This window comes from Dryobates pubescens, chromosome 16 (genome assembly GCF_014839835.1).
Source record: "Dryobates pubescens isolate bDryPub1 chromosome 16, bDryPub1.pri, whole genome shotgun sequence".
NCBI classification, from domain to species: Eukaryota; Metazoa; Chordata; class Aves; order Piciformes; family Picidae; genus Dryobates; species Dryobates pubescens.
The window spans coordinates 14476144-14548232 of NC_071627.1; positions in this window are offsets into that span (position 1 = coordinate 14476144).

A 72089-nucleotide genomic window follows, 5' to 3' on the forward strand; every position below is an offset into this window, starting at 1 on the left:
TCTATTTCTTTTCTAAGTTGCCATGTTGAACTAAACAAAGAAATTCTGTGCTTCTCATGGCCTAGGCAAATGAGTGATCTTTAAAGTGCAGGGCATACTGGTGCAGATTATCTTAGGATAGGATATTAACGTCTCACCTGTAACCACAGATAGACACAGCAGGTGAACAGAATCCAAGAAAACCCTTCAACTGTTCTAGTTTAGTCTTTGTACCTTTTTTAAAGCTACAGCTACAGCTTGCTAGCATACCCAGGAAATAATTTCTCTTCAGATGCTTCCGCATTTGCACAAAGTGCCTTCTCAGTTGTAATTCTGCAGTCGTAATGGTGTGCTTGCACACCAAGCAAGTGCTATGCAGACAGCATGCACAATCATTGGTTTCTGGGCAGGAGAGAGCCTTGGAGGCTGCACTGCACCCTATCTCAGTAGCATCCCCAGAGCAGCTCCACAAGCACAGGGAGAGAGCAGGGGAACCTCAGCTCAGCACTTCTTTCACCTCCTGGTAGCAGAGAAGCCTTTTAATATTTTTTCTTTTTTCCTTTCAAAAGAGATAATGTTTCATTTCTTGATTTGTCTCTGTTGTGTATATATCTCTCTTTCCTTGCCTGCATTCCCACTGAAATATGTACCTCTGAGTTACGTTGTTATTGTGAACTGATTTCAATATTGTATATATGAGCAACATCCTAGAAGGCATAAGCACATAAACCATTTACAAGTTTAGCTGATACACAAATTCTAATGTGACAGGAAAGATAGATGAAAATGAATATGGAAAAGGGACATAAGATGTTTTCAATAAAATGTGGCAGGACACAATAGTGAGCATCAAGCTGAAGTAAGAATCAATAAACATCTGCCAAGATCCTTTTTAGATAAATGATGGAACATATGATGAAATATTTCCTTGCTGCATCTTCTAAAGCATACTATAATCTTAGAATATTGAAGCAGAGAAGATAAACCTGTTTATTCATGGAGCAGTGTAGCCCACTGGAAGATTTTACAATGTTTAGCAATTATTCGCTGAAAACAGGATGGAAATGTTGCATCTCCAGGAAGTCTCAGAGGGATTTGTTATTTCTCTAATTCTTTTTTAATTTCAGGAATAATTGACCTGCCACTGTTTTTAATGTCTGTGAAGTGTCAGAAATGCATCGGTATCAGCTCCTAGTGGCTTACTCATTTTCTCTTATCTTTTCTTGGCTGTATTGCTTCATTTCTGCCTTGTTTCCATGCTGAACTGAGTTTTTGCTGAAGCTTGACTCACTAGAATGATGCAAGCTCTGTTTCACTTCAGTTTATTGTACAACACAGGTTGATTGAATGACACAGTTCCTTGAGGAAGCACAAACACCGTTTCAACCTCATTTAAGGATAATCTTTTATTTTTCACATTTGTTTTCAAAAACAAGACTTCTGTGAAATGAAACCCATTTTTTGCAATGCCTTTGTAACCCAGCTGTTGAATCTTACAGTCACATTCTCTAGTGCCTAATAAAATTAAATCTTCCATTTAATCTTGTCACTGTATCAAGTGTTCGTGATGTCTACTTACAGTGCAGATCCTTTTGTGCTTAGGAAGGTATGTTCTCGAGTTTCAGCCTTTGAAAAGAGAATTCTGGCATTTCTTCTCTTCTATCTGTCTACCTGTTTCAATAAATAATGAGAAAATACTTATTTTGCTGTGTTGAATTCAATTGAGAAGAGCTAGCAGGATCACGAGAGGGCAGGTAGCAGAGACATGCGGAGACAACACAATGACATAAGCCATGTTGGATTAGAAAAGTAGGTAAGAAATACTTTTCAGAGGGAGGAAAATTGGTAATGCCTGATCTCTCAGCCATCAACAGAGACTTTATACCTACAATACTATTAGTACTAGCCAAGGGGAAAAGAGAAGAATTATGTTAAAGTAGTTGAAAAGTAGCAGCAAATCTCTAAAACTATAGTTATGCTTACTAAAGTTCTTTGGAGCGGCATCTATTGTGTGGGTGGATTCAGTCACTGGAGAAGTCGATGAGCAGGAATCCTAGGAGATCAAGTTTTTAGGAGTCTTACAGTGCAGTGATTTTTACAGATGAATACTCTTGAAAGTGCTTTGTACTAAAAAGGAATTGCATTAAAGAGAGAAAAATATAGGAGCTATATATATAAATGTTTGTGCATAGAAAGAGAAATGGGTGCACCTGGAGTGTTTGGGGACTTAGTTTTCCTCTGGCAAGGTCTGGATGCTGGTTTAAATCTTTAACAAGCTTTGGAGCATCTCAGAGAAGTAGTCTTTGCTTTCCATAGTGTGGCCAATAGAAGGAGCAGGAGAGGAAAAAAGCAAAGAATGAAGGACAAAAGTTTGGCTCTAAAAAGTTAGACTTTTATTGTGTTTTCAGGTAGTTTTCCCAGGTGGAATATTGTTATTTGTATTTCAAAAGCAGAACAACTGAGTTACAAAGTGAAACAGCAGCTGAGCTGGGGATAAAACAAAGATGTTGTTTGTCAAATATCTGACTACCATATGCTATTAAATGTAAGAAAACACATTATTAAAAATAAAGAATATATTTTAATTGCTAACACAATTTCACCAGAATATGAAGACTTTTAGAAAGGATTAGTCTGAAATCAAAGACAGATTATAACCCAAACTTCTTCTTTTCCTTTTTGTTTTAATAAATCATAATAAAATCCTAAATGCCCTATGTGAAAATACTATCATCCATCTCTGGAGTGGCTGCTTTTCATATGCATCAAGTTTTCTTTCTCTCCTCACAACTGCTTCCCTCATGTATTTCCTTCCTTTACTGAGAATGCAGATGTCTTGATAAAACAATCATGAGAGAGGTATTAGAGCAAGCATTGACTATATGCTCCTTTGATCCTCGCTGTTTTCTTGTTTTCGATATTACTGTCTCAAATGTATGCTACTAAAATTATATTTACTATTTTCTTGCACTAGTAATATCAAGTGTCAGAAGTGGCCTGTAAGACTGTTAGAAAAAGCAATGTATAATGTCCTAAGGAACAAGAAAAAGACAGATTATTAGAGCAAGATTATTAGAAAGTTATGGACTTTTTAGAGGGAACAAGAACAAAACAGTTGTGATATCAACGTGAAAGCAGGAGATGGCCTGCTGTTCCATGGTATCGCTACTCTGAACCAGTAGTCACAACTACAGAATGGTTTCTGGTCATTCTGTTCAAATAGAGCTGAATGACTGTGTTTTTCACAAAATCCCTCCAAGGATCTCTGGCAGAGATGTAACCTTTCCTAGCCAGCACCTCCACTGCTAGCTGTCTTTTTCTCCAATAATTCTAGCTAAGAGCACTTGCAATGCCTGTTAGACACCACTGCAGCCAAGTGAAATAACCCTTCCCATTTGGCCAGCAGGCGTATTTTAGTTGTGTTTCTAGTAGTCTGTTGTTTTGCCGTCTGGTGACATATTGCAGGGGTCAGTATGAGGAAAAACAGACATAAATCTTTCACATTTACCATTAAGCATGTGCTTGGTTTTTAAGCAAGAAACCTATTGCACTTGGCATTGTATGTTATGAAAGGGAATAGTCACAGCATCACCCATGCTTTGAAATTGCTTAGGAGTACCTATTGTTTTTTGTTACAGAGTGTACAGAGTTGCATATAATCATAGTACACGTATGCTTCAGGGTGACAATTTGCATCTAGAATCTTGTGCTCTGGGAGCAGAAGGAATTTTTTTGTGTTTAGTTGCTAGTGTTCAATGAAGGTGGCAGCTTTTTCTCTGTGGTAGGTAGCATTATAGGCCTTTATCAAGAGTCTGTAAACGAGAGCCATTTGCATTGCTTCTCTCCAGGGTTTTTTTCCCCTCCATTTATTTTAGTATCCATTCTCTATTGTTATTTTAACCTTTTGAAAAGATGTATTTCCTTTTAAATTTTACAGTTCCCAAAATGAGTGAGTTGGCTTTTATTTTCAGCCTATTAAAAAACCCTTGGTGGAAAAGCAAATAATATAAAATAATATGAAACAATAATAAGGCCCTGTAATAACCCAGAACCAAGTGTCACTGTCCCAGAAATAGTGCACCTGAAGTGGTGTTTGTGGCACTGAAAAGGGCTTCTGATGCCTGTGAGACTCTCTCCTAAGAGAGAGAGAGTCCTTCTGCCAGTTCTGGAATGAAAAGTCTGTACTGTGTGTAGCACCTCTGGACCAAATGTGCCAATTTGAAATTCTTTAGTTACAAGGTGAAATCAAATATCTGTATATAGGCTTATTAGCAGTTAAAACACCAGGAAGATGATTCACCTGTCATTGCCAGCTATTGCTGAGTGTTCAATGTAGAACATCTTAAAAAGAAAGGTTTGTTTAGGTGAAATAGAATATAATAATAATGCAGTGATAACTACTGGACTCTCCCTGGACTCACAGTAAGAAAAGAAAACAGGATATGAAGCAAATAGAAGAAAGAGCTACTGCTGCTGGGGAATCTTGCCCTAAAATCAGATGCACCTTGAAAAATGCATAATATAAATAGCAGAGGAAACAAAGGAAGAGTCTCAATACCAGAAATACGAATCCTGGAAGGTGCTGCTTTTACAGTACGATGATAAAACAATACGAATATGCAGAGAAGGTATATATGCTATGGTGATTTCTACTTGTCAGATGACCTGACCCTCCCACCTTAGAATTTTCTATTTTTATGTTTATCAAAATCCCTGAAATACTATTCAAAAGCGGTATCACATCAGCTTTTATTTTAGGTCGGTTATTGTATGTTAGTCTGTAATGACGTTATGTAGTCTTGAACAATACTGAGATTTGTATGAAGATGTTAGGACATAGTCCAGCTCAGAGCTACGAGGCAAACTGTCACCCCCACATGACTTTACACCTCTCTGTCCATCCTATTAGCTCCCCTTCCCTACTACACATGACGACAGTCATTACTTTGATGGACTCTACACCATTATAGGAATTCATTACAGCCAGTGGGTCAGTGTACTGTGTGTAGTTATTAGCAGCTGAAAGATAAACACTTGATAAGCCTGCTGCATTACTGAGACTGATGAATGCCTACGTGATTTACATAGAGATATGACAATGTCCTACCTTTAGACCTGTATGCTATGTGGAAGTAGAAAAGAACCCAGGCCTTTTCCTTTTGCTGTTGATTTGTCTATTTGTGACTGTTATGTGCTTTACCTTTGAAACTATTGTATGCTTGTTCACTGGAGAAAGCATGTATCTATTCTCAAATCTTTCAATATAGAAAATTAAGGAGTTTGCAGAAAGTTTCAAATGCAATCACAAATTGGATCTCCTTCCCATATAGGAAAAGGATATGGTTCTAGCTGTTGGGGAAGGGTAATGCAATATAACCTTAAACAGAAGTGTATTTTCAAAGAACATAAAACTAAATTGCAAGCACCCTCATAGCATATGGGAATGATAATATGTGACAGACAGCATAACACTGAAATTGCAAGACAAACATATTAGGAACCCAAAGAAATGCCAACAGCAAGCCATTCATTAATGATTCTTGTTAGCTGCAATCAGTGTGTTATTTAATTCACCCACTAGTTTTCTGTACCATGTTGGAGGATTTACACTGACAAATAACTCTAGACTAATGTCACAGATTTATCTCTTCATAGAATTGATTATTTAAACAGTAAGATAATCAGATTTATCTGGACTCTTGCTTTAGAGTAACTGAAGATGTTGAGGCTTAGCAGTAGCATCTGTGAGATGGAGAGCTAGCGTGACAAAGTGCTGTGTCAAAAGCAGAACTGAAGGGGCTCTTCAGGAACCAGTGCTAGAACTATCTTGTAATGTTTCCATTTGTAACTGTGTTAGAAGAAGGAGAAGTGGTCATCTGAAATTTGGCAATGGCACATACATATCAGGCACTTCCAGGCCCTATGAGACCTGCCTGGCATATCACACAGCAAGAACTGCCTGACTTTCACTTGCTCTACTAGATTTAAGATAGAAACAGGTCACTTTGTTTCAACACCTGGGAAAGCCACAAGTTTGATCATTCTGAATGATTTCGTATTAAGTAGGGCTTTGTTGGTCCTGTAATAAACTAAAAAAGAGATTTAATGACCAGATTCACCAATACTTGGAAACAATCAGGCAGGAGTAATTAGAAATGTTAGAGATGACTGTAAAATGTTTGGTCCCCATATTCATATGTTGTTGATAGTGGAAAACTTTATGAACTGGAATATATGATGAGTATTTATGAAATAAAAATTATGTTGTTAAAAAATCTAAGGAAGAATATAAAAAGCTGTTCCTTCAAAAAATATCCCTGGTTTCAGAGTGGATTTTCACTCATCCTCCCTGTCCCATGTGTTTTGATGCAAATACAAATTTATTTATGACTTTTCTGGTTTAGCTTTACATAGGCAAGACAGTAATTTAGTGTTTGGTTCTGAGTTTAGTATCAACCAGAGCAAAAGAGGAGGAGACAAAGAATGAGAGGGAGAATAAGTGAAAGGACTAAGTAGATTAAACAGTAGTAACTGGAAATACAACCTCACTGCATGCATAATCAGATGGTGTATAGTAACCAGTGAAGATTTTCCTTTCTGTATTTTAAACCCCTTGGCAATGCTGTTTTATAATTGAGGCTTTGTTCTGGTTCCACACCAGTGTTTATATAGATAACATAATTACATGTTCATCTCTGAAGTAAACCAATGATATGAGTAATGATGAAGTCAGTTTAATCTCCTAGTTAATTTCTGATTTCTTGATATTATATTTTTTTGGCACCAGACACTTTTTTTCTTTTTTTCCTTTCCCTCTTCAGTCTTTAATTCATACCACTTGGGGCAGATGCATCTGTCACTCTGTTCAAACATATAAAATTCAGATATATTTCCCATGCTCGAGTTCTGAAGCTGTGTGTTCAGTTTAATGCCCAACTTAACCAAGGATTTTAGAATACAGAATCTGTATCCTATGCAGTATCCTGTGTAATAGGATGTATAGGCCATTGAGCTGAAAACTGAGAAGCAAATTGATAGTTATTCCTCTATCTTCACCTCACATATTTTAGCTAATCTTATCAGACTTCAGTTCAATTTCCAGCAATAATGCTTTCTGTATGTGTTTGTACTTACTAATGCTGTTTTTTACATCAAAATCCCAGTCTGCCATATCTTGATGTATCTCTGAAGGTTATTTATATTCATTTGCTGCACCCTTCTGGGTCTGACTAGGTTGACTTGATTTGAAGTTTAGAAGCCTTTTATTCATTATCAAGCTTTGCAAATTATTTCAGAGCTGTGCAGCTCTTACTCGAGAACAGCACATATGGAAGTAGACTAGAATTAAAGGTTAAAATATACGCATTATGTGGTTTTAACCATACAATGAATTCAGGTCATCTACTTTTAATATTGGAAATCAATGTTTAGCATTTACTTTTGAAAAGGATTAATGTACTTTCCTGAAGAAAGATCTGGAGACTTCTTACATGCTCTGGAAATTTAATAGTGCTTACTTTTAAGGTTGACTTCCAGATATGGTATCATTAATCTTTAAGCTATCAAAAACCTCTATTTGTATTTTACAACTCTTTGAAAGTCTGGCTGATGTCACTGAAAAACCTTGGGTTTAAATAATAGTGTGCACACTGGAATGCTCAGAGGCAGCTGTAGCTTCTTTGCCCATTGAACACTGGTGTTAAGAAAATCAAAGTTAGAGTAATCCAGTTATGGGGCTAAATAAGCATTTCTGAGGACTGGCAGTCTGGGTATGCTTTTAAGAATTCATCAGTTTGGTTTTTTGAGCATCTTGGATCTCATGCATGAAAATGAATTTGTGCAGCTAGATAAAGGGATGGCAGCAAAGGTCACCCAGGTCATTAAGATATGTTTTTGAAAGCAGCTTTAAACTATAAAAAGGGTGATGAAGAGAAATTGCTTGGGGTGGGGGGAACAGGACTGGGCAGGGGGATAGAAGAAGTTATTAGGAAAAAATAGCCTCATCCTTGAAAGCAACTTCACTTCTAGAGAGTATGTTGTAGTCTTTTGCAGACATTGCTCCTTTCCTCAAATTGAGTAGTGGCTGTGCTGGCTTTGGCACTTTCTCTTAGCTTTATTTTGTGCAGATACATTCACCTGAGACTGTGACACACCCTGAATTTTAACATCACTTATATCTGTCTTTCTACCAGTAGCGTCTTCCACTATAATAGGTGACTAGTCCTGGGAGATTATTAAAAATAGCATATAAAATTTTGCACTTTGTGTCACAGTCTTGCCAGTACCTACATGAATTTACCTCTATATCTGTATTATATTGGAAAACAATCTCAGCAGAATTCCAGTTCTCTACTGGCAAAATTTTCTTTTGATAAGAAAAGTGACAGTAACTCTTCATGCTGATTAAGTTAAATTAGCAAAAGGACCTCTGCCTCCAAAGAACTACAGAGACATTAATAGCAGGAACTTTGGTGACAGAATTATTGATAGCAGAAATCTGGAGACTCAATTAGGAGCATCAAGTAATTTTTTGCCATGCTGCTGTGTTGCTAAAGTTTTCTAAAGTGGAGCATAACACTGATGTTACACACCATATTTTTGTAGTCCTGATACACACTATTCCATTGTGGGCAAAGTTTGATTTAGTTCAAGGAAATCCTTACAAAACTGAGTATGCATAGATCTTCTTTCTGGTGACAGTTTATAACACAGAGCCTGACAATACAAAATGAGCTCACAGTACACAAGTGCTCAGATTCTGGATGACCTTCATTTGCAGAAGGAATCATTCACTAGCTTGGGTTGTTCATTTTTTCCCCCCTGGGTGTAGAAGCTTATTGGACTGTCTTAGACTTAGTTGTTAACTGCCAATGTAACCTGCTGCTTTGGAGACTCATAGTGTTTGCTGAACACAGAACAAACCCTCATGGGTTTCTTTAACTGTTTCAAAAAAATCACTTTGTATTCCTGCCTATTGCAGTGTCTGCAAATTGATTAGTGGAAAATGTGTCATTAAAAATTATATGAAATGACCCACAGCTTCTCTTTTCCCCTAGGAATTTTAGCTTTGTAGGTCAGTGACTCTTTAAAGATTGTTGCCACTACCTGCCAGAGCCTTGCATCCCAGCCCTTGTGGAAGTCAGGGCTCTAGATTTCTTCCCCTTTAGATTTTTGTGATGACAAGAATTAGACACAAATATTGTTCCTGGTTCTTAAAATACTCTACCAGCAGGTAGAACAGTGCGAGCAATAGACACAGGCCCTTTCCTTTGCCCTTTCAGTCCTGCACAAAGCAATGTCATTCTGAGGAACGCACAGGCTGCACCCTGCTGCAGAGGCAGTTTGAGTCTCAGTCACAAGGGTGTACATGCTCCCTGAAGCAAGAGGCTTTACTTTGGCCTGTGTTCTGAAAACATGCACTTCATCTCTTTATTGCCAGTTTTGAGCACAGGAGCTGTGTGCTCTCAAAAATATGTTTTGTGAGATTGAATTCATTGCCGTAAAATTTGAAGTGATGACATTGTTCATATTAAATTGCAAACTCTATCCAAAAATACCATCAAAACATAGGCTTAGCAGCCATCTCAAAAAGAACATTGAGTCCTGAGCTCTGTTCTGAGGGAAAGTAACTAGATCATAACTTGTAATCTGGTCTAAAAATCTCCACATAAAATATTGCTGTACTATTGAGGAGTCTGTGTTGTCTAGTTTAGACAAAGTTTCCAGGCCTAAGCTCTCCAATTTACATGATCCATTGTACTTAAAATTATGGTTTAGTTATGCATTTGGTAAATTTTAAGCAGTTTGCTGTTTAGTGAGAAGCAATTGTCATGCCTTGGCACCCTGACACCCATATGCATATGCTGCAGCTTTTCCTGTCCTCTTTGTGTGCGACTTACAGTTGACAATCTCTTTTACAAGCTATTGTTGGAGAATAAATCAAAAAGGCAGAGGGAAGAGATTATATTGATGACGTGTAATTAAATGGAAAACAAAAAAAAAAAAGGATACCATTTATATATCTCCAAGAGCTGCCTCCTACAATTAGGAGTCTGGATGCTATCTAAAGCAGCCACATCTTGAAATTTCTCAAAGAATTTTGCATACATTTTCTGACAGTTTATGCATTTTCTAAGGCGTAAAAACCACTGAACATTGACTCCTTTGCATAACAGACAGCTGGCAGACACATTTTTTTCTCCCTAAAAATTAGCTTTCTGCAATGCAGTCTATTTTGGGGCTGATGTATGAAGTGTTTAAGATTATTTTTTATGGATCTTACTGTCTCAACAATGCCTAAAAGACAAGAAAATGAGCCTTTCTTTCCACAAATAAGCATATGTCATCAATACCATAAAGAGAAGAATTGAACTCAGAGCATCATTTATCATTTTTGGTTTGGTTGGTTTACCTAAAATACTAATCCAGGACTTGTAGATTAAAGAGATTTATCATTTTACGACCATTTTCTGGTCTAATATTTTAAGAAATTGTTGTGTAGAGTGTTAGAATTCAGATTTCAGAATTTTATTATTTAACTCTAGTTTAAATATATTTTTAGCTAGCACAAAATGTATTCTGGCCTAAAGGTTTTGGGTTTGTGTTTGGGATTTTTTTGGTTTGGTTTGTTTTTTTTCCTTTCTTTCTTTCCTCCCCCCCTCAACATCTACATGGTGTCATAGAATCATAGAATCATCAAGGCTGGAATAGAATAGAATAGAATAGAATAGAATAGAATAGAATAGAATAGAATAGAATAGAATAGAATAGAATAGAATAGAATAGAATAGAATAAACCAGGTTAGAAGAGACCTTCAAGATCATCGCGTCCAACCCATCAACCAATCCAACACCACCCAAACAACTAACCCACAGCACCAAGCACCCCATCAAGTCTTCTCCTGAAAACCTCCAGTGATGGCGACTCCACCACCTCCCCAGGCAGCCCATTCCAATGGGCAATCACTCTTTCTGTATAGAACTTTTTGCTAACATCTAGCCTGAACCTCCCCTGGCGCAGCCTGAGACTGTGTCCTCTTGTTCTGGTGCTGTTTGCCTGGGAGAAGAGACCAACATCCGTCTGTCTACAACCTCCCATCAGGTAGTTGTAGAGAGTAATAAGGTCACCCCTGAGTCTCCTCTTCTCCAGGCTAAGGAAAAGACCTCAAAGATCATCAAGGCCAACCTGTCACCCAAGACCTCTTGACTACTAAACCATGGCACCAAGTGCCACATCCAATCCCCTCTTGAACACCTCCAGGGATGGTGACTCTACCACCTCCCTGGGCAGCACATTCCAATGGCTAACAACTCTCTCTGTGAAGAACTTTCTCCTCACCTCCAGCCTAAACTTCCCCTGGTGCAGCTTGAGACTGTGTCCTCTTGTTCTGGTGCTGTTTGCCTGGGAGAAGAGACCAACCACCTCCTGGCCACAGCCACTCTTCAGGTAGTTGTAGAGAGCAATAAGGTCTCCTTTGAGCCTCCTCTTCTCTAGGCTAAACAACCCCAGCTCCCTCAGCCTCTCCTTGTAGGGCTTGTGCTCAAGGCCTCTCACGAGCCTCGTTGCCGTTCTCTGGACATGTTCAAGTGTCTCAATGTCCTTAAATTGAGGGGCCCAGAACTTTGATCAAACTTTAGCTATTTTTGACTTCCATGAAGGTTAAAATATTTTTCCTTTCTTCAGAATATTCTTTTCCACTTCTTTCTCTTTTATTGTTCAATTTCCATGGAACAGCTGATCCAGCACTTGAGTGGATAAAGCTGAGAGTACTTGTAATTGGCTTTACACAAGCTGTGGATGTTGCCAAGAAAACAAGTTTGCCTCTGAGAACTTCTAGCACCTTTGAAATGTGAGTTTTACTTCCATTTTTCATGGGCACATATTAAGTCCATGCTTTTCAACATCTGCATGGTGATCCAGAATAGGTTTAAAGAACAATATAGGGAATTTCTACCATTCTTTTAGGGATCTTGGGTCATGCAGGTGATGGATGGAGACCTTGGATGAGAAATACAGGCTAGTCAGGGAATAAGTTCTTAATTTTCTTTGATAAATGAGGTCTGAGCTGCATATGGGTTGTACCACAGTGAAAGAAAGGACCTCAACATGGATGCACACCCTAGTCTTTTTTCTTTAATGGCAGCTGTGGTTGAGACTATGACAGTAATTGTGAGTTTGCAAACAGTCAGGAACATGTGGTGTTGATAGATTGTCCTTTACCAGATTCAGTACTGGGATTTGCTCCTTTGTGTAATTATCATTGCTTTGTTTTGTTGTTTTTTGCCCCTTTGCTTTCAAGTATGTACTCTTTAACATATCTTACATGTACTACATGGTATCTACTGTAAGGCGGCTTAAATGTTTAGCTTGCATTAAGGCCCAGATTTTGATCTCTCTCACATTTGAGCAAATAAGTTCCAGAAAAGTAAATGGAATAACACCATGAAAATAGTTATAGAAAGCAGAATCAGCACTAATCAGCTAAGGTGTATTAAAAGATTATGGGTCAGTACTCTAAGTGTGGATCAGCAGCATTTCATTGATGATAATAAATCTACCATGAGCTGGACTGGCTTAAGATTTGGCCCTAGGTCAAATAAAAATTTGATATATGCCTCTTCTGCCTGAAGAATTTAGGCTGCTTTGAAGCTTTATACTGTGAAGAATTTTAGGTGGTTTACCAGTAAGTACTTTTTTTAACATGAATGTCTGCAGCAGTTTGAAGGTTCATGACTTCCCCAAGTATCTAAACTTCCTTTAATATGTTCCACATTTCAGAAAATTCTTTTTATTTACTTAAAAAACCCCAACCAACTCTTCTTTTTGTTTCTCTTTCTCCCTCTCTTTCTTTTTTTTTTAAGTGTTAGAATGTGAATGAGAGAAAACTAGTCTCATAACTGTCAAGATTATGACAATCTTGCCATGTCTCAAATCCAGTCAGAAAGTTAACAAGTCAAGATTCCAGTAGCCATGGTAGTCTGGCACAATACTGTTGTCTATTCTTTCTTTGACAGTTGTGACACTGTAATGTGAAATTTGCTATGAAATTTTGTCATGCTGTACAAAATGAAGTAGCATCTAATACCTTCACTTGTTTAAAAATTTCATAATTCAGGAAAAAATGTGGGAGAATTTTGTTAAACCTCATCATTTATCGCTCTCATAGCCATAGTAGGCTTTAAAATACTCTCTGTGTTGTATGTTTTAGGACAGCATAGATTCAGAGAATAGTTAATTTAAGTATATATAATTAATAAGCAAAGTCTTTGGTGAGTATGCTTTTAAATAGGATTTAGTCTTTGGATCACAACTGGCAAAATTGGATGGGGCTGGTTCTGTTTGTATATATTGTTTTCCTGAACATGACAGAAATCAATGCGGTCACTTAGAGTGTGGCCGGTATGAGACTTCAAGAATTTGTGGTATCTGTTTAGCACTGGCAGCCTTTACTATTGGCTATATTTATGAGATTTTCACTTACAGCTTGATCTGCTAGTCTGCTAAACCTCTGTGGAAAGTGTGAGCAGAAGAGAGGGGGAGGCAGAAGGGACTCCTTTCATCTTAGTCAGGAAGTGTTATTGATTGAGCCAGCCTTAACATCTATAAAATCATCTGAGATGGAGATATAGACAAATGATGGGCTGAATGTTATATAAGCAATGATGTAAGGAAATCTCTCCTACTTCTGTCCCTGGTGTTTATTAATATACTTGCTAGACTACTTTCTACTGAAGACAATATTTATAGACCAAAAAGGAAAGCACATACAAATTAATGCACACCAACAAATGAATCATAGGAAGTATATTCAAACTATAGTATACACACTACAACGTAAGCAGAGGACTTAACTCAGTCCCATAGACATATATGCTTAATATGGAAAGGCAACTGGTTGTACACCTGTTTACATGGGCTTGGGGGAGCCGAGCCACCATGAAGTCCCAATGTCCCACTTCTTGCATGACTGGGTATGTTCAAATTGTCCATATAGGACACGTGAAGTCACAGCTAGGGAGCTGAATTACCCTCAGGAAAGTCTCTAGTGCTTTATTTAAGTCAAAATCAGTCATGTGATGTTGTCGTTAGGAGAAACTGTAGACCTGTGGTCGTGTCTTGTTTTGGTTTGTCTTAAAATAATTTCTGATTACTGTCTTTTATGGCACAGAACTATCTGAGTAATTTCAGACAGATTTATTTCAGAGATGTTCTGTTTGGGAGTGAAGATTGAATATTATCAAAGAACTCAGTTTCTGCTGCTCCAACCTTACTTAGATTAGAGAACACTCCAGGGGACTGGCCAGAGCAGTCTGTGAAGCAGAACACTTTGTGCAGGGCATTTTATTTAAATCTTGCATAGAAACATTTCTTGAAATAAACTCAGGCTGGAACTTGAAGCTCTTATCTGAAGAACTACTAGCATTTGATTTTGAAAGTAAAATCTGTAATACAGTCAGTATCAGAAGGCTGTTTGGACTGAAATGTCCAAAGCCATGTTTTGCAGAGAGTGTATCGAACACCAGAACAAGAGGACACAGTCTCAAGCTGTGCTGGGGAGGTTTAGGCTGGAGGTTAGGAAGAAATTCTACACAGAGAGAGTGACTGCCCATTGGAATGGGCTGCCCAGGGAGGTGGTGGAGTCACCATCATTGGAGGTGTTTAGGAGGAGACTTGATAGGGTGCTTGGTTGCATGGTTTAGTTGATTAGGTGGTGTTGGATGATAGGCTGGACGCGATGATCTCGAAGGTCTCTTCCAACCTGTTCTATTCTATTCTATTCTATTCTATTCTAATTTCTCCATTGTGTAGAGAGACCAGATTTCTGTCATCTTGCTTGCTAGCCATTTCTAATTGTGTCCAGTCCAGTGGAATGAATATTAATAGTTCTGCAGTGTTTAATAAAGTTTGTTCCCCATTTATTTTTCCCTTCAAACTAAATTTTCATTTAATTAATTTATAGATATTTTACTTCATGTAAGTTAAATTGCATTTTTTTTTTCCTTCTAGAGGGGAAAAAATTGCAGAGGATCAACATTATTTTAGCAAGTATAATGAGGGCACACAGCAGCTTGAAGATGAGTTTCTTTATAATTTTCTCTGTGTGTTGTGGGCAAATCTCTTTTATATTGTAATACTCCAAATTTTCCATCAGCTAAGGTATGAGTCATTAACATATCCAATAAATTTACATATCTGATCTGATTTGGCATGCACAGCTAATGCAATAATGTCTTTATTAGAGACAAATAGAACTTTTTTCCTAGGCTAGGTGTTTTAAGGACAATGAGAAAATGTTTGTCAGTACTAAGATAAGAATTATAATCACACTGAATATCAGGGGTGTAAACCACATGAAATATATTCCCACATGTATTTTCTACATATGTATGAGATGCCTAAAAATGACATAAATATGTTTCAGCAACATCCTGAAATAAAGGTCTAAATATATGAGTTTATAATCCCACAGAGGTCAAACTGAGTTTTTAAAACAGTTTCAAGCACTGATATAAAATGCTAAATTCACACTAGTGCAAATGGTGACACATCTGGTTTATCACAAGAGCACTAGGGATGTATAAACCAGTAATATGTTAATACAAGAGATGTTGGCAGTTAATAAGAAAGTCCTTTCAAATTGTCCTAAATAGTTGTGCTCAATGAAAGGCCTACTGTGGAAAAGTAATTTCCATTTCTGCATCAGAAGATTGCTGACATCTTTTTGAAGTATTTGCTCTTCTTTCCAATAATCATAGCAACAACAAAGGCAAAATCAATAGCTTGAAACTGGCAAAATCTTGGAACTGGTTGTTCTGGTTTGCACCAGTGCAAATCAGGAATAGCTACTCTACCGTTACAGAAGCTGAACTTATTTTTATGTAACTTCGGTAGTGATTATCTATGGAACAAAGCAGAAGGCTTTGTTGCTTAGCAAGGATAAATCCTCTGAAGTTATTTGACCTGCATACGTTCCTTGGCAAATAGAAAGAGATATGGACAAAGAAGGAAAAAAAAAGAGGAAAAGTAGGATTTAATACTGTTTTATATTACAGGCATTACAACCCATTTACCCATGTTTTTTTGACAGTGACATAGAACATGTATGTTGTGACTTTGTCCCAGTTTAAGGAACACTGGGCTATCAAAAGGCACCTATGTCAGGACAGATTGAAATTTAGGGAGAGATGATTTGAGTTTGTACCAAAAGAACTGACCTCAGCTCTGGGTGAGTGTCAGCTCCACAAGTGTAAATGATGGCTTTTCCTTGGGGTTTTCACAAATGTAGCAACATCAATACCTGGATCTGACAAATGCAGAATGAGAAGCAAGAACTGTGATCTCAATCAATAAAATGCAAGCTATTGCTAAAGATTAGAAAAATAAAATCCAAATAAAACTCAGCACACACAGAAGTTTATTTTTAAGATAATGCAATGTTCAAATGGAACTGAGACCTTTTATAGCACAATCTTTTTCTCTGTCTTTGAGAGATTGATTCTTCCTGGAATTTATGTTATAAGCTATTATGATAGTTGTTATTTTTTTTCCCCCCTTTTCCTTCAGCTGTAGAAAATGATACCTTTTTTGTTAAATAGCTACTTTGTAGCTTCATATCACAAGAGGATTTTTCTGGAAAGAAGAAAGCAGTACACAGCTGAAACAAATATGCTTTCTGCCAGTTTCACTATGCTGGTGGTTCTCTTCATATTATAAGGGATGATAGCTAGGCAGCTGCTGTTCACAATTACCTATTAAATTGGAAACTAAAATCTACTTATTTAGCAGAAAATAGCTTTCTTCTTTATGTACACACATTAGTTTATTTGCTAACATGCTATGAAGGCTGCATTAGTGGCAGTAAAATTAAAGAAGACATAAGATTTTTGCCTTATCATAAGTCATGGGAATGGATCACTGCTATGTTCTCCAGTTCAGCAGGCATTTCAGTAGGGACTTTTTGCAGTGATAGGGGTTAGCTTATTCCCTCCATCTCCACTGCTTATTTTGTTCTCTTTTCATTTCTTCTGAAGATGCTTTTATATAGCCAAATTATGCTGTAGAGAAAGATGACAGAAAAAAGATCCTGTGTACTCAGATCAGCTGGTACAATGCTGATGCTCCTGCTAAGACACCAGACTGTGAGCTGTGACAATGCTATTCCTGCTGCGAGGTCAGCAGGGCCAAGCCCTGATCCTGGGGCTAGACCTAGCAAGAGCCTGCAGCCCTGTCCTTCTGATTCAAACCCAGGAAACTTCCCTTCTTTCAGCTCTCTGACTCTAACACACATGTAAGAAATCATCTTATTTTCCCAAAAGTGGTTTCAAATATTTTGGGAGCCAAGTGGCAAGGGTCATGACCCTGAGGCTGCTGCACAACTGGCAGATGTTTTCATAGATGTGGAAATGGATAACTATTTTCCAGTATGTATGTATTTAGGAATTATGAGTAATGAAATAAATTGCATGCTAAAATGTGTAAGCAGTAAGCTACCTGCATAAATAAGCTCACTGGACTAAAGAAGAAGGGCTATGTTTGAAGAGAATTTTAAGCCCAATCTGAAAAAGGGGCTGGAAAGATATGTGCCCCTGAGTGCTATACCCAAACATATTGATTTGGGTGCTGCCTAAAATCAACGTGGAAAACAGTTTAAAGTGTTTTGGGTGGAGCTCATTACAAGCTCCCCATAAAGGCTCTGGCTCCTCCAGTTCCCATTACGACCAGCCACAGGGAGCAACTGGATTTAGAGAGATGGCTCAGATCCAGTCCTTACCCTGCCATGCATACCCTACTCTGAGCTGCAGGGAGAAACGACTTTTTTGTTCTGAGCTGCCCTGTCACTCTGAACTTTGAGGGTTGTGAGTGTGACTGGGGAGAGGCTGCTAAAGGACCTTGCAATTGACAAGTGCTGGTGGCTGTCTTTCTGCTAACTTCACCGTATTTCAAAACACATCCCTTTGCTGTCTTTTAAATAAGACTTGAGAAGGGGGGGTAGATAGTCCTTCTCTTCATAGCATTTATCGGGAAGAAATATTGGATTAAATTCTTTTCTCTCTATCTATGGATTCAAATCTCTCTTTCTGAGAATATCCAAAGTCCAGGATGTTAGCTACACATAATTTACTTTAGACCTTATTAAAGCAGCAGAAAGTGTAGTGACATACAGGTTAGGGAGAACCCAGATTGGGTGGATTCAGGCCACTACCGTCTTTGCAATTGTGATGGCAGAGTAAATTGTTGTAGTGCCACAAATCTCCTGTATGTTCTTTATGCTTTTTTCCTGCACTCCCCCCAGTATAGCTGTATACTGCAGGGCTGGCCTTAAAAATCTGACAGCAAGTCTCTCAAATCAGACCCCACACTGGCTTCTATCACACATTCAGTAGTGCTTTCTCACATTTGTGGTGCTGTACCATGACTTCTTTCCTGTTCCAATCCAACATTGTAGATCATGTTGTCAAGCTGGTCTGTGAATGAAGTTGAAAAAGTGATAACGTGCTGCAGCTGGTGGATTGCCACTTAGCAGACATAATTCTAACTAAAGGAACATCACTAAAATTTACATTCCTCCCACACATCTGATCGAAGGTGCAAAGTTTCTTTCAGACAAGGCAGAGCAATCTCAGAGATATGCATTGCATAGCTAAGGACCTGGATGGTGCACAGAACCACATAGTTCAGATTAAAAAACATTCTTCTACCTCAGACTGTAAAATATATGTCTTGCCACATTATGAAGAGTATTCATAACCAAACAGTGCAACTTCTGCCAGAGTGGTTGGTTAAGGTACTGCACTCATATCCGTGGGACAGGTTACATGGTCAGGATACCTGGTCGAGGGATGTTTAGTTTCAGGGGGTGGTGGGCTTGCAGCTCAGAGCTCATCCTGGTCTGCATCAAAAGAAGTATGAGCAGCAGGTCGAGGGAGGCAATTTCCCCCCCTTTAATTCCACTCTGAGGAGAACCTATTTGCAGTACCTCATTCAGCTCTGAGGCTCCCAACACAAGAAGGTCATGGAGCTGTTGGAGCAAGTCCAGAGAAGGCCACAAAGATGCTCAGGGATCTGAGAGAGTTGTGATTGTTCAGCCTGGAGAAGAGAAGGCTTTGGGGAAACCTTATAGCAACCTTCCAGTACCTGAAGGGGGTCTACAGGAAAGGTAGAAAGGAACTTTTTACAAGGGCATGTAGTAACAGGACAAGGGGTAACAGGAAAAGAGCTTTAAACTGAATGAGCATAGATTTAGATTAGATGTAAGGAAGAAATTCTTCATTGTGATTGTGGTGAGGCACTGGAACAGGTTTCCTAGTGAAGTTATGGATGCCTCATCACTGGTAGTGTTCAAGACCAGGTTGGATGGAGCTTTAAGCAACCTGATCTAGTTTAAAGCACTCCTGGGATTTTGCCTATAACCTCAGTCAACCTCCAGTAGCCCAAGTTAACAGCAGAATTATGCTCAGATAGCAATATCAGGATAGAACAGCTGATGAAAGTGTCAGGACCTGAATGAGATCCTGGTTTGTTTCTAACTTCAAGATGCCTGTATGCATGGAGGAAGCTGTAGATCTCATAGACTCACTTCTTTGGGTTTTTTTAATGGGGCAAAAGGAGAGGCTAGGGAAGACACTCTGTTTGCCATGCAAATGAGTGCTTTAATTGTCTAGAGAACTAAGACACAGAGGGCTGAGAAACCTCATAAATAACTTAGTACACTTGATTCCATGGGCTTTCATCTGCTGATCTGGCACATAGGAGACATTCTGGAGAAGGGGAAAAATCTTTCAAAGAAAAGAAATATGGGAGAGCAAAACAGGAGCAGGCAAAATCAGTGATAAGGTCTTGTGAGCAGATACAATGGGTTATTGAGATTTCAGGTCACTGAGGCATGATCAAGAAATGCATAAAATTCACTGTGAAGAAAATTATCATCAGGAACTCCAGCACTGACAAAGGTCAGTACAGTTAGTATAAGATCAGTGCTGGTTTTAACAGCTTTCTGTTCTTGTGTGCAATAGATAATCAGTGCTGAGCTGTTGCAATAATGCTAACCACACCACCTTTTTGGTTAAAAAAAATGTCTGTACAGTTTGCTAACCATTATCCTGCAGACCTTCAAAGATTAAATAAAAAGGGTTTGGGAATTCCTCCATAGAGGCCTAAATCCATGGTTTTGGAGGGGGAATAGGAGGGAGTGGAGGAGAGAATGAAGAATGTTATATCACTTCTCTATGATTTCTGTAATGTTTTCTGGCATTCCGGTGATTTATAGAAACAACAACAGTCATCAGAAATTGGTGAGAGTGCAGGGAGAATAAGCTGCTGAAAGATGAAATTAATAGCAGTTGTATGTGCTTAAGGGATCAATGATATATTGGTGCTATTTCCTCTTCAATGTCACATGCTGTGCTAGTGCAGTAGGCCAGGTGATATCTAAAGACACTGACCTATAATCTGCTCTGTTCCCTCAATGCCTTGCTAATATTTTACTGAAGGTTTGACTATACTGAAGCTTAAAACAGAACTTTGACAACTGGAGGAAAAAGATACAAAAGACAGTTTCTGGTACTTTGTACAGAGAACGAGGCTGCTGGATTTAATCATTACTCATAATCCTCTCAAACCAGCGGAGCCCTAAACAGCAGTGAGAGAAAATGACAGAGACCTTGTCTTGGTAAGTGATTAGAGTCATCACATTGTAGCGGATCCAGGCCCTTCCCTTCGCATTCCTGATAACCTGCAGTGGGAAGGATCTGTCTATCAAGAAACTGCAACAGGTTCCAGACAGGTGTCTGTTTCTGTACTATGTGGTGATGATTGCCCTGTTCCATAGTGACATGCATTTCCAGACCATTTTCAGTGCAGGAGTCTCCACTCATATTGTCAAATCTGATGAATTGCCTTTGTTTGGTCATTGTGCTTCTTGGCAAAGAACTGTTCCTGGTTTTGGATCCTTTTCCTGCCTGATGGGCTGCATATGCTGTCTGATCCCAGCTCTGTCCAGTCAGCTGCTCTTGCTGTCTGGTCCCACACTGCCTACCCCGGCTGCTGTCAGATCTTGTTGTTTTTATAATCAATTGCTTTCTTTTCCATTCTGTTTATGATATACTATTTTCTATTCATATTGCCTGGTCCTGAGGCTCTCATGTCATTTCTTCCTGCCTGATTTTGGTGTTGTTAATACTGCAGCTGCCCCATAGTTATGCTTGCTGAGTTCTTAACTGTCTAAGCAAACAGCTGTGAGGCCTCCTGTTTCCAAGTTCCAGCTGTTTGATCAGCTGTTCTTGCAAAGTTATCCTTTCTGTGGTCTAATCTTATTGTCTGGCTTAGTAGCCATAAGATCAGTTCTTTTTTGCACAACTCTTCTGGTTGCATAACTATATATTTTGTATATCATCTTGCTAAGACTTGATTTTAAGAGAGTTCTAAAGATCTGAGTATCTTCCTCTCCCCTTTCTTGCCTTTCTCATGTTTAATTTCACTGTGCCCTGATCAGACTCCATTTATACAACAGATTTCTCTTTCCTTTTTGATTTCTTATCAGCTGCTTTTTAGCATCTATTTTTACTTGCACAGCTTCTGCTAGTCAATGATTCTGATGTGTGAGTTGCTATTCCTGCAGCCCCATGTCTACCACCATCCGTTTAATCATCTCTATTGTGTGCTGCTTCTGCTGTTCAATCAGCAATGATTTTTTTTCCCCTTTGTGAAGGCCTGCAATGACCTGATCAGTACTTTCTGTCATATGACTGCCCCTGGTTTTTGTTGCTACTGGCATCACAAGGAATTTGGCTCTTGCACAGTCTTGGACGATTATCTGCTCATGCTGGTTTTGGTGACTTTCTTGAGTTCACAAAGTGGAGTTATACAATTCTTAGAATCACGTGTTTGTGCTATATACTGCAATAATGATGTCGTTGCACATGGTGCTGTTGGCATCCTGGGGATATATGTATAAATGGGTGTTTTTAGATAAAAGTTTTGCTAATAGCTGAATTTTGCTGTGCAGTACTCAACAAAATAAACCAAACCCTTCCATCCTCTCTCTTCTTTCTGTTGTATTGTCCATATTCACACATTCCTCTGTTTACCTGCTAAATACATAATGATTCTTCATTAACCAAGAACATGGACACAAAGTTGATCTTTCAACTCATATTGTCTTCTAGGTGCTTTTTCACCAGCACAGCTAGACTGATCCCCGGTTCACTGCTGTATTGTAATATAAAATAAAAGGACAATTCTCAACTGATGTAAATTATCATAGTTCTTTGACTTCAGTGGACCCCAATAATTAAGACAGTCTCTTGAAATCTCTAGAGAAAAAGATGCACGCTGTGACTAAAACACACTGTCTCCTGTTGCTGGCTGAGAAAAGTAGATTTATTGTCTTTGCTTTTCAGAAGAGAATTAAGAATTGGTTGAGAAGAACAAAAGTACATTATAAACTTAGCAAGAGCTTTAAAAGATATCAGACAGGGAGATGCATTTTTCACAGTCATGTAAAAACCTGTGAAGTTGTTTATGGGGTCAACCTCTCTTTCCTTCCTTAAAGGATTTTTTCCCCCCACACAGATCTTAGGAGAATGGTCAAGGTTGCGTTTGGTGCTGTAGCTCTCCAAGTGTGAGCGCCTGGGTTACAATGCTGATTTTTTTGTTGCAAAGTGTAAATCAATGTGAATTGCTGAATTTGCCCTCTCCTTGTCCTATATAAATTTTGTATGCTGTATTCTGTCTCATCTTACAGCTGCTTAGGGAAGAAGTAGTCAGAACTTTTCTGAATTTGGACAAATTTTCAAGTCTATCCATGTGAATGCAGAAGGTATCCCATCTTTTCCTGAATTTCAATACTTGGGGGGAGGAAACTAGGATCAAGAGACCTACCTACCTATTGAAATTAATTTATATCTTGAAATAACTTGGAGGAATGCAAAAATTTTTAGCAGGTTTTGCAGAAGGAGGGTGGATGAGACCACCTCCTGAAGTACCTTCCAGTCCCATTTGTTATGATTGCCTTCAAACCAAGTAAATGGCAAATTATGAAGCTTTAAAGAAAGCTATTCATTTTTCAGGTAGCCTCCCACATGCTTATATATTTACTCAAATCTTGCAGATTTATAAATTCTGAAAGATTAGATGACTCTCAAAACAGGTAGAAAGTCACTGTTTGCCACATATTTCAGGATTTGGAGAGATGTGTGAATGCATGTATAGTTAGAATAAACCCAGCAACTTTAGAATTTAGAAAAGCATAAATTTGGAGTCTGAATCTGCACAGCACTCTGAGATTATTTTTTTAAGGAGAAAAGGGTTTTGTAAATATAAAGTATGACTTTGTGTTATCAGTACCTTTTCATATTGAAGCAGTAGATAAACTAATTATTCTATCATTCACAGAATCCTTTGTGACATCAAAGAGTGTCACCCCCTGCTTGTTTTATCATCCGACTGCACAGACTTTGACTATGACAACTCTGCTTACACAATCCACTTAGAGACAGGCTCAACTATATGTCTCCAATTCCATAGTTTACTGCAAGCAGGAAATCTCCAGCCTCTCCATCCATTCTTCTCAGTAGGTTATAGACACTTTTTTGATAGTTCTGAGTGATGTTTCCTTATCAGCTCAGTTCTATATAATGTAATCTCTTAAATATATGTTTAAGTGCTCTGACAGTAGCTTATTAAGAATTTTTGTATTAAGATTTAAATCAATATTTTTTTCAAGTTGAGTGCTTAGAGCCATTGGATGCTAACCTCTCATTGCAAAAGCTTTAAAATTATTTTGATTTTACTTATACTCAGCATGGTTCTAAGGCAAAACCCCACAAAAGTGTTGTCCTTGATAACACAGACCTCACTTTCCCACTCAGCTTGCTGATGTTCAAAAACCTTACTTTACACCCTTAGTTTTACAGTTGGGATTTTTCCATCTCTTTAAGTAAAGATACATATTTATCTTACATTAAATGTAAAGGTATTTGATCCAGCAAAGAATAACAGTTCTTGCTGTCTGTGTAGGAACTGGTAAAATAAACCTGGTGTTGAAGTCTGACAAAAGATGTACATACTGCACTGAACAGCACCCTGTAGTTTCTTGAGATATCAGAACTAAATGAAGAACCATTTTCTACAGAACTCTTCATACAGGTTAAAGGCATTCAAAAGAGAATTACAAAAGCATTTCAGATCTGCCTGCATGGCAAGCCTCTGTATCTTACCTTTCATTAGATCTTTCTGCTCTTGTTAGCCTATTGGGTAGCATGAGGAACTGTCTCACGAGGATGCTTTCTGCTGATCCCATGAACATTGAATGCATTTGTGGAAGACTTCAGATTTTTTCACTGAACAGCACTGTGTTTAATGATTATAAATTGAACATTCCAAACAAATCCACTTATATATATATATATATATATATATATATATGTTTAACTTACCTGGGCTCTATTTTTTTCATTTGATTAAAACTGAGTGAAACTAATCTGGAATAATGATAGTGTTTAAGGCTTCAAGTTGCTCCATAAGCCTGATCCAAAACTCTAAGCCAGTCATGAGAAGAGTGGATTTTTCCTTTGACTTCACTGAAGCCTTTGAAAGATTGATAGACCACCACAGCGCTGGCACTATCTTTCCCTACACATGCTTAGATATTAATTAGCAGAAGAGAAGAGCAATTGTTATCTGCTTATGAGAACATTTTTTGGAAAAAAAATTTCTCTATTAGAAAAAAACTTTCTCTGTTATAGAAGCCATTTGCTAGCTTAAAGAAGAATAAGATGCCATTTAGAATAAGATGCCATTTATATTTAAAAATGAATTTACAGTTGAATAAAACCAATGAGCCAAATACTGATCTCTTTTGCTCCATATGGATTTGGAGTAGATACAGCTAAATCAATATAATAATCCAGGAAAAATTCTTCCTTATGAATTTTGAGGAGAACGTTTGTTGCAATGTACCTTTAAATTTGTACAGCAGCTTCTGATAGGCTTACTGTGTCTATGATAGACCTAAATCTTTCCTTAATGCCCACACAAGTCACACTAGAAAGTAATAGTGAGGATTTGCAGAGCTCATTAATAATTATAAATACTTAGCAGGATAAGAAGGTGAAAAGAACTCCACAGGTTTCTTTTGAGATTCATCATGCTAAATTCCTTATTAACAGCAGAAAAAAAGAAAAAGAGAAAAAGAAAAAAAGAAATAACAAACTTATATTTCCCTCTCTCTCTCAGCTAATTCAAAGTGAAGCTGTTAATTAACACCCAGAGTACAATCTTTAGTTACTGGATTAATTACAGAAGACTTGCTGTGGGTTTTAAATTCTCTTGGGATATTTTTAAATCTGGTGGGCAGTAATATTGCCATCTGTTTTGTGAGCTGATAGTTAGTTCTTACCGAAATCATTAAAATCTTAAATACAACATCACCTGCCATCAAGGTTGATAAATAAGTGGAGTTTTTAAAAGTATAATCAGTGTATATTCTACTGTTCACATCTGAAACAACATTTAGTGTACTTCCCACACACATAACGAGTAAACAGCTGGCCTGGGAAAGCAAAATGAGCAACCTGTCTATCCAGATCACATACAATTTTCAGATAGTTAAATGAAAGCTACAGCTGTAGATATGCACATTACAGAATTTTTCCAGCAAATAAAAGTCTTTAAATAACACTTCTAAAAAAGTCAGCAGCTTTCATCTGGTGCTGGAAAAATAATTGGTCAGAACTTGCTGCTGCTCTGCATTCTCTCTAGCTTGAGAGGCTCATCTGCATTCAACTCTGTATAAACAAAATCTGATTTTGTTTGGAATACCGTTGAACACCTACTTACCAGAATTACCCTAAGGGTAAAAATTACCAAAAGGTGAACTAATTGTAGATTACCCAGTCCTCTCTTATCCTGAAAGAGCTGTGTTCTCATTTCTTTTAAAAACCCTACTGCATAAGGTTATTTTCCATCTGTATTTCTGGCAGGCGTCGGAAAGACTCGCAGAGATTCGGATCATTTCCAGACAGATTTGCATGCAGGATTTAATTTAGTATTTTCAATCAATAGAATTGTCAAGATCTGGCTGATGGTCTCCTTAAGTACAATTAGTTCAAAACATGTGCTTGTTGGCTTGGGATTCTCCATCTTCCTATTTAATTTCATGTAGTTTTCAATAATCTTAACAGTGTCATGGTTTTTAATCTGAGGACTCATGCCTCAGCTGCTGGCTGGGTTAAAGTTTTGGTGTACTTCAATTTAAGAGTATGTAATTGCATAATAATTATCCACTGTGCCATGAAAGTATTGTTTCTTTACTTCCTCCAAATAAATAAATAAATAAATAAATAAATAAATAAATAAATAAACAAACAAATGAACAAATGAATAAATTTAAATAAAACCAGAACCAAAATCTTTTCAAGGTTGCCTAAAATTACAAAATTTCAGAGTTGATTGATCTCTGTTATCTGCTATATTAGTGTCTGTCAGTCAGGAAAACAAATTGATAGTTTAGCCACAGAGAGGCAGAAAGGGCAGAAAAGCAAAAGGTCATTTTATAATCCCAAGGAGAGATGATCCTTTTTTAATGATAATGAACAATTGTGAGGAAAACTGCCTGACTTACTATGGACTAAGCAAATACAGGATACAGTTTGACGTGGTAAAGACATGCAGGAATTACAGGAATTTAGTGTTTCTAACGTGCAGGAATATAACATTTTTAGCTTGGTTCAGTACTTCATAACAGAAAGCTCTCTAGGAATCAATATGGGCTAAGAAAAATACTGAGACTGAGAAAAGCACAATATTCGGCTCTGTAAAGATACAATTTTTAAATATATCTGTTACTTAAAATATAAAGTTTTTATTTCCAGCACACTTGAAAAAATATACCTTAAGTACAGGAAGATCAATCATGAGCTGCTCAGTATTGTAGCAGGTACTAAATGGCTGTCTTAGATCTTCAGCCCAATCTGCTGTTTTCAGATTCCCCTTTGAGGAACAACTCAAAATGTAGTGTATCTTTTCTGGTGTATTATATTTCAGTACTACTGCTGCAGAGTGAACAGACTTTCCCACCCTCACTAGAGAAAGATCTCTGTGTTATACCAGCTGGTGTGTGCAATGCCCACTGACATAACTGTGCTGGTGAAAACAATTTGACTGCATATGAAGAAAGGAGAAAGGAGAGTGATTCTTTTTCCTCTCTTTACTCTCTCACTATGTCAAGATTAATTTTAGATATGAGCTTCAAAAGCTTAGATATCAAAGGCATATGTATTTTAGATTCATTTGCTCAAGACTAGGAAGGTTGCTCTCTGTACATTTCTGTTAAGGAGGGCATTGCAATTTCCCCAATATCAAATCTCTTAAGGTATTGATTACCACTCAATCTGATCCTTCTCATCTTCTGGGTTAAAAGGAAACCTTAATTTCACCTAGTATATGGATATAGTATATGGATATGGGCCAGTCATATCAGCAGCTTATGAGTATATGATGAGTATATTCTCATGCAATTGCACCGTTGACTACTAGATAAGTATAAAGACAGAACAGCTAAATATTTATTATTTAAATGATTATTTTTTCCAATCTGCCAGGTAAAAGTTATAAAAGTTAATACCTCTGCAGCAAGAGGTATTAACTTTAGTTCAAATATAGTACAAGAATTCTTATAACTAACACCTGTATAGCGTGTATCTCATTACAAAATATCACCTTTTCCTCATGCTTTCTTCAAGGGTAGTAGACCTGATTTCACTATTATTCCCAGAATTCAGATGCTTACATAAATGTTTGTGTATGCTTTCTTAAGTGTTGATAACCCACTAAATATCTCAGTATAGGGAACAGGAACTTGGTACTGTTGATATGCTGCTTTGACAGGGCAGTGCACATCATTGCTCTCACTCTCCCAGAGCTGCTTCGTGGGGAAGCCATATGCTCCATTATGGCATTGCAACTTCCATCCTCCCAGCAGCTTTCACTTTAGCAAACTCTGTTCCCAGAAAAATATTGCCTTTTTTATATATATAGACATCCCCCCCCCCCCCCATATTTAAAATTGTAATTATTATTTCTAGAGGGTTCTACCCTGTGTATTCAGTGGTTTCCTTTCATTTTTACCCTTGAAGTACAAAACACTGTCAGACTGGATGGGCAGGAAGCGAAGGACTTGGAAGATGTCTTTACTTTTGAGTACTATAGGGGAAATGACTATCAAATGCTAGTTTTGTCCTGAGAAGATCTTTGAAATGATTTTTTTTTTAACTACCCTAAATGTCAGGCTGGAGACTGCTGGATAATCTCTTCCTGTGAAAACTTTCATTTGAACTCAGTGCATACCCACATTTTCTCTATCAGTTAATTAAACCTTTGCGACCAATTCTACTCATTTTAAAAAGGGCATTTGCTGCTTCTTTTCCCTGTGAGTTCTCCCAGCCCATTTGTTAATATCCCTGATTTGCTGATCTTTTATTTTTAAATCTTTCGGATGTGGTGGGCAGCAGCATTTACTAACATTTCCTCAAATTTTAACCTTTGGAGCTATTGCTACCTTATATCAAAGCATCCTTAGACTAGGTAATATCACTTTCAGCTCTCTTTCAAGAGGCTGCTAGCGTTGTAAGAGAGGCCATTATATGGGATTAAATAGAAAATCAATAGTATAAACAACCCTTTAGCTAGCATGTTTATTTTTATTTCCTAATTGTATCTCTCTTTCTGAGAATTGCCTGTGCCAGAAATGTGAAGCTCTAAGACAGTTCCAGCTGTACTATGAAGACTTTTTGAGGGCAAATTATAAAACAGTATGGACAGCACCATCCCATTCTTATAATTTCAAAGCAACTTCCATGTTTGAAACAGGTACTTTATAACAAAATATTATGGAAAAAAAAAACCAACCAAAAAATCAACTAATATTTACTTGAAAATTAGACTGAAATTAGTCCTTTTTAAAAGGTTTTGAATAGAAACCATTCTAGATACATCTGAGCCATCTGGACTATATCTAGTCAGCTCATTTGGTAGGCGGATTATTTTTCGTTTCAGCACAACTTAGAGTTGGGGAAATTTTCTTTGAAGCATTTTGTAGTCACCTTGAGTAGTGAAATAAAAGGTAAATTCTTCATTCTCCTCTCCTGTAGAGATACAAAAGTACAGATTGTGTCATTGTTTTAAACACAGTTCTCTATCAGTGGGTTTTCTCCACAACAGAAATTTAATTTTCCCTTGTCTGTATCTCTGAATCTCTAATTATTTTCCTGAAATGATGTTCTAGGGTTGTGGGCCTGATTTGTCCTGCAAGGGAACTATTCAGGAACTCCAGAAACAACTCCAGAATAACAATTAATAATACAGAATACTAATTGCAATGCCAGCTCCTCCACTTATTCAGGGTTATATGGACTTCTAAGGAAATATTGAAGTGCATATTTAGGTTAGAGAAAAATTGTTAGGATGTGTCTGCATTTCAGCTAAGGGATTTTGTTAATGTTTCCTGCAACTTTTCTTGAAGGTCATAGAAGATATGGTCTGGAGGTCTAAACTTCTTTGAAGCTTTCATATTTGGCCTAAAAGTCACCCATGTGGGATGTCAGAAATATTCTGTACCCAAAGACTGAGCAGGAAGAAGTTGGCCAGATGTGTATTTCCTCTCTGAAACTTTAATACAGTGCTCTCAGGGGAAGAAAACTCATCATGGACTTGAAAGGTGCTGCGATAACTGCTAATGTCTTACTGTGTGTTATAGAACTGCAGTAGTCAGTTTTAATTCAATTTTTTTCCAAGAGGTCTTCTCAAGATTCCTTATGAATTGAAATGGGGGTGGAGTGTTCTCTCAGGGCTTTTATTGTTTGACTTTTTTTCCTACCACGTGCAGAATATTGTTTATTTTTTCTTCTCTCAAGCCGTGACTGAGTCTTTTTTTGTTGTTTAAAAATGTTTAGTGCCAGAGAAGCCAAATAATTCAAAATAAATAATTTATTAGGCAATGCTTGGCTTGCTTTATTTGCCCTGCACATAAAAAGCTCTCACAGTGTTTATATTTCTTCAATGAAAAATTCTGCATGAGCCAGGCTGAGCCAGTGGGTTACACACACAAATTCAGCATATTCATTATATGTGACCTTATACTCAAGCTGTTGTAATGGGTCACCTGAGCCACATTGTTCCACTTTTATTGTTTCAGTTCCATGATTGGATGTCATAAACTGTGCACGTTGCTTTTCCAAAAAAGAGTTTTGTTTGGGGACTCATTCTATTATCCATACTCAGTAAAATCAACTACTCCAACTGCACTAGTGGGGGGCTGTACCTGTGCCGGAGACACCATCAGGGAGTCAAGAGTTATTAGTTCAGTTAGAGAAATGCCCTAATATCTAATCAGTTTTGAGCCTAAATTTGGTTCTTATGCTTCAGTTAAAGCACCATGGAGAGATGCTCAGCAAGGAGTGACTTGAAAATAACCAGATCACCAAGTGTCCTCACAGCAAAGTAGTGCACAGGGCGTCAGCAATACTGCTACAGGTAGAACCACACTGGCTCCCAGGAATCTGTGAGACTCGCGTACATTTTCAAGATGAAGAGTTAGTGACCACCTTCCATACAGGGCCGTGGCTGTTTGAATTTGGCTACTGTAAGTCTTTCCTTATGAAAGGAAAACAGTATGTTGCTTTTGCTTATTTTTTGTCCCAAATTTTTGTCAGCAGAGCTTGGTATCATTTACAGATGTTTCCTAAGTCAGAATGAACCCCAAGTCTGACTGTTTTAAAGTTCTAGAATCCATTTGGGAAATGTTAGTCCAGTGCATTCAATTACCAAAAGGAAGAAAAAACAAAACCCCACACAACACCTTTCCATATATAAAAAGAAATAATGCATTCTTTGCTTAAAATCTGTTAAACATAGGTCCTGTTTCGTATTTGTCACCTCAAATTTTATTATCCTGATAAAGAAGACTGAGCTCTTCCATATCCCCTTACATTTATCACGCAGTCTGAACTTACAGCAGGCAACTGCTCTTGGATTTTGACCTTTCATTGTCAAAACACTCATTCATTTCCAAAGTTAACAACAAATTTGGCTTTATGCAGTAACTTGGGCAACTATAATTCTAAATGATTGCTAATGCTTAATAAAAGAGAATGCTAAACCCCAAATATGTGAGAGCATTCTTGAAATAAAACTTTAAATAGAAGAGCTTTTCTACATATTTTGTCAAAAACATATTGATAGCATAAGAGCTTACAGTCTGGATACCTACTTCAAGAAAACATATCCATGCATGTCTTCTTTAAAACTGGCTTCTTACCTGGCTTGGAACAAACCTCTTTTAGCTCCTTTATGGATTGTATTGTCTTAATAGGCTGGACTTGAATTCAGGAAACCTAATTTCTGTTTCTATCTCCTTTCCCAGCTTTCAAGTTTGATTGAAGTTTCTGGAAAACAGAGCAACATGAACTTGTATGCTTTGTATTGACTATTCTTTTCTTGGGGACACATGACATGCTGGCTGTATAGGATGTTGGAGAGAATCTATGCAATATTTTTATGATAGCAGATAATCTTCCCCTTCTGCCTCTGCTCTCATTTGTCAAAACCCCCAAATGATCCAGACATGTTTTAAAGCGTTTTCATGTATACGAACAAAGGTTGGTTACAAAGGTGACAGAAACTTTGTTGCTTGTTTTAAAAGGAAAGAAATTAAAAATGCAGGTAACTCATCTTTAGAAAATCTTATGCAATACTTCAAGCCCTAATCAAACTAAATCTTTCTGCATTAGTTTTCATATAACCAATGATTTTCCTGTTTAGTTTTCTTTTAAGCTCATTTTTGTAATTATATAATGCCAAATCTGTTCCTCCAGATTAATGTTTGGTAATGTCTTTTTTTTTTTCACCCTTTACAGTCTTCATTCTTTTAAATTCTTGTTTAGTAGTGGTCAAATATTTAGTACTTTTGTCACATATATCTGATAACTAGAGGAAAAGTTTTAAAGTGATATTATCATTTATTAAAAAAAAAGTCTATATTTTTATGTACTTCAGTAAATTTTATTCCTTTTGGAATTAAACAGTAATATTGATTGTGGATGACACAATGAAGCAGAGAGTTAATTTTGTTTTCTTCTTTATCTTTACTGACATGAGCTCTACATCTCCTCTATATTTTGCATTTAAAGAAGAGGCTTGAAATTGTACCACCCTTTGAAGGTTAGGGTCTGTTTCTAATTGGAAGTGAACCCATAAAAATGTAGGAGGGAGTGAAAACCACTGGAGCTGTTCTGTGCAGTTGTATGCAATGGACCAATATTTGGCTTAAACTGAGTTTTAATCAATGTCACTGCACCAACTCCAAAAGCTGTACAATAAGGGCTAGTACTGAGAACAGACAAGAGAAAATGACATTATTGACACGGTGATTTGTGCACAACCTAGTGATAGTGTATGTTTGATGAATTGCCTTTCTTTCAATTTTAACTTGATTTTTAGGTGATATAAAATATGGAGTGAATAGAAATTTTCCTTTTTTTTTTTTTTTTTTTGAGGCTAATCATACACACACACACAAAAGGCAGTATTCCAATTATTTACTTAAAATACATTACCAAGTAGGTTGAGTTTATCCACAATTCAATAAAAAGTTCAATTCTTGAGGTCTTACATTATGAACATGGCAGATGAATAGCCTTCTGAATTCATGTATTGGTTATTGTTATAGGTGTAGTCTTTTTGTGCTCCATGCATGCTTGAGAGAGACCATGCACACCTGGTTTTTTCATGAACTTTAAAACATTAATGAACATCTTTTATCTGAAAAACATGATAAATAAGTTGAATTATGACAGTGTGATTAACAGATCAATTCCTAAGTGATTTAATAAATCATATGGTAATTATAGCTGCCTATGTATGTATAAAGATATTGACTGGTCATTGAAAACTTTGATGTCTAGTCTTTTATTTTAGGAAGTGTCTCTGAATCATTGCCTTAGGTAGAAAAAAAAGTGGTGCTGCAAAGCAGCTCACTGCAGAAGGCAGCACTGAACCAGTGAACAGAGCAGGCACGGTAACAGCATTATTCATAGCATTCATTCAATGCAGTACGATGTGTTGTCTTTTTAGCATCTTTCATGAAATATTGATTTGCTGTAATGTTTCTCCAGAGAACAGTCTTAACTCTAAGAATAGACTCAAGTTTTTGTATGACATTTCCCCCCGCTTTTCCCCCCACTTCTTACACATGATTTTTCCATGATGGCCTCGTAACCTTTATGCACTCAGTATTCTTTCTCATAAATGATGTAAGTGCGATACTATATTTACAGCAGGTTTAGTCAGATGCAGGTGAATGGATATACGGCATAGAAAGTATCTTCTATCTGACGTAGATAAATGTCAGCAGATGCACCATGATAAAATTCATCAGTGCGTGGAGGGTACCTTCTTCTAGAACAGGAAGCAAAAGATGTCCAGAAGACAAAATGTAGGATGCTTGCAAATGTTACCATCAAAAAGGAATTGGTACATGCATTCATAGGAGACAGCCTCTATTTTTCATTAAAAATCAACTCAAGATATAGAAGTGGAGTTTAGATACTGAACCCCATCCTCTTCAATTTAAGATTCTTATTAACTAATGCTTTTAAGTTCTATAATTTAGGGAACTACTCTCCACATTAGCTCAGTAAAAAGTGAGAATCACTTCCAGATGCAGATCTCAGGTGGGTTTTTCCACTTGGGGAGCAAGCTGTGTCCAGTAACAACAGAGAGAGGCTGTGATAGCTTGACTCTTAAACTAGCATGCATCCTAGCTAAATTTAGTCTTATTTTAAATTTGCTTTGCAGACTAAGTGTACAGAGAAACATTCAGACCAAGAGCACAGATCTGCTTTACATCATGCACCTTTAATTAACATGGATGCTGTTTACCGCATAAGCCAACACAACTGTTCTGCTTTGAGGGCTTAAGTTGCTACCTAACTTGTAACTACAGGAAGAGCTATAAGATGGCAGCATTCTGCTCTCAGCTGGGTGTATTTATTCTCTGTTTATTTCAGTTCAAACTGGGTTTACCAGCAGAGGCAGGCTAGTTCAGGCTACTCATGACTGTCTTTCAGCCCTCTATCAAAGAAGTATTATGTGTGATAGAGATGTGGGTCTGTATCAAATTGTTGTTTAAGAATGTTAATATTTTTGCAGTGTCAAAATACATAAATTAATAAAAAAGCCCCTGAAATTAAGCATGTAGGTATAAGATAGAAATTAATAAATGCTTGAACATATGAATTTGACAGTCTTGTGCCCTTTGGAAGGATCTGATTTTATTAGAATATAAAAGTTATAATGCATAAAAGGCATCTTGGAAGTGCATTTATTGCATTGCCTTTTATGAGGTCTAATTTGTTAGACATAGGTATGGAAATCTGGGTCCTTCAAGAACAGGACAATGTTGCTTGGTTCAAAGGTTTCTACTTAACAAAGCTAGGACACTGCTTGCCTGGCAGTTTTTACACAGGAAGAAGACATGGGAAAAATTAATGCAAGTGTAACAAGCAGACTAGAAAATCTATTAAACATATAATAAATAGTCTGATTGTTGCCTGCTCTGTATCTGGGTTTAAAACTAGAGCACATGTATCTGTTTCATTTGTATTAAATGCTTTCATATGTTTCAAGAGTTAATTAGATTCAAGAAAGATAAATTTAAAATCTATAAAAATAAATTTTTGAGTGCTTTTCTTCTCCAAATATATAGAAATGCTTTATCAGCACTTCCTGGGCATGCATAAAACATTGACATGAAAACACAGTACAATACTCACTTATTCTAGCTAAGAATAAGTCTCTGTACCACAGGGGATTAAAAATCAAACAACCAACCAAAAAACCTCCTCTTTTGTTGCCACAATTCAAACCTGTAAGGAAACATGGATCTATTAGTCCAGATGCAATCTAAGGTACTATTAGACTGGGAATAGTAGAAAGAATCAACTCTTATATGTAGTAAGCATTCACTGTAGTTTTGGAGAGCTATTGTTATTCACTATAAATGTACCAATAGCTGGTCCAGGTAGAATAGCAAATATGTGCTATATAGAAAGAGAAAAGCTGCACTTGTTGGACAAATTCATTAAAGGTTTACTAGAAAACCAAAACATTCTCATGAAGATTCTTCTTTTGCTTCTTCTATATGTTCTGTTTCTGGATGTTTAATTGTGAAACTGTCCTAGTCAAGTAGCTAAAAAGGGCATAATTTGACAAGATATCCTTTGTTAATGCCAAGATCACTGGATTTCAATATAAACACTCTGGGAAGTAGAGAGTTTACAAACAGCTATAGGTAAGTCCATAGTGATAGTACTAACAATATGATTAAGTTCCAAGAACTTAATCCTTGCACAAGATACTCAGTCAAACTGAATTATATGAAAGAAAATAGTTTGGAATCTTTGCAGATGCCTTTCTTGACAAGACTTAGCTTAAGTATACAGAAAATTTAGGAAGTTAAATTGCCCTCAGAGTAAGCTGTCTTGGACAGAAACTAAAAAGAAAAGAATGCATTCAAATGAAACCAGCTCTTCAATTGAATCATCTTGGCCCACATGTCAACTTATCTTTATGACCTTCAGTGGGACTAGCAAACAAATCTGAAAATTAATTTTAGTCTTTTAAAAGATTGTGTTGGGGTTTTATTTAATTATTTTTTGAACAATGCAAAAGTGTTTGCATTGTTCTTTTGAAACTGTCAAAACATCTTTGGAAGAGAAAGCTGACTCAAGGCTAAACCTAGAAGTGAGGCAGAGCTGATTCCAGGAAGCACATGAATAGACATTTTCTAGGTTCCTAAAATTCAGGATTTGATATTAGGATTTGAACTTATATTGATCTGAAATCTTTGTCTTTCTGTTGTATTTAATCATCACCTCTAATTGAAATTTTCACAGCTGTCCACACGACATTCAAAGAGTTGTTCACCTTGAAAGTTCCCACAGAACTGTAAATGAAAAAACCCAAATCAACAAACCACTAAATATTGTACATACTTTGGTTACTATTGCTATTGAACTGCAAAGTGTTCATTTATTAGTTCACATTATGTCTTCCTGACAAAGAATGATCTCAAATTTTTGCCTTCTGACATAATTAAAACTTCATTCTTTATAGTCTCACCTCTAAAATATAATGTATCTTCAAATAAAACCTGCAATTAACCTTTTATACCTTGGGTAGAAACACTTCCTTTTTACTTGTTTTCTTCTTTCATGGCTGCAAGGATTTACACTGCTCTTTTTAAGCTTCAGGGACAGGAATTACACAGAACTTTCTTGTTATTGCATTTCTTGGCACTTGGGAAAATATGTTGAGACTTCAGAAGTGTGTGTCCTATGGGACTGAATCTACTAAAGAGTAGCAAGTCACTTATTAGAAAATGTCTGCTAGTCTCTGAGGATCTTTTCCTATTACCTACCTCTAAATGAATGACTAACATAATGGATTAGTCTTTTCACCCTTGATACATGACTAGAAGACTTTATGAACTGACAGAAACGTATTTTGGTTTCATAGTTGTCCTTCCCTATCACTTCTGTTGAATTTCCAAATGCTTTTGGTATTCACCAGAATCCAGATAGAGATTTCTCTGAATTGTGAGAGGCTAGCACTGCTGTTCTGATTCTCTTTTTTTGTTTAACCTCCATGCGTCCCCTGCATAATTCTACCTTTTCTCTGCATCAGCTCTGTGACAAGATCAAAAATGGATCTAGTCAGATAGCAAAGGTGTTCTCAGCTCAAAACTGCAACTCGAATTTTAACAAGAAAATTCAAAGGAAAAATTCTAAACATGTATATGCATAAATGAAGATAGATGTATTGGGTTGTCTTCAGGTTTATACCATAACCCTGGATGTATTGATCTTTGTGAAGCTCCTCTATACTGACTTTGAAAAACCAACTATGCAAGCAATATGTGCAGAGGATGTCTCAGAGAGCCCGGTTTTTGGATATATATATTTTTATATACATGTACTTGAATATATCCAGCAATCTTTTTATTTGTATGCTACATTTAAAGCTGTTATTTAAAGTTTAGTTAAAGCTGTTATTCAAAGTTTTGGATTTTGGCTTAATTTTTGTGGGCTTGGAGATTTAGTTATGATTAAGCACCTTTAATTAAAGCTGTAAAATGACAATAGATGTATCTAAAATGATATAGAGATTCCATTTCAGTATTTAAAATGATATACATATTCCAGTTCAGTATCGTGTTTCTGATGAGATTTGCTTTGCACAGAAGTTGGGGATTTGTGATAGTTTGAGGCAGCTGAATGCTCTGATCACATCTATATTTTCTCTAGGGTGTGGTAAGGGAATGCTAGCTATGGTCCACCTCTTTCTCTATGCCGTACCTGACCAAATAGGCAATATTACTGACTGATCTCCATTCTGAAGCAGGTTTCTGAATATATTCTATTACCTTTCTGTAGAAAATGGCTCTGCTCATCAGGTCCACTCCATCAGGTGCTTCTAATATTTTCCACCACCTTGTCAGCCCCTGCCCCAATTACTTTTCAACAGTGTGCACCTGCCAGTTCTTTGCTTATTGCTTGCAGGGGGGCCTCTGTCTGTTTCTGCTCTTTTTCTGAGAGTATAAACCAGTATTTACTCCATCTGATTTTGTATTTCTCAAAGATGTGGAAAACAGAAGGTTTGTAATATATCACCATTGTTTTATTTTTCACTGCAGTGTGCAGTGGCAGGAGTCAAATATACTACGCACAAACAAGAGTCTGCTGTGCTAGTAGCTGGATACCATGCAGAGTGTTATTCTTTCTCTTTGATACAGAATCACAGAATTAACCAAATTGGAAAAGACCTTCAAGATCATCAAGTCCAACCTATCACCCAACACCATCTAAGCAACTAAACCATGGCACTAAGTGCCTCATCCAGTCTTATTTTAAAAACTTCCAGAGATGGTGACTCCACCACCTCCCTGAGCAGCCCATTCCAACAGCCAGTCACTCTTTCTGTGAAGAATTTCTTCCTAACATCCAGCCTAAACTGCAAAATTGTTTTAGAATCATAGAAATGTTAGGGTTGGAGGGGACCTCAAGGATCATCCAGTTCCAACCCCCCTGCCATGGGCAGGGACACCTCACATTAGATCAGGTTGCTCAGAGCCACATCCAGCCTGGCCTTAAAAATTCCCAGGGATGAGGCTTCCACCACCTCCCTGGGCAAACCATTCCAGTGCCTCACCACCCTCATGGGGAAGAATTTCTTCCTAATATCCAATCTGAGTCTACCCATTTCTATTTTTTTTGCCATTCCCCCTAGCCCTGTCACTACCTGACACCCTAAAAGTCCTTCAGCTGCCCCATTTTCTCTCATTTTCTACTCAAGTCCTAGAGCACCTGTGCTCTGTTGGGGTCTCCTCCCACTCCAGGTGTAGCCACTTGGTCCTCCCCACCCACTCCCTTCTTTAATCCCCGCTGGGACAGGCAGAAGCCCTAAGCTGAGCCCATCTGGGCTGAGGATCCTCCTCTCATCTCTGGTGAGTCCCCATGGTGCACACTGGGTGATGGTGGTGGTGACAACAAAGGCCGGGGGGCCTGGTGGCCCCCCGGTTATTTAGGAAAACTCTTGATGACTTCTCTAGAATACAGAATTAACCAGGTTGAAAAAGACTTTCAAGATATGTAGCTTTAGAACAGAAAACTAAAAGATAAGAAAATTTCTTTGCTTATATAGGAAAATAAATGTCCCTGGGAGTTTCAGTAATGATCAATTTCTGAGAATTGCCTATTTCTTATTTAAACTGTATGATAAGTTACCCTAAAAGCCGTAGCATATGCTGTGTAACCGTCTTTCACAGCCTCAAAACAAAGTCTGAAGCAAAAGGTTAGCTGAAAAGTGTGTTCTAGTCACTAAACAAACATTCTACAATTAGAGATTCAGATGTTGACTTTAAAAAGACACCTAACAGGTGATTTGACATTCCGAATATACAATGGAAAGAAACACAAATGCTGTCTTTGGCATGGTTGCAGAGGAACTTCACCCTAAGTTATGTTATTGCTCAGCAGAGATAAGCAAACTGTGAACTAAATAAATTGCAGCCAGAGTAAGTTATGCTTCACAAAGAGAAGATCAAAAGGCATGGGACTCTGCAAGATTAAAACAGCTGAAATTGTTCTCTTTCTTCTCACAGTATCAGCTTTGCTTCATGCAGCACTGAGCAAGATCTGGGCAGTGCTTTCTGGGGAGAGCCTCTTCTGAGACAGTGCTCTCATTATCAAATACTGGAGTTTGCTGTTCTTTTAGATGACTATACAAAAACTAACAGGAGCCTGGAACATACATATGGATGGTCATTTAAAACAGAGGGACTTCACTAAAATACACAGCTTTGCTTTTCTCCAGAAATTCCCCCCCGCCTTTTTATTCTACCCCAGCAATAGTGTTGCTGACAACACTAAAATTAACTTCCTAAGAAAGAAAACCAGGATTCAAGAGAAGTATGTCTTCTAGTCCTTTTCTTTTGCAGTTAGTTTAAAATACTTTAAACCTAATTGTTGGTGTTTTCCTTTTTAACCAACATTCATTTTATTGCAAACTGACCGGTATTACTATAGCTAAGTGTCCAGTATATTAGAATAAGTAATTTAGTCTTGCAAACAGAGCATCTCCTTAAGAATTCTGAACTCACAACTCTGCCTTCAGAAAGGAACAGGTAGATAGAGCTGTCTCATTGAACTTTTATTGAACAGCATAAGTGACTTGATTAACGGAAATGCTGAAGTGTTGGCTTTTAGCTGAAAACTATGAGATATTTCAGAAGACAATCTGCACCTTGGGTGTTTGAGTTTTCTGTCTTTAAATAGCAGGATTTCCAGAGGGTGGGCATTGTTCATGGAAAACCTCATCTTGTTAAGAATATGGTGTGTTTATGTTTAATTAGAAAAAACAATAATCTTCTCCTCGTCTCTATGCTGGCACCTAGTAAGATTCTCAAAGTCCTATTGAGAATTCTACTTCCATTTTTAAAAGTAACAGAAAATAAAAGAAAAGGATTGGTTTTGCAAGTCACTGTACCTCCTTTCAGTGTGTTTTCCATAGGCACACAAAAGAAGAGTCATGAGAGGAGTTTATTGTGCTAGAGGACTGGAACTACTACATACAAAAACTCCAGCCTCTGTAGGAGTACAATGTGCTTATATAAAAAGTTCAAAAGGGTAATTCCTGTTGAGTTTGCAAGGATATAAAAGGGATGGACCAATAAAGAGCGGCACTTGTATTATCAACTTATTATTTCACATTTTGACTATGATTGTTGTGAATCAGAATTGATAAGTAAAAGTATATGATTTTCAGATATGTTCATGTGCTTAAATATGATGAAAACAGCACCTTTCATTATATTGAAAGAACTTGCAGATAGACTTCCAGTGTGATTGTCAGATGTGCTTATGTAGCATTTATCCACATCTTTATATGCCTAATACTTTAAAAAAATCTAGCCTTTAATGTCTAAATTCAGAGATTTTAGCAAGTCACTAGGACAAAACCTCTACTTTTTCAGCAAGAAAGAAAGTGAAGGGTCAGCCTGATTACTTCCAATGTCTCTTCCCTGTAGTTCCTCCTTTTAGACTGTGTGCTTTTATATAGCATTTGGATTTTATGGAAGATATCGGGTTGCTGTACTAACAAAAGATCCCAGGGTCTGACGGTGGTGTTCTTTGGAATCAAGACATGATTGTGTAGATGCGGACACAGGTTTTTCCTAAAATCAGTATTATGGGAAAGAGGAAAGATTTTACTCTGCATTGAGAAACTCAGTTTCAAGAAATAGGGCATTTAAGGGTCTTAAATTCTTCTGACTCTCTCACTAGGTACCATAGAACATGTTTGAGTGAAGTGATACAAGCAGCTAGCTGCAGAGTGACTTGACAATAAAGTGATTGCTAACCTTAGTCAGAGCCTTATCCCACCAGACCATTGCAGTCATTGAAGTGGATCAAGTGGTTACATAAAACTGTAGAACTAATGGAGTGATTTTATTGGTACTACAGCAAGTCCACCATTGCATGCCTCCTGACTGACTCAAAATATCTGCGTAACATTGTAGGATAAAGCATTTTCTAGCCCTAAGAACATCAGGTGCCTCTCTTGCTTTTTCATATTTTAATAACTAGGGTCATTCTAGTTTCTTATGCTTCATTTTACTGATTGAGTAAAGGAAAGATGGCTGTTCCTAAATTCTTTAAGCTCTAGTGAGTAAAGACACTTGCAAAGATAGTCTGAGAAACTGTATTTTCGTTTCCCAGAAGCAGGCATGGGGTTGGAACTGAAGACAAAATTCTGTGTATTTCTGAACTAAGTAGCACATTGGACCTTGGCAGATAAGCAGATGGCAGAAGGACACCCACTCTAAATCCAAAATGAGGTGGGAAGGGCTAACAATGAGGTTCTCTTTTATTACCCTTTATTTTCAAACATTGCAGTCAATCACTAACTTCTGACATTAACTTTCCATGATACTGAAACCTCAGAAGATTTACTGTAAAACCTTCTTTGGATCATGATGTTTCTGACAATTAAGACACCCAACTACCTCCAGGGAGGGTAGACAAAAGATGAGGCCAGACTTTTCTTGAAAGGGATAGAGGGGTAATGGACATGCTAGAAAGCTGGAAATTACAAACAAATGTAAGACAAGAATAAGTATTTATTTTTGGTTTTGCTCATAATAGTGGTCAAACACTGGAACAGGCACTGACAGAAGTTGTGTTATCTGCATTCTGGGATACATTCATAGCTCAACTGGAACCTGAGGAACCTGAACTAACTGGACCTGCCTGAGGCAGGAGATTGAACTGGAGACCTCCAGGGGTTGTAGAAGCATAGAATGGTAGGGATTATAAATAAATCATTTAGGGACAACTGTTCCAGTTCAAGCAGACCCTCTGGGCCATGTGCTGAAGTTAGGATGAATATTTTACTGGCTCTAGAGACAAATGAAGAAGGAGATGGAGTCAGTAGTGACATAAAACTTAGAACTCCTTCTGAGCCTGAAGTCCAGGCTTTGATGTTAAATATTGCCCTGGATTTGTCATGTACTGAGACAGATTCCAGTAATGAAACCCTAACTACCTTGATAGTGTAAAACCACAGCAGATATGCTGATTTTTCTCCAGATGCCAACAAAATAAGGGTATTTGTGCACTGTAAATATATCCTTTATTTCTGCCCATTTTTTCACAAGGTCAACCATGTGGTCTCCATTGCCACACTCTGAAATTGATGCAGGCTATAGTATGTAACAGACACAAGAAAATCTGACTTCTACAATGATCAACAGCTTCTGAACTAAAAAACAAAGTGGAAAAAAAACCCCAGCCTCCATTCCAGAGGGCCTCAGGTATAATCAATTTAGGTGAGCAGTGAAAAGTGATTTTTCTTTTCTGAAAGTCCTGCCTGGAATGCCCTGCAGCACTCTGAGCCCTCAACTCTAAGGCCACCATCCTGTACTTTCCTTCCAGAGGGATGATGCCAGCTACTCTGTCTCGCTGTAGTCACGTTGTGTAATTGAATGATGTCTATTACCAAGAAAAATAGTGGGTAGTTTCCAAAGTTACTTTTATGTCGAATCATAGAATACATTGTGTTGGAAGAGACCCTCAAAGGTCATCTTGTTGAACCCCCCTCCAGTGAGCAGTGACAATTAGGTCAGTGTAGTTACACAGTATCTGTATAATACACAAATAGTCTCTTAGTATTTCTTTTAATTACGTTCTTGATTTTATGTTTTCTTTTGCATCAGTAGGTTTGGTTGTTCTTTCTAAATGAACTGTTCTTGTCAATGCCTGTTGGAACAATGCTTTTCTTTGTGGTGTTGAGTATCTTCAATTTATTCTGTAACATTAAATAGTATTGGAGACAAAAGATTTTTTATCACAGGGTTTTGGGTTTTTTTTGGGGGGGTGGGGGAGAATCAGGCTGTAGATGGATGAGTTTTGTTTTGTTGTTACAAAAGTTTGTGCAATGGTCTTTGAATATTAAGGGCAGCATTTCTATTATTTTCTAAGCTCTGTAAAGTGATTTTGAACAAATGTGGTAAACATTTTTGGAAGCAAAGCTTGCTGATATCTCATTAGAATGTGAAAAACCAATTTTTTTGCTAGGGAAGTTTATCTACTGTATATATCCTCGTGTTTTGAAGCTTAATTTGGACCATAAGCCTAGTTCTGAATTTTGATGTTGAGATTCAGAGGAATGCTTACTAAATAGCAGGCTTATTAATGTCTAACAGCATGCACTGAAAAAGGCTTTATCTGCCTAACTTAATTTCAAATGCACTGCAGAAGAAGTTTGCCTACAAGTTGAGCATGTGGGTATCTGTTACAGGTGACAAATACTGTGGAAAACAACATTAATCAGCTGAAACTTATGAGACATTTGCTTCTGTCCTTAAACTCCTTGGCCTGGAACAGACTGCTTGAAGTCTTGAACTGATAGGGAGTTTGTGTGAACACAGTTACTGCACTGTACAAATCTGTTTCAACATCCATCATTTAAAGGATATGCATATGTTTAATTTCTATCAAGCTGCTATTGTGTTAGTGACCTGTTTATAAAATGATTTTAGGAAGCAGGACTGCTGCTGCATATGCATTTAAAAAATCTTCCAGTCAGTGTTAAATGTATAAAAATCCACACCTAGTCTTTTTTAGCACAAGCCTAACTTCCAGTTCCTTATTGGACATAGTGTAATCTGTGTATAAACCCAGAGAGGATTGAATTCTTGAAATCAGTTGTTTCTTCTTCGTGTTTAAGTATATTAGTGACGTTGATTAGACGTCAAAGCTTGGACAGTTTGTTCTCAAATGCTATGAACTTGGCAGCGTTTCCAACACAGAGTGGCATTTCAGCTTATTCCATTATTTAGACAGGGAAAGCAGAAGAAAAATCTTAACCTTTTAAAAATAAATTTTAATAACGTTCTGAAATTTGCAAAAGACTGGCAGACCCTGCACCTGCTGCACTGACCTCTGCTGACCCCTTCTGACAGAAGAAAATGCACTTAGGTTACCGAAAAATAACGTGGAACATTAAATAATTTACCTGCAAGTTTACTCTGCTAAAAAAGAGCCAACTTAAGTGCTTTCTCCCTAAAGGAAACCAGAGCAGCAGATGTCTTGGCATAACTGAAAGTAATAGTAGAGGAAAATGAAGATGCTTTTCCTAGTAGAACGGCGCAAACCCTCTCCCTGTTGCACTGACAGAACTTTACTAGTTTGGATAGTGCAATAATTTTACCACTGGCTAGACAATGGAATGCAATGAATCATCAATTCAGGGCTCTCCCATCGACACAGGGAGATTCCTTAAAATGCTTAAATACACAGAGACTTTCTGCACCACACATGCTTAAGTAGTAACTTGTACTTCTCAGATGTTCACATTCAGGGCTTGTGATCATCTCCTCCCTTCTCGGGCCACTGGGTTATTTTTCTTACAACCTGTAATAGGCCTTGTGTCTGTGTTTGGGCACAGGAGAATGGTGAATGTAAAACTGATGTAGAAACTGACTTTGTAGAAATAGTTGTATTTTGCACTTTTCTTGGAAAAGTAGAATGTTAAATTGTTAACTCATTTTACTAGGATGATCATTTTACTCGATGATCTTTGAGGTCTCTTCCAACCTTGGTGATACTGAATACTGAACTTACTAACATCCAATCTGAACCTACCCACTTCTATTTCCCCCTGTGGTGTGGCTCAGTTGGTAGCACACAAGACCCCTTAATAGGAATAGGACTGCTTGAAAACTCCTGTATGCTGAAATTACCTTGATTTCCATACAAACTATCCATTTGAGAGCAGTAGTTATGCATTTACTGATGTGATAATACAATTCTTCAGGCTGATGCTTCCTCCCCATACTTATGTTATGCTTGGTTTTCATCCAAATATGGGCAAACAAGTGATTAAGTGGAGAATAGTTAAGAGTCATTAGACAGCAGAATGTAGCTTAAGCAGAAAGTTAACTTTTTGAATCATTTAACACATTTCATCTGTAAAGGTGTTGTTCCTTTGTTTTAGCCTCTTTCAGACAGAAAAAGCAGGAATATAGATTTTGAAGTTGTATATGACTTAGCTCACAGATGCAGATGGTTTGTAACTAATTTTAGGTTGCATTTTCTATTCAGATAAACAGATTCTAATGTTAGTTTTCATGATACACGAAGAGTTGTCCTGAGAAGCAAAAGTTATTTATAAAGGTGTCGGTGTGCTTTGGATGGAAAAGTGCAAATGCATTCTCTTTTCTCCATATTGGTACCAACATGCTATAAAACAAGATGTTTCAGTACTGATGCCACCAATGTGTATGTCATTGAACACCTGTTTTTTTTTACATAGTCTGTTAGAAGATTAATAGCCTGTTTTGCAGCAAAGGCTTCTTGTTGGGGAAAACCCAGTTGTGAACGCTGCTTTTCTAGATCATTACCCTTAATTGTAACCACGTACACAACACAATGATTATTGAGTAACCCCATTTAAATACTGCCACTTCCACATAAATGGAAGAAAACCACGACACAAACAGACCTACAAATACATTATATTCACAGTCAAGGCTGCACTTGACAGTTAAGGAAGTGTCTTTGCCTTTAATTCACCCCAGTTAGAACCAAAGTACAAATTTTAAGCTGAACACCAAGATCAATAAGAACTCCAGAACTTTTTACCCCTTAAGTACCAACATCTAGGATGAAAACCAGACAAGTGATTATTTTCTGCATTTTGCAGATGCAGCCTATGTATAAGTGATACAGTTTACAGTATTTTTCATCACAAAAAAATTCTTTTAGTGCCAAAACACTGAGAAGATGATGGGACTGAGGTAATAGCTGGAGGTCTGTGCAGTCAGGAAAAAATTACTTCAGACTTTACAAAGGAAATAAAATGCTTTCCTTGGTCCTGTCATCTAAACTTTTTCCCAGAGGAAGACTGTTCCAGCTGCACCAACTCCACAAGCAGTAGGTGTATGTGGGTGCAGGAAAAACATCCAGAACCAGCTAAAACTGCCTGCATCCAGCACAGGGTAGCCTAGTGCTTTCCTCTCACAGGCACCTGTAGCCCCCACTGCCAACACCTTCACAGGGACACCCAGTATATACTGACAGCAATTATGCTACAAAGTTAAGAATTATGTGATGATGGATTTTTGTAACGGGAGGAGAGTAGAATGAAAGTCTCAGGTAAGCCATTGTTATCCTGTGCTGTCTTAGTAAGTGTCTCTAATTGTCACAGCTATGTGACAACCAAAAAGTAAAGCACCAGCATTGTTTTGAAATCCAGTGTCTACCTGTGTATTAGGTTTCACATTGTAAACTCATTTTATGGGTATTGTAGGAATCTCGTGGTGTATAAAGGGCAAAGAAAAATCTTCACTAGTTTCTCATTAATGAATTAATTCAAGCTGGATGCTTTTTAAAAATCTCTTTCCTTGTTTGTCTTCCTGACCTAAGATGTTCAGTCATTTATATTAAATAAACTTTGCTGTGGGCTTCTGTGTCATACCAGCGCTACAGTGATTATCATCTTGGCTACTACATGATATTGCAATTAAAGTCATCTTCAGCTGTTAGCTGCTTTTTCTTCTCAAATGGAAACATGACATTTCAGAGGCTGTTAATTCCCACTCTGCTGCCGTGTTCCTTCTCTCATGCTATGCTAAGTCAGAAGGATGGCAGAAAAAGTTATGCCCACAGGCCTGGGTTGAAGGTTAGACTCAACCTCAATGAAGTTCCTAAATCATCAGAAAAGATAGAAATTCAACTTTTATATGTGGACAGTCTGCAGAGCACAACTGCAAGCAACTGAGGTATAGCAGAACTTTCCAAACTGAGTCTCTCCTGTTCTGTTAGTCTTTGGCGTGGGAGCTACATGTGGAACAGTTGCAGTAAAATGATTACATTCTGCCTAAGGTGCAGTATTAGGCTCATAAGGAACTCTGCTGTCATACAAGGAAATGCAACAGCTCCAGTGTTGGCCCTTCCAGATCACAGTGTCAGTGCCCATGGTTTGCTTTAGCCCTGCCTTAAACACTGTTTCTAGGATACAGGCTGATTACTCTCTGTAACTGTCAAGGCCAATGAGAACGTGGCAATTTAGGCGAAGTAGAAGGCTCTGTGTTTGATAAGTAGCACAGCTGAAAGTGGGATAGATAATAAATGAAAACTAATTATGTTCAAACTGCAGTTGGGCTAGCAGTTATTTTCATTTATACAGAAAAAAGTGAGTGACAAAGTATTTCTTTTGTGGGAGGCACTTAGTGGATCATTAGAGTAAGGGTTAGTTTGCAGGAGAATGGGAGTTTAGCAGGTAAGGGCTTTTTCTTTGTAACAGTGTAGGGGAAAAATGTTTGGTTAGTCATTGCAATTTCAGCTTTTTGTTTCTAGCTGTGTTACCTGTTTTCAGGCAAAAATGTTTTTCCCCTTTATTAATTTAAGGGGGGTGGGGGGAGGGGAGGTAAGGAGCTCTTTTCTGAAAAGCAGAGTGTGTTGTCAAATGCACAGATTTTGAAATGCCAAGTTTGAAAACAGAGAAAGAAAAATAAGCTCAGCTTGTTAGCAGTGTACACCTAATAGGGTAGCTTTAATCCTTTTCTTAGCAATTCAGAATGGATCTAGTACTTTCTGTTTCTATTCCATCCAGTTTAACCATGTGGTTTTAATTTTTTTCCAAATTTTGTTGTTCCTTTGGCAAATGTTATCAAGGTTAATAGGCCAGATTATCTGTGATGTTGCAGTAGACTTTTCTCACCTTCACACTGATCATTTAGGTGAAAAATGAAGTGTGGTTATACTTGTTTACACTCTTTCACAGTATCACCAAGGTTGGAAGAGACCTCAAAGATCATCGAGTCCAACCTGTCACCACAGACCTCATGAACAGACCATGGCACCAAGTGCCATGTAAAGCCTTTGCAATGGAGTCTGTTCTTAGTATGACCAAGATCTATCAGATTGTGACTTTAAAGATTCAGTGGTTACTCTTAATGAGAAATATGTAGGGAGAATGTCTAATGTCTTCTGTATTCTGAATATTGCTGCTTTTTAGAAGGAAATAGTACTGGGACATTGGTATACTTTTACAAAAACTCCTATGGCCTCTCAGACTAAGGGTATGTGGAGAAACAAGTCCACATTTGATGAAGGTTGCAGTGTTTCATGTGAGATATTTGAAAGGAGCTGTTGTTATTCTTAATGCCAGAATAATAAATAGATTTTGGAATAGCAATCATAGCATCAATGGAAGGCTGGTATTTTACTTGTGAATTAAATGTTTGATTTTTGAACTAGATTCTATAGAGTCTATTCCCCCCTTACCCCCCCATTAGGGCAAAGAGTACATCAGACTAAAGAAATTTCAAATAGCATCACTTATATCTTGAATTTTTAATATTTCATAGGTGGATGCAGCTGCTATACTATCTCAGCAACAGGACTGTGTAGCTTCTGGAGATGTATAAGGTATGACTTTGCAACTATTTTATCAGTCTAAATCAATTTTTTTATTTTAACTATATATAAATAAGTGCTTTGATTTTTAAATCCTCTTGAATGGCCTGTAATACCACCAAGATGAAGCATACATATAAAGGAAGGTAATGTTTTGGGCTTGATTACAATTAATATCAACTTTTGAACTCAGGACAGTATTTATCATTACGTCTTTGAGGTCCAGATACTGATTTCTGACATCCTGCATGTGTGTGTTATGTATTGTTTCCTTAGGCATTTTCTTAAACCTTTTAACTGAACAAAACATTTCTCATGGTATTCCAGAAGGAAACTAATAGAAGAGAAGTGCATTATGTATGTTGTAAAGCAAAATGCAAGCTACACTATCATTAGTAGTATTAACACCTTGAGTTTTTCATGAAAGGGGTTGAGTTGTCTTAAAATGAAGATTGAGAAGCTTCACTGATTGCTACAAAGAGCCTTGCAGACAGTGTCAAACAATACTCCTGTGATATCTAGTTGCTTGATTGTGAGTCATTCATTTCTTTTCTCTGTGGAGGTAAACTTGACAGCTCAGCTGTTCTCATTAGCAGGGCAAAAAGCTTACGAAAATCTATACCCATATGCGACTATCTTCTATCCTGTCCTTGTGCATCTCTTGATCCAGTTCATTGATGTTTCTGATGTAAGTTATTTTTCCTAGTCTCTCACCTGTTTTATATACAAGTTCCTTAGTTCAGCCACAACTTGACAAGAGAGACTCCTGTTTAAACAAGTTTTGTTTTGCCAGTTGTTATTGTTAGCCAGTGTTGTTATCAAGTTCTCCTCTGGAATTCAGAGTCGATCTAAAACATTTGTCCTGCTAAAAGCAGATTTTAAGATATGCCTTTTAATAGCTTTAAAGCTTATTGTGTTAATCCACTAAATTCAGTACTCATTGATTCCTCACTAATTTCCACTAAAATCTAAGCAATGCGTGGTAAGCAGTTATCCCAAAAGCACGTATATACACCAGCGAGTCTTAATTATACATCCTGATTGTTCTTAAAAGCAGGAAAGAAAGACAATACTAAGATTTGCAGTGTAACACGAGCACTAACAATAATGAGCTCTGTTTGGTCACAAAGGAGGCAGGAAATTCCCAAACTGAAAGTGTTTCCTAGAATGCCACATAACAATTCTCCCAGGATGTCTGCTTTAGATGTGGTGGATCCAGCTGAAAAGGCAAAAATGTTTTGCCAAACTTCATGCATCAGGGTATAAAAAACTGAGGTCAAGCACTTGTGCTGAGTTGAACCTTCTGAAAAAAATAAGCTTTTAAGATAATTTAAAAACTGTTCATTAAGGCTGGATAGCTAGTCATCTTGTCTCTGTTTGTTTCTCTTTGGAAGTAGGAGTGGTTTGCCTAAAATACAACATCTTACTGACTGACAGAGTGTAGATGATATTTCAAGCAGTGCTGTAAACAATAGAGCGTGTTAAGAATTATAATGGTCTTTTTGTGTACTTGGATTTTGCTATATGATAAATAAGATGATAGATTCATTTATTTGATTTTTTTTTTTTCCTTTTAGCTGGAATAGCATAAAAATCATGTGTAATGATGAAGTATTTGTTTCACAAATCTGTATGAAGGGATTGTGGTCAAATAAGAGGACAATAACTGAAGTCATGTGGTGTTTAACAATTTGTGTGTGCATTACCTGTTAATTAGGCAGGGGCACCCTCATTTCAGTTTTCAATTCTTTAGTATCTTATCTTGGATTAACCCCCAGATTACCAATGACAGGAGGATATGAAAAGTACTCATAGTTTCCTTTGGGTGACATATCATTATACTGGACAGAAAAAATGAATAGCTCTGTTAAGTGTTTAGTGCCTATGTGTAAAGAATTAGAAATTCTCATCCACTTTGAGAAATGTGTTGCCACAGAAACAGCAAAGCTCTAGAAGGATCTCTAAATGGAAGGCTTTGCTTTTACTCATTCCTCTCAGTAAAAGCCATTAGTGGTGTGTTTGTTACAGTGAGGAATACACTGCTCTAGTTAATTCTAGCTCCAGTAGGAAAAGTTTCACCTTACTCTGCTTCATTCATTTCCTCAAAATGCCAGAAACCCAAGGAAAGGCTGCTGCTCAGTCCCTTTTATTCCTTAACAGACTGTGATATTTAACTTTACCCACTTCAGTGTAAATCCTAATTTGTCATCTTAAAAAAACCCCTACAAAACAAACCCAAACCATACATTTTCCCCCACCCCAGCCTCCCCCTCTCCCCCCCACCCCCCCCACCCCCCTCAGCCAACCAAAAAAACAACACAAACCAAACCCTTCAGTAAAAAGTTTGTTGCTTCATGCACAAAGCTCCTGTCAGCAACTTTTTTAGAGGTAGCAGGCACCTTAATATAATGAGACACTTGCTGCGTGCTTCCATTTTAAGTGACATTGAATTGCTTGGATATTGGCAAACCTGTCCAGTAGACACTCAGCTTGTCTTTTTCTGGTTCTAGTTCACTTCACTTATGCTGAGTCCTCTATTTTCTGTTGTCATTTGAATTTCCTATTCAATGAAAACCTCCTTTTGAGACTAATTAAAACAAGCTAGAGACTTTTCTTTGAAGCAAAACCACTGTAAAGAATTGCCCTGTCTCATTAGTAATAAAGGTCTACTGTGCCTACTGAGGTTTGTTTTGCAGCTAATCTGGGTATAGTTATAATATTCAATGATATGTTGAAGATTGCTTTCTTCTTATTTTCTGTACTGCTTTTTGTTTACATCGTTCCATGCCTGTGATTTGATATTGTGGTAAGGTAACGAAGGAGTGCCTGACAATTTCAAGTCTGAAATGAACTTTCTCATTTCTTACACTGCTAATATACTCTAATAGAAACCATGGAACTGATTAGTGTTACTCTAGTTCTTGCTGATTATCCTGAATGCTATAGATGCAGAGTACTTGCAGGTATTACAGGGATAGAGAACTTTCTAGATGTGGCTCAAAACAATAGATTTCATTTATTGTGTCCAAGTGTCTCATATCCTTTACTTTTTGCCTTTCTTTTAAATCAGGGGGATCCTTGAAAACCTATTTTATACATACAGACCTATGACCAAGAAAACTAATTTCACTAATGTCACACAAGACTATGCAGGGTGACTATGCTCAGCTTTCTTGTGTTGCAGACCAAACTGCTTTACTTCCATTAGCTGTACTCCAAAGGTAAAGCTCTGTACCAATGAGATTACAGGAAAGGTATGATACAAGTATAGGGCTTTATGACACAGGTCATTATAATCTATCATTCCATTCTCTCGATTTGCAGTACGTTCCTTTCCTCTGGCTTTGGGCTAAAATTGTTTCCTTTTGACAACCTTCCACCTGTGTTTTCTTCTTATGTTTATAAGACAGTTCACATAGGCTTTCTAAGAAGGAATCTTATTGATTTTCTATCTCCAGCAGCTAGGGACACCTTACTGCTACATATACCAGCTAGCCTTTCTTAGTAAAAAGAAAATCCACATGAGGAAAGAGGGATTCAAAGGTGGTTAAAAGTAATAAAATAAGTAGGAATGGTCAGTGTTTGAAGGAGAAGAAACTTCTAAAGTCCTACACAGTCTGTGCTGTTTTACACATGTACTTCCTCCAAAGTTTACATCTAAATACCCATCTTTGCTTCTGATCTCAGATACAAGAAGAGCTCATCTGGCATGCTATAAATTGATGCATTATTGCAACTAAAATCCTGGCAAGTCTGTAAATCTGACAAGCAGCAACTCTAATTTTTAAGAGATGTTTTTTCTGCTCTCTAATTGTGTTTGTTTTAAAACGAGTAAGTCCATCTCTCTCCTGATGTGCCAAACTAAGGTAGTTTATGCTAAGTGGTAAAGGGGAACTTTCTTGAGGGGTGGAAAGATGCCGCTGTGGTAAGTGACCATTCACACTAGTTACTGTTCCTGATGATGGTATTCTGCAATGATTACCATAATAGATAACCTGCACACATGTGCTTCCTGACCAGCACATCCCTTTCAGGGGATTGTGTGGGTGAATTTATCATTCACTGAAACCCTCGAAGTAGTTACACTCACTTATTCTAAAGTGCTGTGACTAATGAATTAGTATGCAGAGGTGTTGGTGTTAGGACAGAAGTGTCAGGGAGATGTGATAGCAATTCAAGAACTGCACTTACATTATTAGTGTGTTCTGCATTTAACAGAGTAGGCCTGCTTTCTGTAAGCTTCCTTTGCTTCCAGCTGGCATCAAACACTAAATATTAACCTTATCTTTCTGGAGTTTAGGGCCATTGACAAATACGTCTCAAATTAAACTGCAGAATGAGGCATCTCTGGCAGCAGTGGCTGGTTATTAATATTGTGAACCTGCACAAGGCTTTCAAGGAGATGCTCCTGCAGGGCTGCATTGTGCTTACAGGGAGGAGATAAACCTGCCACTTCTGAAGAGCTTTTGGTCACTACGTCCAGCCTTGCAGCTTCCTAACCACCATCTCTTTTAATTTCTTTCCTTTATCTGGAGGATTTGGTGCATATTATTATTGTGTCCTAATGCTGAATGAGTAACAGGCATTTTTTGCTGTATCTACTTGGACTCTAATCTCCATTTTTGTTTCTTTATAAATAGCAAATGAGTTTTCTAGAAAAGCAGGAAAGGGGTCATTATTTTTTCCTTTGTTTTTTTGCCTCAAGCAATGAAGATGTATTCCTACAGCAATGTAGGCATAATTAAGGTCTGAGCTGGGTGTTCAGATATCTTTCTATCTCACCCTCCCTCTGTGAGACACCATTAATGAACTCTTTATTTATGCTCTTGCCCTAAAGAAGTGTTGACATTTAATTTTAATCTATTTTTATTTTTCTACAAGATAGAGGAAGGTGGAGGAGAGAGCTGGCAGTCATTTATCTGAGGAAGCTGAAGTAAGGAAGGCTGAAGCTTTTCCTTAGAAAACACTGCAATTTGATCCATGCAGTAAGGTCTCAGGGGCCCTTCAGGCTGGGCTGACCTGATGTCTGGCTGAGAGACAAGTGCAGACTTTCCTTGGTGCTGCCGCTGAGCACTAAGAAGGCCGTGAAGTTGTGTTATGGGGCTTGCAGGGGGCTGCAAAGCATGATTCCGGCTCAATGCCTTGACACTCGGCCTGAAACCAATTAGCCATGTGCCAGATGTGCTTTGCACTTCCTAAGTGGAGATGTACCTGAGGTGAGGAGCAGGCAGAGATGTGTGGGTTGCCCTATCAGCCCAGTATGCCAGGGCCTGCTTCCAAGGGAAGGACTGGTTGGACAGTAATGGATGTGTTGTGCAGGGAGAAGGCTGACAGCCTGCTGCCAAGCAAGGGACCAGCCTCAGAAATACACGGCAAGTCTTGGGATTCATGTAATACCACTGTGCCAGAAGTCAGTTCATAATGCTTCTAATGCTGGTTGGTACTGTGTCCAGATGGAACTGCAGCAGCATTGCTATGATTACTGCTTCTCACTAAAACACAGGCTCCTTAGCAGCCAAACCAGAGGAGGTTACAGAGCTGAAGTGCCAGATGTGAAAAAGGCTAGAAACAGCACATTCAAAGTGATGGACATAAGGATGTCATTTTGCAAATATCTCCAGGACTAGAGTTAAGTGAAGTAGCGCAGGGACTGTCAGTCATTGATTTTCAGATTGAACTAGGCTAAGACAGGTCACAACAGACACTTGGCCACACTACACTGGGATGGCAAGTAGGTGGCAGTAGGACATACCAAAAGTAATATGCCTGACTGTGCTGTGCATCTGTTAGGTCAGACGTGTATAAATAGTCCAGCTGAGTGCCTAGTGTCACCAGGAAAGACATAACTGAGCTTCCAAGCATTCATTGTGTTACTTCTTAATTCGCATTTTAAATCTGAATCTTTGTGAAAAATAACTTTCATAGCTTATCACACAGATGAAAATCTGGGGTGGAAAGGTGTCATCCTTCAATCTCTCTCAACAAAGATCCACTGTGCAATGGTGGGGGGGGAGGGCTGAAAAAGGCAGAGTTAAGGAAAATGAAGTAGGATCAGTTCTTTTATCATGTGCAGTATGGGGCTTATTACAGACTTTTCTTATTTTAGCTACCCATACAGGAAGGAGTCTGATTACTTCAGTTGTGCTTTGAGGCCAAACAATGATGCTTTACCATAAAGTTCTTGCCATGGGATACACAGGTGCTCACATTCCATCTAATCAGTGTTCATAACATAAATGATGTTCCATCTCAATGGCCCAGTCCTTTTGTCTTTTGGTTTTGTTTTAAACATGTGATCTGTCCTTTTCCTCACAACATGTGTTACTACTCAATTGTGCAGTGCCTCTGTATGTATCAGCATTAATATTCATAAGATGCTCCAGGCAAATTACCTAGCCATGTTGCCAAATTGTAATGCCTGACTTCTTCACCACTATGAAAAAGAGAGCTTTGAATACTCAAGACTTGACTCTCCTGAGCTCCTGCTTTAAAGTAACATGGCAAACCACCAATTTACAAGTGCGAACATTAAGTTTCTGATACACACAAGCATATCAAATGTAGCCACTTCATTATTTTGTTTTTTTCCCCTGGTGCTACCCTTGTCTCTTTGAACCCTATGAAATGCAGGCTGCTTGACCAAGATAATTGCTGTTGAACAATGCTGTTTTATTAACATGCACATCAGCATCGCAATCCAGTCCTGCTGGGGCCTTGCTGCAGTGCATATGAGAGGTACACAGAACAGCAGAGAAAAATCCTGCAAGACAAATTCAGATGCCAGCTCGCTTTCTGCCCCTTTTTTTTTTTCCTGGGAACATATCAAAACTCTTCAGTTTACCAAGCAAGTCTGCAGCCCCCAAGAGTATAAACTAAGGGTCAAAGCAGACTTTCACAGTAAGATTGTAGAAAGGATTTTTCTCTTCTGAAGATTTTTTTTCATCCATGCATATTAGAGAACAGACATCTTTTCCTCTGCCATTGGCAAAGAAATCCACCCTGCTTAATCGTATTATTATCCTGTGACTCAGCAATAGTTGTGCTATTGTATCTCAGTATTCTGGTTGACATTGACTGCTTAATCTCCAGCATAAAGTTTTAGTAATGCTGGTAAGGTCAGATGATTCTAAATGAACAGCTTTTTCTTGAAAGTCTGACACTATCTCTCTTGATGGGCAAGAGAAAGAGAACTAGTAAGACAAGAGGTTATTTTCATAACCTTGTGAAGGGCTTCCTCAGTTTATGGGAGACTTCTGAAATCTCTCATCACAAAATGTTGAGAGAGCTTTAGAATGGAAAAGTAATTGGTCGTCTCTTTTTGTAATTTCTTTCAGATAGCTGCAGTCTGTAGTATCAGTCATATATTCATGTCAGTATATTAAAGGAATTTTAGAAGGCACAGATTTAAAAGAGCTGCAATCAAGGCTACAATCAGGAACACCAGCAATTATTCTGCAATAATCATATTGTGGTAAAATCTGGACCATCTTTTACTGCAGAATCTCTCAAATGAGAAGATTGATTAGTTTTTACAGGATAAAAATATCAGCCTCATAGTAAATAACTGCAGAGAAACTGTGTCCTAACATTCTTCTTTCATTCCATTATGACCTTTTGGCTTAAAATGAGTGTAGATCGTTTATATTCAGCTGGAAGTTGAAAAGTGGTAAATGCGTAGAAGAGCCTTTTTTTTTCTTTAATTAGGCACTGGTAAAATATGTGGATCTGGGATTCAGACCTTTAGAGTTTATATAAACTGAACTGCAACTCTGAAAACAATTCAGAGGTTTGCTGCAGTTCCCTTCTCAGTTCAGCTGTAGTACATGTTTCACCTGAACTGCTCTACCTGTCTGTCACTTTCTTAATACTGCACAGTGGAACAGAGTGAAGGTTGATCCAGGTATTTTATCTGAAATATTTTACATTATTATGGAGATTTTTGTGCTTTCTGTTAGTAAAACTTTTTCTTCCCCCCAAGGTCTTTCTCTGTAATCAAATTTGTTACAAGGTTTTTGACAAAGTTTGTGACCAAGAATAGCATGATACAGAGATACTTGGAAGAATCGCAGCAAGTGTAAATTGAGATGGACAAAAAAGACATCATTGCTGTGTTCCTCACCCCTAGGGAGTGCACAAAACCTATTATTGAGAGAGACCAGCATGTCTAAAGGAAGGCAAAGCTTTACAAGATGCTTGTAAAGTTCAAAGCTATATTAAACACTTTGAAGACTAAAATTTCCTAGATCCTGTTTGTTTAACGGGAGAAACAGTAGCATATCAGAGCCTACCAGGGCCTGGGTAGGCAAAAAGAATTTGTGGAGCTCAGCAATACTTTTAAAACAAAAAAATCACTTGCTAGCAACCCAAAAAAGTGCAAAAAGACATTTGAGCTACAGCTTACATTTATTTAAAAAGTTTGTTAGAAGTGCAGGGGCCAAAATGTAAAAGTGATTATTGTTAGAGCTTCGTCAAGTACATTATCACAACCAGCAAGAGCTACTGATTGTAGCAAATTTGGATTTTCCCAGCACAATTTTTTCTTTTGTACTGAATCTCTGGCAGGCAGTAGCTTCCATGCCTTTCAGGAATTTGAGATCAGAATACAAAGGATTTCCTGGTTGATTTATATCACTTCCTTAATACTTTTATATAAGCTAATAAAAATAAGGAAAAAACCCCTCAATTTACTGACATATTGGAATACCATTCACACAAATGTATCTTGGGATTGCTAAGAAAACTTCTAGTCTTCTCATAACCCATGTGTATTGTATCTTCTCTTTTTTGACTCATGCTCTGCATTACCCTTGTCACAGTTCCATTTAAGAGCTCTACTGTATTGCCAGCCTATAGCTCTAAGTAATCCATGTGTCTCTCTCATTTGAACTGTTAGGAGAAATTTCAGTTCATGGTTTCTGAGTTAAAAATCATGGTTTATAATTGTTGAATATAATGGTATTTCTATTACTTTATCCTTTAATACTGGTATGTATAGTGCCTCTAATTATGCATGTTTATAGGTTGTTTCGGTTTTGGTTAACATGATCATAAGTTTCACTGTGAAGCTGAAAGGGAAGCTATGGGCTACAGTTAGTCCTGTAGCTGGTTTGAGAATTGTCAGTAACTCCAAAGCTGAGCCAGGTGGCATTTGCAGGTAGTCACATTTTAAGACATTGATTTCAGAATAACTGTTAGGAGATGTTGGTGGATGTACATGAACACATGATTAGCAAACAATACTTAGAAGTTATCTTGTAGACAATAGAGAAAGGACACTTTGGGTAAAGCTGTTTCTACTAGCCTGGTGGTTAAGCTCCAAAGTTTATTCTTCAGGCATAGATACATGGTTTGTCTCATGTTTGTTGGTTTTTGTCTGTGTTTTCATGGAATCTGATTTGCATCTGTGGCCATAACAAACCCCCCCCTCCCCCCCAAATAAATCAGATTTACTGATGATGACGGAAAAACTTCCTGAAGCAGGGCAGACTTCAGAGGAAAAATGGTATAGTGAGTCTTGAACTTTGTAAACTTGCCAAAACATCATAGAACATCATTAATATTAACTGATCTGTGGGATCAGTCTTAGTTTCTGCTGACGGTGTCCATCTGATTTAGTAGAATTCTTAGTTTTCCCTAACAGGCTTCTAATTATAAGACTTGTCAAAGCAAAACACGTTTTCTCAGGTCATGAGTAGTCAGTTTATGCATATGGTGTAATTCCATCTGCCATGCTATATGCAGTACTCAGATTGTCAGGTGAACTGAAAATGATGAGTCCACAAAACTAGATTCATGTATTGGAAGGTTCTGACTATGTTGTGTGCCCTTTTATTTCCTTTCATTTTTCCTCTTATGTTTCCCTCCATGCACTGAAACGCCCTTTTGTGTGTGCGTGTGAAGAGAGCACTATTAAAAAGCATGCAATTTACTCAAACTATTCTTAATTTACAAATTATTTATTTTGTAATAGGTGCCTGATAGCAGGAATGATATTTCCAAAAGGAAATTGTTGTGGTTGATCCAGATTATCTTCTCAGTTGGGAAAAACTATTTGAAATGTTGTAGACTACAACTTCATTACATCCTAGAGGGCTAATCCTCCTGATTGTTGTCCCTTTGCAGCAAAAGTGTTGACTCTTCATTAATATTTTTCTGTCATCCTTTTTTTTCCCCCTCTTTCCATTCACATGGCAGTGCCAATACTTGCATACTAAATGCACCTTCACTCCCACTTTCCCACCCTCTTTCTTTTCTTCCAGCACTTCCACAGATGGTCTTGCTGTATTGTCTGTTCTAGACAAATTATTCTAACTCAGAGATGGAGAAACAACATGCTCTGAGAAGTTAGGGTATATTTAGTGAATAAATAAATCTCCTAAAGTAAATCGTAAACCACAGACTACTTGACTAATACATTGAAATTTTTTTAGTTCTAGGAATCCCCATGAAAAACATTTGGTTTTGGTGTATTTTCTAATTATTTTTATAAATTGTACTGTGGAATAATTGGCAGTTAATATAGCAGCTTACCATGAAACAGGTGAAATTCCATGTAGATACCAATATCATTCTCTATCAATTCCTTTTGTGTTGAAAGGCTTTTAAAACTGAAGCTGATCTTCCTTCACTACCTTGTGCCTAGCCTAAGCATTGAAATGATTCAATAGCAGTAATGCAATTAAAATAAAAGCAAAAAAACCATCCCTCAAACTGCTATCAAACTCAGCCAGGGTTGGATAACTGCATGGTTTAAGGAATGGGATATTTGTATAGAAAAGTTTTGTTTCTGACAAAGCCTTAGAATAAATAATCTTTCACTCGCACTTCAGATTGAATTCCTGATTAACATTTTACCTGGGAATCAGGATACATGAGCACCTGCAAGTTAATATGTTGTGGTGGTTGATTGGTTTGGTTTGTTCTGTGTAGTGTGGTTTTGGTTTTTGATTTGTTAGGGTTTTTGAAGTTTGCAAAGAAACCATTGGTTTTTGAAACGGCAGATCTTGCACAGTAGTGATCAGAACCATTTTGGAATGTTTGGAAACACAATCTTGAAGCTTCAAATATTTTCAATGTAGATTACATCTTAAATTCAAGACTTCCTAATGAAAGAAGAAACTAGTGAAGTCTACAATGTTCTCTGAATCCACACTGTAATATGGAAATGTAAAACTATGGGAAAAAATGATAGCTATAGAGCTTATTGGTATGCTAATCAGCTGTGTTCTATAAGGTGTGAAATCCTGTTTTGCTCTGCCCTAAAATATACTGGAAAATTGTGTACAATTGGTCCTGATATGTGAAGCTAAGTAGTGTGTGAAAGGAATGGAAAATCTTTCATTAATTATGGAAATGGCTTTGACATGGTAGAAAAACATAGCTGATGCAACATCAAGAATGAAAAAACAAACGACAACACCACACCACCACCTTGTTTCAGATACTTCTGGAAGTAGTTTTTAAATATAGTTACTCCAGGCATCTTGAATCCTTCTTAGGTTCATATTTAGCCTGATTTAAAAACAAACAAGCAAAAAACCCTGTTTATTGCAATATTCTTACTGATCTCTGGGCTGTTTAAGACTCTGTGTTTTCAAAGTATGAAAGGGAAAATCATAGCTCTAAACCAAAGTGGATAATTAAGATGTTTCAACCATTTGGGAAAACAAAGCAAAACTGATATTTTTGTCAAGGAAATAATCTCACAATTTTGATATTTATGTTTGGTATTAACTTTTAGTCTGGGAACATCAACCAGTGTGTGCAGGTAATTGTATAAGAAACTTGCTGAGATAACAAACAGGGAACTATATCTTTTGTATCAAGGAACGCCTTATTTCAGTTGGGGTAGGAAATGATAAATTAAAAACATTTTTCACTTTAGATCCTATTGACTGGGTGGTGATCAAGGGAACAGAACATAGAAGATACATCTCTTATTTGTAGGTGTCAGTCTTGATGAAGAGGAAAAGACTGTGATGTGCCGATGCATAAGTATCTGATTTGAACAGGTGTTTAGACTAGAGACCTGCTGAGAACTCCTCCAGCCTGATCCTACAAAACAAAGACTAGAAAGAGGTATATCTTAAGTAGTAAATGAAGCTTCCCAAAGGGGGGAAAAAAAATCAAATTGTTGTAGTGGGTTCTTCATTATTGGATGTTTTAACATAAAAGTTCTTCCAGTTTACAAATAACTTACTTCAGGAAAATATTATGGCCTATTAAATGATGAGGCTAGACTAATTAGTTATAAGTTTTGTTTTTTTTATAACTCCAGAAAAACCTGCTATTCCCATTGAGTGCATTTCTTCCAGAGTGGTTTTTTGTAACTTTGATTCTCGCTTTTCCAAAGCCAGCTCATTCTCTAGGCATTTTATTTTATGCTAAAGACACGTTACTATCTCCTATTTATTATTTGTACAGTTTGATAGAAGTTTGGGAATAACTTACATGGAAAATGCCCAGAAGAAATTTTACTGAAGCCAATTGAATACAAATAATTGTCATTTGTTCTTCTCTATTTAAATCTGCTACAATAAGAAATGAAAATGTGACTAGTGGAGTGTGAAAGTTAAGCAAAGGATGTATTGAATGTACCAATTAAGTTAAAGGACTTAAAACACCTGCATGAAAAGCCACCCTTCAGGTTCACTGGCAATTTTAATATGGAATACAGAACATTCTTTGACTGGAAAGTAGCTTAACTGGATAGAATTATGAAATTAACTGAAATCCTTAGGAGCAAACTGAAGTAAAAATATGATTCAGATGAACATATTAATGATATATTAAGAAGCCTTAGAAAGGTTTGTGAAGGAAAACTTTAATCCAGATGTTAAAGAGGAGCATGGTGTAACAGAGAACAGGACAGATAGTCTGGACAATGGGATGGATGTGGAAGTGCATTCATAGTTTTCCCTCTATGCAATATGAATGAGACCTTTCTCCTGTGTTTCCTCCAATGTTTTACCAGCAGGCTGCAATCTAGAAAGCTGTCTCTGAGTACCATATCAAACACACTTGGGGTTTTAGTGTAATGCCTGCAATAGGGTGGAATGAGAAAATGAAAAGAATTCCCAATCCAGAGAAATTGTGAAAACTGAGGGGTCTCTTAAGGTTCAGTAACAATGTGACAATGTCTTGCTACAGACCAAAAATAATCTGCCTGTGGAGTAATGTATTCCAAACCCATCCTCAGTGTTAACAATTCCTGAAAGAGTCAGTTTCACGTGGGACTGTCCAGTCTCACAAGATCCTCAGTTTTCCAGTTGATGTTTGGTACTCTGTGAAGATAAGCTGGTATCTCTGTTTAGGATTGCTCTCTAGATGATGGAATGACTACAATTTCACTGCCGTGAATAACATTTAAATCAAGGCATGCTTTAAAGAAAAAGAAAGAATTAATTTTACTCTGGTGAAAAACTTACTAAAGCAGTTATGTTTAGAGACAGAGGAATAAACAAATACTTACAGCTTTATGGCAGCTGGTAGCTTTTACTTTAAGATGTTTCCTCAGTTCCCTTCCATTACCTGATTGTCAAATTAAGCTAGCTATAAAGCTATTTCACACAGCTTTGTGGGCTGAGATCCATTTATTTCTAAAGCCTCATTCTTAGGCTTGTTATCTCAAAAATAAATACCAATTTGAGGTGAAATAGACCCTTTTACATTCCTTTTTCTTAGCTGAATTTCAGTTTAGTACAAACTCACTCTCGTGTCCCTGCTGATTACAACTAATGCAGTGACACGCTGAATTTATCTTCTGCCTGTTAAGTTTGAGTTTTCTCTACTACAGTTTCCCTGCTGTCACATATAGCTCCCATTGAAATTCCTCACCAAGGCAAAGGGTTTAATATGTGATTAATTTGTAAATAGAACTAATTGCACAATGAATATATGTCTTTGCTTGGAAAGGGTGTCTTGGATGCTGTTTTTGTCACTTCTGGGTGTATGGCAGTTTACATACCTATGGAAATGAAAAAAATGGTTGATTTCAGAGCTGTTTTATTATAACAATATCTAATTGAGCACAATACATTCAGGTTATTGCAAGATATTCCCAGATTCTAGTCATATTAACAGACTAGCTAATCTGAGGATGCCAGTGTTAGTTACATTGCTTGTAGGGCTTAGGGCCATAGCATTAGTGGGGACAGTAGTGGAGAATTGCTGTTATGTATTACTGTTTCATTGGGCTGCATAGACTAAGGAAGGGAAATATTTAAAATCTGAATCACATCTTTAATACCTTCTTTTTATTGGGATTCTTGGCATTTTAAGGAACTTTAGTTCCATATGACAGAACATTTTATTAACAGCTAAAATGGGAAAGGATTAAGCTAGCATATCTTTTGGACCAGAATGTTGTCCACATCCACTCTTTGCTACTGGTTTAGGAGCTCAGAAAACTGTGTGTTTGACTGACAAATGAGGCAATGTGAGACTCAGTGGGGAAAAAAGAGATGGATGATCTGGTGTGGCTAAATGGAACAAAGTGATCACAAACAATTGCAAAAATTATCATTGTATTACTTTTGTTCTGATTTTGATAGCAGGACATTACTCTTCCTTTGTGCCTTCTTCCAGACAGTTCCCAAGACAGTTAAAAATCTATTATATTGCATATCTATGCAGAATTATTGTTTAAACTATAAATATTTCAGATGCAGAAAGAACAACATTACATCAGCCAAGACACACAGATTTTCCTATTCTTTGTGCATATTATATAGAGAGATGTTTTGAAAGCAGAAGAGAATCCAGCTGTATGGTCTCAAAGACTCTGCTGATCTTCTGGTTTGTTTTACTGCATCTACTACATCAGGAGTCATTATCTAGGTCATAAACCCATTGCTAAATATTAGCCTCTTTCATTACCTGTATTGTGTTCTTACTGTTACCTCTGAGAAGTCCCATTTCTTCTCTACAAATCATGGTGATGTCTAAGGGGTTATTAAGGCTAAATTCTTATATTCATCAGAAAGTCAATTTCCATTTAGAAGATATAACATCTTTTGTTACAACGTAAGTAATTTATCTTTAAAGGGTGTAATCTGTCATTGTTAGCTTTCTGGCAACTCTAATACTGCCAGCTGTAAAGAATAAAATTGCTCTGGTGGAAGAAACAGGACATTCCAGGATAGCAAATTTCAAATCCTAGATCAGAGAATAGTTTGGATTGCATGGGACCCTTAAAGGTCATCTACTCCAACCCACCTGCAGTGAGCAGAGACATCTTCAACTGGATCTGGTTGCTCAGAGGCTTGTCCAGCCTCACCTTGAGTATTTTTAGGGATGAGACTTCTACCTTGTATCTGGGCAATCCATTTCTGTTTCACTGCCTTTTATCTAGTCTAACCTTAGACTCGTATACAACCTTATACAACAGAAAGGGAATAGAAAAAATACCAGACTCTGGAATTATGGTAAAAGTAATGAAACTGAGAAAATACCACTGTCATTTTTCTTAGAATATTTTTATATTTATGCTGTTAAAATAAAAAAGAGAAGTGAGCTTTCAAATGTGAACAAATTCAAAGGTCATTTTCCATCCCACTGCCCAAAACCCAAGTGCCCTTTTCTGCTGTCTGTTGACTTTTAAGTTCTTGTTATTTCTCTTGGCAAATTCCATTTTGAATTCAGTTTCTATTTTGCACAGCGCAAAAAAAATTGCACATGCTATGTGGCATAATGAAGCATTATTGTAGTTCTGACTTCCTATTATGGGACTGAAAGTGAATGTAGCCAAGGCAAGCAGGCAGAAGCCATTACCATTGGATAGCTGCTAAAGGTCACAGATGACAGGACCATAGGCATTCCTTTCATTAGAATAACATCACAGTTAAAGTAGAAGCTGTTTTATTTTTAGTGCTTGAAAGAAGTATAAAATTCTAGTTTGTAGTATCTTACGGATAAGAAATGATGTAGTTAATAGATGCATGATGTCCGTCTTTCTGTCTGTGTACGTACATCAAGACATTTGTTAGCAGAGCATTGAGGTGACCGCATAATTCTAAAACAAGTTGAGAAAGTTGTGATGGGAATTCAGCATATTTACTTTCCTAAAATTTTAGCCTGCATTCTAGTGTCCTGAAACACAGGCTAAATTTTTGTACACTTTCTTGGAGTGTTCTTTATGACTAAAATCAAGATGATTATTACAGACATTTAATACTTATTTAAACCTGTCACAGAGATATCTCTTGTCTCAGATTTGCCTTCAGGATCATAATAGAAAACACCTAGATGAAATCAACTGCTATATTTAAACATCAAAAAGAATATCTGAGACTTTTTTGCATGTATTTTAAATGTGAAATTCATCAGGACTAACCCTTTCACATGAATAACATAAGGCGCAAAGGATGTAATTGGAAATGTAATCAAAAAACCCAACACCTACTGGATTACTTTTTTCCATGTATGTGTTTCTCCAGACTACCTGATAACACCAAATCACCTTTTCAGAAATACAACTTCATGATAATTTTCTTACCCTTTGATTCTGCACTTTTATCTTTTCCAGATTTGGGCTTCAAGGGGGGTGGAAATATTATATTAATGGTAACACTTCCTACTTACTTTTAATAAACAAACTTATCAAATCAAAAGAACTCTTCTGGTGAGTATAACTCTTGGGTCTTGTGTTTGTGGTTTTTGTTTTTTTTTTTAATGAAATAAATAGATGAAAACACCATCTTAAATATGGGTAATGTAATGTTATACATAATTTTATAATTGTGTCATGTTAGATCATGATTGTAGGTAAATATAGGGAAAACTGAAGACCTCAGATACAACTCTTTGTAATTTTCAGAGGAAGAAGCTTATGCTTAACAAGGTGAGATAGAGGCCACTCTACTGGCATAGATAATAGCTCTTGGGCAGGTTTTGAATAGCACTTGCTGAAACTTTTTCCTGTGTAGCTCCAGGACTTTGAGTCAACAAAACTCTGCCTATCTATACTGTCCTTGGTGAGCAACTAAAAACTCTTGGCTGATCTTTTAACTTCTCTAGTAAAATGCAGAATGCTCACTTGCCTTTTCCTTCTCTATCCAAATTTTGTGTCTCCTTACTCTTTTCCTGCAGACTAAGCCCCCACAAAAACATCTTTAATAGACATCAGTTAATATTTAGTGTGCTGTTGCAGTACACTTTTCTAAAGTGTTGCAAATGCTGCTTATAATTTTGAAAAGGTTATGCTTGTATTTTTATTGAAAAAAGTACTCTCATTATGCCACTGAATAGTCCATGGTGCATGGGAAGTTGACTCCCCACCAAGGGTACGAAACTGATAATGATCAGATGTTAACGACCCTTCAGCTTAATAAGGGATTTCTGAATCTCCACTAAAACTGAAATCAAATCCTTATTATGCAGGGTGAAACTTCAGATATTAAAATTGCATAACCACAATCTCTTTCCCTGCCTTTAAATAAAAGGAGTTTAATATTCATAAACTGAATGGAAAGACTCTGTGCTTTATGACATTATTGGAAGTAGCACAGGTGGCCTATACCTCCCCACTGCCCTGCTTCTCCACTGCTCCTCTTTGGGTTTTCTGAACTATGGATGTGATGTCAGTTCCTCAGTAATTTGTCCGAGACAGCATACTGGCTTTTGGTTACAAAAGGATAAAGACTTCTGCAGCAAAGCAGCCACCTCAAAGCCAATTAAAACATTTTCCTGTGCCTGCTTTTTCTTTTCCTGAAGTTATATGATCTTTCTACTGTGACAAGGCCTACCCTGAATCAATGTGCTTTTGTTTTGAGGAGGGTTAAGGTTTCATTATTTATTTATATAGATATTTAACACACCCCCTCAACCCCCCCAGCCCTCCCCGGAATATTAAGACACATTAGACATATGAAAGGACAGACACATCTGTATTTTCTAAATGGAAAAGCACAGTGCTCCTTTTAAAAAAGGAGTGTAACTTTCTATTTCGCTCTTCCTCCAACCCACACCACCACTGTCTTGTCCAAAACCATTTGCCAAACACTGGCCTCAGATTGATAGAGCTATTACAATAATCTGAAATGAGTTTTTCTTAGAAAAGATATGTACTGCTAGGTCTCAGCTTTGGTTAATATTTCATGGAAAATATTTCATTTAAATGTCAGGTGCCTTTTCTTAAGTTAGAAATGAACTTTCTGTAAACTGTCTGAGGCTGTTGGCTCACGGCCTCCAAGTGCATTTCTATTCAGAGCTCCATTGTGTTATAGCTGTGATACAAAACCCTAATGCAATATTTCAGTGTTATCAGACCTCTGATGTGTCATTTTGGTTTTATTTGCTAGACTTTATTTAGATTGCTATAGCTGATGTGAGGAAAGAGGAAATAAAGGTCTTCAGGGCTGTTAAAATTCACAATGTAATAGGAAAGGTTCCTCTTTTTCAACCTCTAGGTCTGGGCTTGTGTATACAGGAAGAGTCTGTGTGGATGTTATTTCTTTAGCTCTAAGTAATCACATACTAAATTTCATTTGTATGTCTGCCATGCCCATGCTTTGTCTGGAGTGTTTTATTTTCCGAGAGGAAGGGAATCCAAGTAGCTTTTAACTAAAATATGCATTTGCGACAGGACATCCAAATGGTTTCATGGGAATACTGAGCAAGTGATATTTTGGATTTGATGAGTTCTGAGAAATTCAGCTGGCATCAGAGCTAAGAGGAATTATTTTTACTTGTGTTCTCATCCTACAGCAATGATCAGACAATTCTACCAGCAAAGTGCAGTCTATTCAGCACAGACCAAACACAGAATATTCTGTTCAGTTGTGTCAGTCTGACTTTTCTTCCTACATCTGAACTAACAATGAGCTGGATTAATTTCCAATTACATATTTAACCTTTGGCTGAATGAAGATGGAATTGTAGAGGGTCATGTAAAGATCTTTATTGAAGGTTAATTGCCAGTACTGTATAACTTTCTGTTTTACTGTACATAGCCAACTTAAAATCCTAAAGGAGTGATGAACAAATATAATGGTTTGGACAGCAGAAAGACTTACTCAGTTTCTCTTCATTTAGTGAGAACAGTGAAGCTGACCTGATCTGTGTCTGCTGGTTTCACATTGGTGTTCACCCAAGCAAGACCTGAGAAACTTTCTGACATTTGCTCAGCCACATGGTCAAAGGAGAACTATTGCTATATCCAGACTAATGCTCCTTTGGTTTTTGTCTGGAGAGGTAACCCTTGATGTGGCATGGCTGTAGATCACTATAGCCCATTAGAATTCAGATGTGAAGGTCTCTAGAAGCTTCTAGGCTAATAGCATGACATTTTTATGTGGTCTACTGACCTTTACCAATGAGTGCTTGCTCATTATAGTGTTACACTTGATATATTGTCAAGTCATTTAATATTTACATTATCTGTATCAGGAGGCTTTGATTTATAATCTCTGCTGTCCACAGGAGATAATTAAGAAAAGCAAATCTGCTGCTAATCTTGTGTACAATTCTGTTTGTTATGCCATTTTAAATATGGCAGGAGTACCTTATTGTGGGTTGAGTTCTTTCTTGTGTAAACTGATAGGTGGGAAACTCCAATAGTTTAAGATATTTGGAGAATTTTCAACTGTAATTTCTGAAGGTCCTTAACTGTATAAACTAAAACTTGCTTTAGGTACATCAATAAGTTGAAGAGACATGCATATGATTAGTATCTTCCCAGTCTAAGTAAGCTCTCAGATGAAAGAATTTGCAAAAAATCATTTCCTTTTCAAGACTGGGGTAAAGTGCATTATTCAAGATGAAATTGCTGTAGCTTTTTTGAATAAATGTCAGTCGTGGGTCTGGAATATTTTTTTTGAGATCAGAACCTATACAACAGCCACTGAGAATAACTATTCCACTGCTGAAGCTCAAAAATTAGATATTTGGTCAAGCAAAGATAAACATTCGAAAATGTACACACTGTTGATCAATGTAACATTTTGTCACAGGTACCAGTACAGAACATCAATTCAGAGAGAGACAATAGCTCATCAAAAAACTGAACTCTGAAACTGCTAGTAATGGTGTCAGATTGCTATAGAGAAGTTTGATTACCTTTTATAGTCCCTAAACACCAACCATGAAATTGTCAGCTGCAGCCTAGACTCAGTGACTTATTCCACTTGTCATAAGTTATAAATATGAGTGTGGAGGGCTACTCCAGTATGACCAAATTACTGGGGATAGCTTAGTTAAGACACTGTAATACTGAAAATGCTTTGGGTAGGTGAGGGTTTTAAGACAACATAATTTGGAGATTTAACTTAGTGAAATGCAAGATCCTTTGTGAGGGCTCTCAAGTATGCAAGTGCTTGCTGAACAAAAGAAACCACACATTATATATACTGAGGAGCCTGCGTAATTTGTAGGATGTAATGTTTGCTAAGTCATGTACTGTACATGCTTACATTTGAGAGTGACTATCAAAATATCTAGACATATTATTCTTGGATTTCTCAAATGAAATCTATTTTTGCCTTGCCTTTGGAGAAACAATCTTGTAGAAGCTTCAGAAGCAGACAGTGCTTTTACCCTGCTTACTCAAGATATTGTTTGTGTAGGAGGTACACCTCATAAGGTCACATCAGTGCTTTTACTATTCTCTGTATTCATATGTGTCACGGGTTTTCTGAAGGGTAAAGATTTAGGGTTAGTTAGCAACAATAATAAAAGCCTTTTATTAGATAACCTGAAACTGTTTGTTAAATTTTAATCTCTAGTGTAACATGACATTTTTACATGTTTCTAGGTTATGAAAGAAGTCAATTCTATCTCTACATGCAAAGTAATTAGTTATCATATTAGTGAAAAAACAAACACAATCGATTCAGATATTTAGATTGTATAGAACGAAAAATCGATAATTATTTTTTGCATAGAGCAGAAGCAGCTTTTGTTGCTGCTTTTTAAACGTAATAGTTTGACTTTGTGAAAAGCTTTCTCTGGCTTGTGATGTATTTTTGGAGAAATGCATTGGTATAAAACTAAACAATGGTAACTGCAAATAAATCTTACTAAATACAGATGCATTAGTGGAGTATTTATTCAACTATGGGTCTATTGTTATGGATCATCAATATCAGTGAAATCTTGTGGAACAGGTCAATTTCTCTGACTAAACTAGTTAAGATTCATCCCTGCTGCCAGGAAGCAGGCAAATCCACTGCACTTAACATCCAGGGATTTTCCCTTCCCACTCTGCTGTGTCTAAGTTTATCAGATTCTGCAGCTGATCCCAGGCCAGTAGATGGAAGGCTGCCCTGGTTTTGTTGTGCTCAGGTCCATCTGAATGCAAGGCTTAGCATGTATTTAGACACATCAGCATATTATCAAAATATAGCTGGCCACATAGAAGGGGTATCTACATAAACATACACTGTATCAGTTTTAATCCTGCATCTACAGGTTGATGATCAGGCAATGTCCTTTTCCTGGGTATCCCTGATTCCACTCACTGACCACTTCCCCCTTGAAGTTCTCTGAAGTTCACACATCTGGTGTGGCATCCTCAGTATCTGGTCTCTGTCTAGTTGCTGATGCCTAGTTATGTGTCCTTCAGACCTCATAGTTCCTCAGCACTGACTGGCACTCAGACCTCTTGTACTACTTGCTGGCTTGTCAGCCTTTTGCACAGACAGACTCAGAATAGGAAGCATGCTCACACAAAATCTAGATGGAAGACTTAAATATGGGATAAACTGCAGTGATCAAATAGTGCTCACTCAGACCAGCACGCTAACCAGTAGCTTGCTCAAATACGTTCAGCCACTTTTGTTCCCCTGGCTCTGTATTTCCCCCATGTTTATTCCTCACTCATACACCTTTATCCCTCACTTTCAACAGTTTGTTACCCTCTGGGTGATAACCCTCTCAGGTTGCATGGCCTTCCAAGAGGCAATGCCTTTAACAGCCATCGTAGTGGGTATCTACTCCAAGGGTGATATAACTTTCGTCTGATGTTGTGGGACTAGCGTATCAACTGGCCAGACAGAAACATTCATTTTGTGAAGACCATTAGTTGAGTACTGGCTGCAATAACCTTGGAAAACCCACTCTGGTGCTCTTCTTTCTGGTTCTACTCTGAGCGCTTTGTGCTCGAACAATCTCATAAATCTAGTAGATGCCAAGACCACATGAATAAATAAGATTTGGCAGGCTGTCACCTGGAAGACATATGATTATTTTTATTGCTTTGCTCTGGTTCTGCTAGAGCTTGACCTTGAGTTTGCAGGTGGTTTGTGATGCTATTTACTGAGTGTCTGTGACTTAAAACAGACAATATGGAACTTAAGGTGAATTCAACTCAAATTTAGTATAAGTTTATGTATCAGATTTCCTAAACATTTAAAATTCCTAGTGTTCTGTCAGAATAACACTGTTTTTGGGGCGTTTGAGTCTGGGTTGGGTTTTTGTTTGTTTGTGGTGTGGGTTATCTTTTTTCTTCTTTTTTTCTTTTTCTCACAGAATATGCAGCATGGTGGAGAATACAATTTTTCTGTGTTTTAAGTATAAACTTTGAGTCCAAGTTTTTATACTTGTTGAGGGAAAATTATATTTGAAGACAAAATACTGTATTACAGGATCTCATATCTAGTAGAGAGTGATGTACCTAACTGGGGCTAGCAGTAGTACAGCTAGGTGTTGCACTGAACTTGAAATAGTGCCACAGGTAAGGGACAGTGGGAAAAAAAAGAAACATCTGCATTTATAGGGACGGTATAATTGCAGCTTCTGACATGACCAAGTATAAGGATGTTGGTGGGATACTTTCTCCAGATTGTGAATGTGAGAGAGAAAGGAGTAGATGACCAGATGATGTTCTCTGTCTTTATTACACAACTGAGGAAAACATAGCAATTAAACCCTCTTTTTCTGGGGGAAAAAGGCTACTTGGGTAGTTGTATGTGCCTCTGGCAAATCTTTTGAAAGGTTTATTTTTGCATATACAAACACAGGAGCTATGTGTATAATCTTTATTTTCAGCTGAAGAATAGTGTTAGAAACAGTTTTGAGAGCCAGCTTCTCCAACCTCTCTACTGTCCTTCCTGCAAATTTGTCCTTTTTCACCTGCTTGGACTTACTTCATATAAAATATTAATTGAATCATAGAATCACCAAGGTTGGAAAAGACCTCTTACATTGAGTCCGCCAACTCTCTGGGCAGTCTTTTCCTATGCCTAATCACTCTTTCAGTAAAGAAATGTTTCCGAAGATCCAACCGAAAGCTCTCCCGGCACAACATGAAGCCATTTCCACTCATTGCATTGTATCTCCAGTTACTTGGGAGAAGAGAACTCTCATCTCCTTTCAGGTAGTTGCAGAGAGCAATGAAGTCTGCCCTGAGCCTCCTCTTCTGCAGACTAAACAACCCCACTTCCCTCAGCCACTCCTCATCAGACCTGTTCTTTAGATGCTTCACCAGCTTCATTGCCTTTCTCTGGACATGTTCAATGATTTTCTTTTAGTGAGAGGTCCAAAACTGGACACAGTATTTGAGGTATTAAGCTATATACATGCTGAGTTTAGGTCTCTTCAAACTGGCCCTCACTAAAGGCACAGTGTGAATTGCATAGAAT